This window comes from Euprymna scolopes, chromosome 16 (assembly GCF_053919585.1).
Source record: "Euprymna scolopes isolate OS-2025 chromosome 16, ASM5391958v1, whole genome shotgun sequence".
Taxonomy (NCBI): Eukaryota; Metazoa; Mollusca; class Cephalopoda; order Sepiida; family Sepiolidae; genus Euprymna; species Euprymna scolopes.
In genome coordinates, this window is record NC_136497.1 from 110,198,276 (window position 1) to 110,270,364 (window position 72,089).

The following is a 72,089-nucleotide window of genomic DNA, read 5'->3' on the forward strand; positions in this document are numbered from 1 at the left end:
TTGAAACTAATAATGTTTCTATTGAAACTAATAATATTTCTATTGAAACTAACGATTTTTCTATTTAAACTAACGATATTTCTATTTAAACTAATAATATTTCTATTGAAACAAATAATATTTCTATTGAAACTAATTATATTTCTATTTAAACTAATAATATTTCTATTGAAACTAATAATATTTCTATTGAAACTAATAATATTTCTATTGAAACTAATGATATTTCTATTTAAACTAACGATTTTTCTATTTAAACTAAAGATATTTCTATTGAAACTAATAATATTTCTATTGAAACTAATAATATTTCTATTGAAACTAATAATATTTCTATTGAAACTAATAATATTTCTATTGAAACTAATAATATTTCTATTTAAACTAATAATATTTCTATTTAAACTAATAATATTTCTATTGAAACTAACGATTTTTCTATTTAAACTAAAGATATTTCTATTTAAACTAATAATATTTCTATTTAAACTAATAATATTTCTATTTAAACTAATAATATTTCTATTTAAACTAATAATATTTCTATTGAAACTAATAATATTTCTATTGAAACTAATAATATTTCTATTGAAACTAATAATATTTCTATTGAAACTAATAATATTTCTATTTAAACTAATAATATTTCTATTTAAACTAATAATATTTCTATTGAAACTGATAATATTTCTATTTAAACTAATAATATTCCTATGTAAACTAATAATATTTCTATGGAAACTAATAATATTTCTATTTAAACTAACGATTTTTCTATTTAAACTAAAGATATTTCTATTTAAACTAATAATATTTCTATTGAAACTAATAATATTTCTATTGAAACTAATAATATTTCTATTTAAACTAATAATATTTCTATTTAAACTAATAATATTTCTATTTAAACTAATAATATTTCTATTTAAACTAATAATATTTCTATTGAAACTAATAATATTTCTATTGAAACTAATAATATTTCTATTGAAACTAATAATATTTCTATTGAAACTAATAATATTTCTATTTAAACTAATAATATTTCTATTTAAACTGATAATATTTCTATTTAAACTAATAATATTTCTATTTAAACTAACGATTTTTCTATTGAAACTAATAATATTTCTATTGAAACTAATAATATTTCTATTGAAACTAATAATATTTCTATTTAAACTAATAATATTTCTATTTTAACTAATAATATTTCTATTTAAACTAATAATATTGCTATTTAAACTAATAATATTTCTATTTAAACTAATAATATTTCTATTGAAACTAATAATATTTCTATTTAAACTAATAATATTTCTATTTAAACTAATAATATTTCTATTGAAACTGATAATATTTCTATTTAAACTAATAATATTTCTATTTAAACTAATAATATTTCTATTTAAACTAATAATATTTCCATTGAAACTAATAATATTTCTATTTAAACTAATAATATTTCTATTTAAACTAATAATATTTCTATTTAAACTAATAATATTTCTATTGAAACTGATAATATTTCTATTTAAACTAATAATATTCCTATTTAAACTAATAATATTTCTATTTAAACTAATAATATTTCTATTGAAACTAATAATATTTCTATTTAAACTAATAATATTTCTATTTAAACTAATAATATTTCTATTTAAACTAATAATATTTCTATTGAAACTAATTATATTTCTATTGAAACTAATAATATTTCTATTTAAAGTAATAATATTTCTATTTAAACTAATAATATTTCTATTTAAACTAATAATATTTCTATTGAAACTGATAATATTTCTATTTAAACTAATAATATTCCTATTTAAACTAAAGATATTTCTATTTAAACTAAAGATATTTCTATTTAAACTAACGATTTTACTATTTCAACTATCGATTTTTCTATTTTAACTAAAGATATTTTCCTATTAAAAATAGCGATTTTTCTATTAAATCTAAGGATTTTTCTATTTAAATTAACGATTTTTCTATTGAAAGTAAAGATATTTCTATTTAAACGAAAGATGTTTTGCTATCTAAACTAACGATGTTTCTATTTAAACTAAGGTATTTGTATTTAAACTAAAGATTTGACTGTTTAAACTATAGAAATTTCTCTTTAAACTAAAGATATTTCTTTTTAAACTAAATATATTTCTATTTAAACTAAAGATATTTCTGTCGTGATAATACATACTTTGGAAGCATTGATAAACAGACTCGAAGGTGGTGTAAAATGCGTTCTTTATTGTCTAGTAGTAAACGTTGCACTGAGAAACAATGGCGGACGAGATTCATACGTCACGGGCCAAGGGGCATAACTCTAGGCGACTAATAGTCTCTTAGCCTATATTATGACATCCCTTCCCTTCCATATATATGTATATAGTCCAAGGGCGATATTTAGCCTTTATCTGATTAAGGGATAACATAGTCTCTAATATATTATTTAGCTTGTCTCCATTGTTCTAGGGTAATGGTATTGTCTCTTTTTTTAGGATAGTGTAACCTATAAGTTCAGTTTCTGAGGAGCAGTCACTCGTCTCTGAGATCTTCTTAATTCGGGGGTGAGTTTCTCAGTTCGGGTGTGAGGCGTGCCGCTGGAGTGTTGTTCGGTGGTCGGCTGTTCGATTTGTTTAGGGGGGGGACCTTCCTTCTGGGTGGGATCCGGTGGAGAGTCGCTGGGGCGAGGTTGGTCGGATCTATTTGCGGTTGTTGATCTCCTCCCAGCTGGTCTGAGGAACTGCCTGTACCTTCTATAGGTGTTACCGTTCTCAGATTCAACTATGTAGGATCTGGGTGTCACGCTGGAGCGCTGAATTTTTCCAGGCTCCCATATCTTTGCTTTTTCCTGCTGGACATAGACATTCTGTCCTGCATGTAGGTGGGAGTGGTGTCTGTTATGTTTCCTGTCATAGCAGACCTTAGACTGATCTTTCTGTTTCTGTATGGCTGTCCTAATCTGCTCATCGCCAAGTTGTTGCTTGGATACTAGGGGTGTCCGTATTTTTCGTCCGTTGAGTAACTCTGCCGGGGACTTAATGTCTGATGACAGTGGCGTGGCTCTGTAAGCCATAATTGCTAGGTAGCTGTCTTGACCAGTTTCCCCTGCCTTCGTCAAAATTTTCTTGCATGTTCCCACCATTCTTTCGACGAATCCGTTAGACTTGGGGTAATGTGGGGACGATGTCCTGTGTTGGAAGCTGTACGTCCTGGCGAAATCCTTGAAATCTTTACTTGTAAATTGTGGACCATTGTCCGAGTACAAGATTTCCGGCACTCCTTGTTCCTCAAATATCGTCTTAATACTTCTAATAACGGATATTGATGAGGCGGACGGAAGGCGTCGTACGAAGGGGTTTCGGCTGTACTGATCTGCCACAAGCAGATATTCTTTCCCTGCCAATGTGAACAAGTCTGTGCTGACGTACTGCCAGGGGTACGTAGGGGTTTCGTGCTGGAGTATTGAATAGGGCGGGATACTGGCTTGGTATTTCTGGCATGTGTGGCACTCTCGGACTATATCTTCTATGTCCTTATTTAACCCTATTCAGTACACCGCTGAACGCGCTCGTAACCTCGTTCTCTCTACTCCTTGGTGTGAAGCATGCAGCTCTTCCAGTATGCCTCTTTGCAACGAGGCTGGGATAATGATTCTCTGGACCCCAATCTCATCTCTGAAATTCCAGAATGGCAGGAGAATTCCTGGGCAGTCAGCCCGGTTGGAAGGCCAGCCGGTCAATACCATGCTTACAAGTTGCTTTAGGAGTGGATCCTGGGATGTTTCCACTCTTATATCTTCAACTCTCGTCGGCGCAAAGTTGAGGTATGAGATCATGCTATGGACGTTGAGATCGATCCCTTCAATGTGCCCACTGGGTCTGGGTGCTACACGTGACAAGCAGTCTGCAATTGGAACTGTTTTTCCTGGGGTATATTTTACAGTAAAATCATATCCCTCGACCTTCAATAACATTCTAGCCAGTCTTGGGGGTGCTTGTGCTAGATTTTTCAATGCTATCGACTCCAATGGCTTGTGATCCGTATGAATTTTGTGAAATTTCTCCAGGCCAAAGACGATAGCCAACATCTCCCTCTCTATGTTTGGGTAGCGTGTTTCTGGTCCGGAAAGTGCTTTGCTCGCGAATGCTACTGGTCTGTCGTTTTGTAGCAGAGCCGCGCCTATACCCATTGAAGACGCATCTACCTGTAGCACTATTGGTTCTTTAGGGTCGAAGTATCGGAGTGTCGTATGATTTCCGATCTCTTTTTTGATTTCTTCGAATGCCTGTTGCTCCTGTGAAGACCATGTGAAGTCATTCTTCTTCGATGTTAACTCACGTAGGGGTTTTGTCAGTGTCGCGAGTCGTGGAGAGAATTTGTTCAAGTAGTTCACCAGGCCTAGGAAGCTGGTGAGCTGCTTTGCATCCTCGGGGGGTTGCATCTGTGTGATCGCCTCTATTTTCCGGGGATCTGGCTTGACACCGTCTCTTGAGATTATGTGGCCGTAGAAAGGGATTTCGGAGGTTTTCACCACAAATTTCTCTGAATTAAACCTGCAGTTTCTTTCCCTTGCTCTAAACATTAGCTGCCTCAGTGCCTTGTCATGGTCACTGCCGTCTTCCTCGAATCCGTACACTACTATGTCGTCGCATATGGATAGGACATTTTTGAGGTCTCCGAAGTTTTCCTGCATAGCTCTTTGGAACTCATCTTGGGCAGATTTGACTCCCATGGGGTACCTGTTGTACATGTATCTGCCATGTGGGGTAATGAATGTTGTGAGACGTCTCGACTTTTCGTCCAGTTTCAAATGCCAGTAGCCGGACTTGATATCGACTTTTGTGAACCATCTAGCGTTGTCTAGTTCCGCAGTGATGTCTTCGAATGTCGGAGTCGCATAGTGTGGTCTGTGCACTGCTTTATTTAAGTCTCGGGGGTCGAGGCATAGCCTGACTGATCCGTTCCTTTTAGTGGTACAGACGAATGAGTTTACCCAGGGCGTTGGGTCCTTTACAGGGGAAATTATTCCCTGGGCCTCTAAGGAGTCCAACTCCAATTTCAACTTTCCTTTTAGGGATATTGGGACTCGACGTGGTGGGTGGACAACTGGTGGTACTTCGGGGTTTAAATGGATGGTGTGTTCACCTGGCAGACAACCAATGGAGTCGAATACGTCTGGAAATTCCTCAATGATTTTCCTCCTTTCTCCAAGGTTTCCCATCGTACATGGTTCCTGCACGGGGACCGGTTTCATGTCGTGCGGGGGAGTAGGCCGGGATGCTTTGTCCGTCACATGAGTTGTGTCCGTTTTTATAGCCAAGTTAAGGGTGACTAGCCCTAATTCTCTTGATGTTTGGAGTCCTATTAGTATAGGGTCTCTTGATTTCACCACGTGAAAGGTCGCTTTAACAAACTTGTCGCGGGATCTGACCCCTAAACGACAGGTCCCTTCTTGGTCTATCGTTGAGCCTCCAAACGCAATTAGCCTTATAGCTGATTTTTCCAGTGGTACTCCTTTCAGTTCCTTGAATACCTGTTTAGGTAACAGGTTGCTCATTGCACCTGTGTCGATTTTCGCGTCAACCTCTATTTGGGCTTTGCTGTTGCCTATCTTCAGTTTTGTGAAAGCTTCTGTGGTCGCTAACGGTAATTCCTTTACTGTGTGAAAGTACAGCTCCTCTGTGGAACTGTCGTCGTTGCTACCCATATGTGCTGCTGCCATGTGGATTTTATTCTTATTATATTTCCTCTGTGGCTGGAATGACTGTCTGCATGTGTGCCCCTCGTCTCCCATTTTAGAGTGGCAAACTTTAGCAAAGTGTCCCTTTTTATTGCATTTTAGGCAGTATTTGCCTTTAGCTGGGCATTTATATTGATGGTGTTTTGTGCCACAATTACCACATGTGGTAGGTCCACTGGGCTGTCTGGCTCTAACTGCGAGTGTAGAGCTGTCTTCTACTGCTGTTGTACGTAATGCTTCCATTTGTTTACACGTGGCTTCTTCTGTCTCGACGATTCCGAGTGCTTTCTCGATCGTGAGATCGCTTCCTTCTCTTATTAGGGACTTTTGTGCAGACTGTAAATAAATACCGAATATGAATAGGTCCAACACAATGGTCTCTTCCACCGTCCGACCGTATTCACACTGTTTGGCTGTCTGACGCAGCCGACTTAGAAATGCGTGTGCCGATTCATCCGCGTTTTGTTTACATTTTAGTAGGTTGTGTCTAGCTACACGAAAGTTCGATCGCGGATTCGCATATTCCTTAAAAAATTGGATATATTTATCCAATGTCCTTTCTTCTCCCTGTCGAAAGGGAAAAGTGTCACTTATTTCCTGGCCCTCGATACCAGACCATATTAGCAAGTAATTTAACTTTGTGTCTGAATCTACGTCTTTCATTGGGCCGTCGAAATATAAATGAACTTGCCTGATAAATCGGTCCATTGATTTGGCCAAATTTGAAGTGTTCCAATCGATTGTTGGAGGTGGTAGTTGCGAATATGTATTCATCGTCGATTGCGAGAAAAATACCGACACCACGTGTGTTTTTGTATTAACTTTTTTTTAGATCCCGAAAATGTTCGTTTTTTTTTGTTTTTTTGTTTTTTTTAGGGTAATATTGTTACTATTCTTTTGATTCTTTAGAGGATCCCACTTCAGACACCATGTCGTGATAATACATACTTTGGAAGCATTGATAAACAGACTCGAAGGTGGTGTAAAATGCGTTCTTTATTGTCTAGTAGTAAACGTTGCACTGAGAAACAATGGCGGACGAGATTCATACGTCACGGGCCAAGGGGCATAACTCTAGGCGACTAATAGTCTCTTAGCCTATATTATGACAATTTCTATTTAAACTAATAATATTTCTATTTAAACTAACGAATTTTCTATTTAAGCTTACGTTTTTTTTTTTAAACTAAAGATTTTTCTATTCAAACTAAAGATGTTTTGCGAACAATTTTATGTTAAACTAAATATACTTCTATTTAAACTAAAGATATTTCTAAATAAACTAATAATATTTCTTTTTAAACTAACGATTTTTCTTTTAAAACTAACGATTTTTCTATTTAATCTGAAGGTATTTCTATTGACACTATCGATTTTTCGAACTAAAGATATTTCTTTTTAAACTAACTGTAGCGTCTACCCCGGAACTAATTCTGACAGTGACATTGAACATTCACCGTTTCCGGAGAGCTCCAAAAAAAGACAAAAAAAAAAGCCGTGGCGCTAAATTCGAGGAGTTTCTCGCTCTCTTTTTGCTCGCGAACACCAGAGGAGTAAGACGCGTTACTGCCACGCTCTGTCGCTCATGCGTGACACACCCTGTGCCGGTTCCAATGGTGAAACCACACACAAAAAAAAAAAACATTCTTCTTATCTATTCACTCCGCTCCTTACCCGAACGGCGTTTCTAAAGAAAATTAATTTATCGTTTCTTTCCAACTTAACGCCAAAAACATTTGACCAGTCGGGAAGGATTTCTTCTTTTTTTTCGGACTCAAAATAAACACGAGTGTGATACACCAGGGCAAATAAATTTACACCTCTTATTAGAAGCCAAGTCTGATTATTTGTTTTTAATTAATTTTTCTAAATATTTGTTTTCTTATTAATGTTTTTGAAAAATTAATTTTAAGTAAGCTGTTTGTTGTTTTGCCCAGCGAGCACCTCGCTTCACTGGTGACCCCTTTTTTTCGTCAGACTTTGGCAGAACACGCAAGGAATTGTGGATATTAACAATAAGGAAGAATTACTTGTAATCACGCAAGGGAAATTTCTCAGCAACCACGCGCACGCCGAATGACATACATATCGACCTTAGCGGCACATCGGTTTTTCTAGACGTAAAGGATCTCACGGAGATTTTCTGCGGTCATCGTTCTCTTCAACGCATTCCCCACGATGGACAGTGAGGCGCTTCCTTCAACGACGGCTACTCAGGCTATTTTGAGGATTCCTCCTTTTTGGACGCACGATCCAACATTATGGTTCGCACACGTAGAGGCCCAGTTCTTCACGCAAAGGATCCTGAGCGATGTGACGAAATTCAACCACGTGGTGGCCACATTAACGCATGAAGTAATGGCGGAGGTTTGCGACCTGATCATGTCACCCCCTGGATTGATCAGCTACGATTATTTCAAATCGTAATTGATTCGTAGGACAACCGATTCACAGCAGAAAAGCCTTCGTCAACTTCTTGTAGAAGAAGAACTCGGAGATCGGAAACCGTCTCAGTTACTCAGACGTATGAAGCTGTTGATGGGTGAGAACTCACTACCGCCGGACATACTTAAACAACTTTTTGTCAATAGACTGCCATCGAGTATTCAAATGATACTCGCCTCTTCGAATGACTCCACAACCATTGAGGGGCTAGCGGACCTAGCCGACAAAATTATGGACGTGACCGTTTCCGTAGCCCCAGTTCACATGCACAGCTCTAACGATGCCCTGCCTAACGTCGCAAACCACTCCACGGATATACGCGAGGAACTAGAGCGACAGGCTCAAATGATTCACGACCTGAGTGAACAGTTACGTGGCCTCGAGCTCAAATTGAAAATAAATAAGCACCCCACTGAGCGAGTCCGTCCCCGGTGATTTAGCAGCACTCAGAACAGCGGTGGGCTCTGCAAGTGTAACACCAAAGAGAGGCAGCATGAAATCGTCAGTGACCATTAACTTTTAGTTAAGACGCAGTAGTATTAGTTGGGAGAACTTCTTTGGTTGTTGAGGACATGGGACGTCGTCTTCATATTAAGAATTGCCACCCATAGTGGGGGCGAATGTAACACCAAAGAAAGGCAGCATCAGACCATTAGGGTCGATGTGACGCTTTTATTTAACGTTAGTATTTTATCGCGGGCAATATCGGGTAATTGAAAGATAGATGTTAAGATCTTATTCCGGGCAACACCGGTTAACTAAAAGATATATGTTAATATTTTTTTTGTCCCGAGCCGACATTGAAAAAGAAAGCATTTCAATTCTGCCAAAGTATTTTTTTCCCTTTCTTCTTCAAAGCATGATTCGATTGTTGATATTTTTTCTCTGATCTCGCATAGACGCATTGGTCAGGCTCAAAGAACGCGCTGACCGTTGACAAATTCAATGACACAATTCATGAGAGAAACAACAAATAGATTATGCTTTTTGCTTTGAACCAAAAACTACATTGGTTATCAAAACAAAGATAAATAATTTCTTTGGAATTAAAATTTCACACACGTATTTGTCGGCTTCAAAGAATGTTTTTTCGAATCAAATATTAAATGATTTGGTGTAACTCTGATAAAACCATTTGAACCCAAAATGACCTTTCTAGTGTTTTCATTCTCAGTGCAGCCCCAGAAGAGAGGTACGAGGCCAAACACGGGAGCTAAGGGCCCCCAACATGGCCGCTCTCAACCGACTCCCGGCAGAGGTGAGTGGTTATGCTTCACCTACCACCCTGATGGACACGTAAGGAAAGGGTGTCCCACCAGGTGAGGGGTGCCGCCCTGGGCGGTTCCCAGAGAGAAAGTGCTGAGAATGGGCGGGTCCCAAGGGGGCCTGTTGTTATCGGCCCCTATGTCAGCGGCGGTTGCTGGATACAGGGGGGACCTCTGATAAGAGGGTGCCCATTGGCTGGGGGCGCAACTGCGGGGGGACATCTAAAGGAACGGTGATTGGCATTGGGGTTGTTCGGGGTGTGACCGTCTATGCTTGTCAGAATGAAAAGTGGGTACGGGTGAGCAAAGGCTCTGCCCAGCCGTATCGCTGTCGATGGGTAGGACGGTTCGGCGCCGGATCCTTTGATGCTTGAGCACACTAGTACTGAGGGCACTCCTGGCAGTTCATCACAAAGCCAGTGTCGGGAGGGGAGTTGGGGGCAACAGGAAGTTTCGACCCGCCAACTCTGTGAGCACGAGTATCGGTCACTTAGTTAAATACCAGCTTTTTTTTATTTAATAGCATTAAGAGAAATTAATAAGTAGCATGAAATTTATTTTAGAAAAAATAACACACTTTTTATCAGAATATCTTCTCTTTAACTCACAGGGCGCGAAATGAGGTGTAATGGGCGTGGGCTGGAGCAGATAATTACATTCTAAAAATAATATGTATACCGCTCCCCATGTGGGGGTACCAAATTGGTTAAAAGGGAAAATTGTTCCCAACTCGCATTTAGGTAAAAATGCACTTTTGTAAATGATTGAATTTGTTCAAAACATATCGCTAAAACTAAAAACAAAACAACACCTAAGTAAATCGCGATATATCCAGACAGCTAGCGAGATGGTCCAGGGGTAAGGGTTTAGGCTCATTATCGTTGGGTCCTGATTTCGAATCTCGCTAGATACAGCCACTCTGATGAGTTGTAGACGACAAAACACGTGTCTGTGGCGATATGCACAGGCAGAGACAACCTTCTGTAGCCGTCATAATTGTTGACGGGAGAATTTAATAAAATTCGTCAGAAAAGCCGGGAGGTCTCAGTCAAGAATGGTTGACTGGAGAATAAGTAGACTTGGAGGTCAACATAGACAGGCGGTAATACCTATCATAGGTAAGGCCCGGGGAGCTCTGTTTGGTGTGGTCGCTGAGGAAAATGTCGAAAGTATCCAACAAAGATTGAGAGCCGTGGAAAACGGGCAGAAGATATTAGCCTATGTAAATGGAGCGGTCTCTCCATACTTAATATAACGAGAAGGGCAGTGACGGAAAATAGAGCGACACTTAAGCACCATTATGGGGCGGTTTGATCTCCTGCAGGTATATCAGTCATAAAGGCTGACTATACAATCTAAGGGGACACAGGGTGTGGCTCCCCAAAATGCCACGGATGGGCATGCGCATTCTAGGGTTGACGCCGCAAACATCCTCGAGTAATTGAAGCCTGTTGTCTAACGGTCCGCAGTGCATGACTTGAACCCCATGACCCACGAACCAAAAGAGAAAGGGTACGAGAGTAATACTCTATAGGATAGAGCTTAGATGACTCAGACAAAAAACACCGACGGTATCAAGTGTAGGTTCATAGATGGGAGTAACGGTGGAAGGTCTGAAAAGTGTAAGGATGATGGTGTAACAGTGTGTGGTGTGAAGAGATGGGTAAATCAGTGTGTGTTCAAGACGCCTCTTGGAGACCCCTGACCCCAGTGGGAATGACCCTTGTCAAGGATCACAGAGGGTCAGCACCTGTCCGGCCAATCCAGAAGCGAACTGCGAAGAACTTTGACCTATTCCAGCCTTACGTCAAGAAGAAGAATCTGCTGAATTTTTTTTGACACCATTTAGTGGTTCAAAATGTAGGACTTTGTTGAGAAAAAAAAAGACAAAAAAAAAACACATTTTTTTTTTATGACTATTCTTTTTCAGGATAAATGAACATTGAGAACACAATTCTAAGAAATTGGACTATTAATTAACATTGAAAACTGATTTTTTTTTTAGGACATTCTGTTAATGAACTTTTGGTAATGAATTTACCGCAACAAACTTTGTTAATGGACACATGGAACTAAGGCAGTAGCCATATATAAGAATTTAAGAATTTTTTTGTGCATGATATCTGCATGTGATTTTTGCTTTCAGGGTAGGCAGCAGCAGTATTATTAGCTATGAGAATCTCTTTGGTTGTTGAGGACATGGGGCGTTGTCCTCATATTGAGAATCGCCACCCCATGTGGGGGCAAATGTAACACCAAAGAGAGGCAGCGTGAAATCGTCAGTGACCATTAACTTTTAGTTAAGATGCAGTAGTATTAGTTGGGAGAACTTCTTTGGTTGTTGAGGACATGGGGCGTCGTCCTCATATTAAGAATTGCCACCCCATGTGGGGGCGAATGTAACACCAAAGAAAGGCAGCATCAGACCATTAGGGTCGATGTGACACTTTTATTTAACGTTAACATTTTATTCCGGGCAATATCGGGTAATTGAAAGATAGATGTTAAGATCTTATTCCGGGCAACACCGGTTAACTAAAAGATATATGTTAATATTTTTTTGTCCCGAGCCGACATCGAAAAAGAAAGCATTTCAATTCTGCCAAAGTATTTTTTTCCCTTTCTTCTTCAAAGCATGATTCGATTGTTGATATTTTTTCTCTGATCTCGCATAGACGCATTGGTCAGGCTCAAAGAACGCGCTGACCGTTGACAAATTCAATGACACAATTCATGTGTCAGCTGAGAGAAACAACAAATAGATTATGCTTTTTGCTTTAAACTAAAAACTACATTGGTTATCAAAACAAAGATAAATAATTTCTTTGGAATTAAAATTTCACACACGCATTTGTCGGCTTCAAAGAATGTTTTTTCGAATCAAATATTAAATGATTTGGTGTAACTCTGATAAAACCATTTGAACCCAAAATGACCTTTCTAGTGTTTTCATTCTCAAGCCGAATCGCAGTTTTGAAGTTTAGATCAAGAGATTTTTTTTTGCCACCGACAATGTTTAATAACATATTTTGTCGAGATGTTAACAGAATAATAAATTTGTTTATTTCCTTTGATAAGGACAAGTGTCACATCTAAGGGCAGAATTCATGAAGAATTTTTTTTTCTGGACGCAGTTTTCTTACTTACGTGGTTATCGTGTATTGCGCAGTTTCCGAATTATCCAATGAGAGAAAACTGGTTATTTTCCATCGGGCGTTTTTGGTTGATCGGGGAGGAGTTAGAATTATTCTTGGATTGTGGGAGGTGGCCAATTTTTGTTATCAGTCAAATTATCCAATGAGAGAGAATCAGACGATTTGGTTATTGAGCATTCTGATTGGTCGGGAAGGAATTGGTAATTGTCGCCCTGCCCAGTGCTCTACTATATAAAGACCAAGAAAGTCAGAATTAAAACAGATTCAGATTCAGATTTAGAACAGAAGTCGGAGCAAAACAGAGCGAGTCTGAGAGTCAAGCCACCTCACCTCTTCTCTCTCTCTCTCCCCTCGCCTATTGCCCGATAACTAAAAAGGGTTAAGTTAATAAACTTGTGAATTCCAGCAAGTGGAAGCCCCACTTAGAAGTTTAAATGCTTGCTTACAAATTCATACTCCAAACTGTACATATGTTTGTATATAGTGCTTTTATGGTTTTCTTTTAATACATTCTATATAACCCAATCTCCGGAGTCTTTGTTATTCAAAATTCTTTGATGTGCTGATGTTTTCATTATTATTTTTTTTTACTTGTGAAACTGCTTCCGTCAACGAGCACCCGGTATCTCCGAAGACAAAATCTCTAGACGATCACAGAAGATCCGGCCTTGTGGACATTGCAGCAAAGACGATTCCACCAACGCACTGAAGAAGGGCTTACTGGGTGACGCAACGTACCGGTGCGGTTTCATACAAGTACCACGCGCGTTTTGGTGAAAGAGCTTACCGACGCCACCAGCCATGTTCATATACGAAGAAACGTCTCTCGGGAAACGCCCAGGCCAGGCAGTAGGAGCGGCAGACACTCCTGGCAAGAACAACACTCGTCGCACCCTGTACGTGACTGATAGAACCACTGGTATACGATTTCTCGTTGATACCGGTGCGGAAATTAGTACCATCCCTAAGAAGTTTGTGAAAGAGAAGCGTCCTCAATCAAACCTATTTCTACGCGCAGTGAACCACTCCTCCATTCCTACTTACGGAGAGACATCGATAACATTAAATCTTGGATTACAGCGCGCACTACGTTGGGTCTTAATCGTCGCAAAGCTACCCGTTCCAATTTTAGGGGCGGATTTTCTGCACCATTTCGGCATCCTTGTAGGTGTCAAACGTGACAAACTCATTGATAATTACACTGGACGTTCCGTGCAAGGCATAATCAGTGGGTCGACCGAGATCAGCCCAGTTATACGTAAAGACACCACGGATCCGTATACAGATTTGCTGCGAGGTTTCCTGGAATTAACTCGTCCTACGTTTAACGGTGACAAAGTTAAACATGATGTCACTCATCATATCCAAACAAGGGGACCGCCTGTGAGCGCGCGCCCGCACAGACTTAAACCCGATCGTTTAAGGGCGGCTAAACAAGAATTTCAGCACATGTTGGATTTAGACATTATTCGACCCTCTAATAGCAACTGGTCATCGCCACTCCACATGGTGCCAAAAAAATCAGCCGGCGAATGGCGCCCTTATGGGGATTACCGCGCACTTAACAGTCGCACTACTCCGGACAATTACCCTATTCCGCATCTGCAAGACTTTTCTAACTCGCTTCACGGAAAAACAGTGTTCTCCAAAATCGACCTTGTTCGCGTGTACAACCAGATTCCCGTACACCCAGAGGATGTTTCTAAGACTGCGATCACAACTCCTTTCGGCCTTTTTGAATTCTTACGCATGCCCTTTGGATTACGTAATGCAGGGCAATCTTTTCAAAGCTTTATCGATGCAGTTTTGCGAGGACTACCGTTCGTCTATACATATATCGACGATCTCCTCGTGGCAAGTGCATCAGAACGTGAACACTTACAGCATCTGCAGCAGTTATTTCACAGATTGACAGATTATGGCATTATTATTAACCCCCAAAAATGCGAGTTTGGAGTTTTTTCACTTTCGTTTCTCGACCATTTAATCGACAAAGAAGGTATCTGTCCCCTTCCAGAGAAAGTCCAATCTATAGTCGATTACCAAGCTCCCACTTCGCTTCGTAAACTTCGATAGTTCCTCAGTTTAATTAATTTCTATCGACGTTTTGTGCCCCATTGTGCTGAAATCGCGCAGCCATTAACCGACGTACTCAGAAATAAAAACAAAAAAAATGAGGCGATTACATTAAGCGAAACGGAATTACGTTCCTTCGATAAGGTCAAGCAGGCATTAACAGAAGCGACAATGTTGGTTTTTCCCCGTCCAGATGTACCCCTAGCTTTATCCGTCGATGCATCCGACGTTGTACTGCAATAATTAGTGGATAATACTTGGCAACCAGTAGCTTTTTTCTCAAGGCGTCTTCAGCATGCTGAAACCAAGTACAGCACTTTCAGCAGGGAACTTTTGGCCGCATACTGCGCAGTTAAACACTTTCGTTACATGTTGGAAGGATCAACTTTCACGCTTTTTACGGATCACAAGCCGTTATCGCATGCTTTGCTTGCCAAGCCCAGAAAACACTCACCCAGGGAAGCTCGCCATTTGGATTTCATATCACAATTTACTGCGGATATCAAGTATATCAGAGGGAAGGAGAACGTAGTTGCAGATGCATTGTCGAGAATGCACATCAATGCCATTCAAGCGATTGACGAGATCGACCTCCACCAGATCGCCATCGACCAACGGGATGATGAAGAACTAAATCGCTTACGTCACTTCGAAAATCTAACTTTCAAGCAAGTCCCAGTACCTTGTTCCAACGAGACGAAATGGTGCGATGTTTCGAACGGTCATGAACGCCCCTATGTACCCCTTAAACATAGGCGAGCTGTCTTCTTTCAATTACACAACTTGTCACATCCTGGCATTCGTTCCACACAAAAGCTGGTGACTTCTCGTTTCATCTGGACAGCCATTAACTGAGACGTTCGCAAATGGACCAAGAGTTGCGTCCCTTGCCAGAAATCGAAAGTACAGAGGCATATTAAAAGTCCCCTTGCTACCTTCGCAACCCCTGAGGCACGATTTCAACATGTTCACATAGATTTAGTGGATCCACTCCCACATTCGAGAAACTGTACATACTTATTGACTTGCATCGACAGATTCTCTAGATGGCCTGAAGCCATCCCCATCACAGATATTTCCGCAGAAACTGTTGCCGAGCCCTGGTTACACATTGGATATCGTGTTATGGTGTGCCTCACACCATCACAACCGATAGGGGCAGACAATTCGATTCCTATCTTTTTTCTGAGTTGTCTCGCCTACTGGGAAGCAAACACATAAGGACTACCTCGTACCACCCGGTGGCAAACGGCATGATCGAGCGTCTGCACCATCAGTTGAAAGCAGTTATTAGAGCACATTCCGACCCTAACAGGTGGACAGAGTACCTCCCCTTCATTCTATTAGGCATCAGATCCACCATAAAAGCAGATATTGGCTTTACGCCTGCCGAAATGATTTACGGAACAACGCTGGACAGATGGTCGCACCGACCACTCCTACACGCATGCCTGACCCAACAAGTTATACCTCTCGTGTGAGGGAATACTTGGTGAAACCTTTTAACGTTGCCCCGAGAACACAGAACACACGCACTCACGTCCCCAAAGATATACAATCGTGGACTCATGTGTTTGTTCAGAGCGATGGAGGCATAGCTCGACTGCAAACACCGTATTCCGGTCCCTTTAAGGTATTGAAACGCTACTCAAAGTTCTTCGTTATCGACGTTGACAGAAGACGAGATTCAGTCAGTGTTGATCGCCTGAAGAAAGCTATTCTGGATGACGATGTGCTAGCACGCAAACGGACACAAAACACTGCAGTTCAGAACGGAAACTTCGATTCACCAGTTAGTACAACTTCTACCAGATCGGGCAGATCAGTGCAACGTCCTCACCGATTTGCTGTGTATACCCAGTGACTTTTCCACTTTCTTTTGTTCGACATACTGTCTAGTAGGGGGGGTATGTAGCATCTACTCCGGAACTAATTCTGACAGTGACATTGAACATTCACCGTTTCCGGAGAGCTCCAAAAAAAGACAAAAGAAAGCCGTGGCGCTAAATTCGAGGAGTCTCTCGCTCTCTTTTTGCTCGCGAACACCAGAGGAGTAAGACGCGTTACTGCCACGCTCTGTCGCTCATGCGTGACACACCCTGTGCCGGTTCCAATGGTGAAACCACACAAAAAAAAGAAAAACATTCTTCTTATCTATTCACTCCGCTCCTTACCCGAACGGCTTTTCTAAAGGAAATTAATTTATCGTTTCTTTCTAACTTAACGCCAAAAACATTTGACCAGTCGGGAAGGATTACTTCTTTTTTTTTTCGGACTCAAAATAAACACGAGTGTGATACACCAGGGCAAATAAATTTACACCTCTTATTAGAAGCTAAGTCTGATTATTTGTTTTTAATTAATTTTTCTAAATATTTGTTTTCTTATTAATGTTTTTGAAAAATTAATTTTAAGTGAGCTGTTTGTTTTGCCCAGCGAGCACCTCGCTTCACTAATGATTTTTGTATTTAAACTAACGATTTTTCTATTAAAACTAACGATTTTTTTATTATGACTAAAGATTTTTCTATTTAAATAACGATTTTTCTATTTAAATAACGATTTTTCTATTTAAATAACGATTTTTCTATTTAAACTAAAGATATTTCTATTAAAACTAACGATTTTTTTTATTATGACTAAAGATTTTTCTATTTAAATAACGATTTTTCTATTTAAATAACGATTTTTCTATTTAAATAACGATTTTTCTATTTAAACTAAAGATATTTCTATTAAAACTAACGATTTTTTTATTATGACTAAAGATTTTTCTATTTAAATAACGATTTTTCTATTTAAATAACGATTTTTCTATTTAAATAACGATTTTTCTATTTAAATAACGATTTTTCTATTTAAACTAAAGATATTTCTATTCAGACTAATGTTTGTTCTAATCTATCTAACGATTTGTCTATTCAAATCAATGATATTTTGCTATTTAAAATAACGATTTTTCCATTTAAACTGAAGATATTTCGATTTTAACTTCGGATTTTTCTATTTAAACTGAAGATATTTCTATTTAAACTAAAGATTTTTCTATTTAAACAAACGATTTTTGTATTTAAACGGTCGACCTAGACGAGAGTACCCAAAATGGCCGACCAGTTAGGTAGAAAGCGGACACTTAGAAAACGTGACCGGATGTAATGGAAGAAATATCTCATGTATTTAATTTAAGCCGTCGTTTCGTATCTTACAACATCGTATCTTACAACATATACAACAAATACTTTATTGTAACTTTTTCTTTAATAATCTATATTTAATAAATATTTATATAAAATTATCAGAATTGAAAAAAAAGCCAAGCTGGCAACCCTGATAGGCACTTGAATGTACTTTGGCAACACGGCTCTAGCTGAAATAATTTATTAAGGAAACAACGTAAATAAATAAATTAGAGAAAAGGGAAAAAAAACAATTTGCAACTTACCTGCATGGCGTCGTCTGCTGAAATTTACGGCAAATGAGTCGTTTATAAGATATGCATTTTTTTTTAACGGTAAATGTTACCTTACCAAAACAAAACGAAGTAAAAAAAAAAAACAAAAAAAAAACGGAAAATTCATCGGCTCTAGATGAAGGGAAAAAAAACATAACGAATGAAGGTTTTTGTTCATATTTTTTTAGACAGGGTATTTATTTAGAAAAGGAAAAAAAAAAAGGTTTTTGTCCATATTTTTAGACAGGGTATTTAGAAAAGGAAAAAAAAAAACATCACGAATAAAGTATTTGTTGTATATGTTGTAAGATACGATGTTGTAAGATACGAAACGACGGCTTAAATTAAATACATGAGATATTTCTTCCATTACATCCGGTCAAGTGTCATATCTCAGTCCTGGTCGGCCATTTTGGGTACTCTCGTCTAGGTCGACCAACTAATGATTTTTCTATTTAAATTAATATATTTCTATTTAAGTTAATGATATTTCTTTTTAAACTAAAGATATTCCTGTTGAAACTAACGACTTTTCTATTTAAACTAAAGATATTCCTGTTGAAACTAACGACTTTTCTATTTAAACTAAAGATATTCCTGTTGAAACTAACGACTTTTCTATTTAAACTAAAGATATTTCTATGTAAACTAACGATTTTTCTATGTAATCTAAAGATATTTCTATTTAAACTAAAGCTATTTCTATTTAAACTAAAAATATTTTTATTAAAACTAAAGATATTTTGCTATTTAAACTAACGATTTTTCTATTCAAACTAAAGATGTTTTGAGAACGGTTTTTATGTTTAAACTAAATATACATCTATTTAAACTAAAGATATTTCTATAGAAACTTACGATTTTGCTATTTAAACTAATGGTATTTCTATTTTAACCAACGATTTTTCTCTTTAGACTTACGATATTTCTATTTAAGCTAAAGATATTTCTATGTAAACTAATAATATTTCTTTTTAAACTAACGATTTTTCTATTTAAACTTTAAAATAAGTGAAACCACTAAGATCTTAGCCAGTTAGGTAGAAAGCGGACACTTAGAAAATCGATTTTATTTAAAAAACAAAAACAAAAAAAAAACATGAAACAAGAAAAAATATTTTTTTTAAATATTATGGGGGGCTATAGTCTATTTTAAAAAACAATATCTCCTTCAAGAACGATCATAAAATGTGTTTTCAATCGATATTTATTCAATACGGGACCAGTTTTCCTACCTAGCGAAAGGGGACGAGTTTTCCGGGGTCGAGTTTTTCGGAGACGAGTTTTCCCGAGACGAGTTTTCCCGAGACGAGTTTTCCGGAGACGAGTTTTCCGGAGACGAGTTTTCCCGGGACGAGTTTTCCTAAATTCTGGTGCCGGGAAAACTCGTCTCCGGAAAACTCGTCTCCGGAAAACTCGTCCCCTTTCGCTAGGTCGGAAAACTGGTCCCTTATTGAATAAATATCGATTGAAAACACATTTTATGATCGTTCTTGAAGGAGATATTGTTTTTTAAAATAAACTATAGCCCCCCCCCCCATAATATTTTTTAAAAATATTTTTACTTGTTTAATTTTTTTTTTCTGTGTGTTTTTAATAAAAGCGTTTATTATGTTCATAAACGAGACCGCATATTTTTTTTTATATTAATATAAAAAGAATTTACTTATATACTGTTGTTTATAAAAGGGTAAAATCGATTTTTCTACCTCGCCGACTATGTTGTTTATTTAATTTATTTGGAATCGTTTATTTGGTAAAGAAAAAAAAACAGAAAACAAACAAAAAACATGTCGAGTGTTACGGGAGAACGAGAAATAATGCTTAGGGGGTCTTGATAATCGCTAAAAAATAGAAAATTAAAGAAATTACTGAGGGAGATTTGGTTTTAAAAAGAAAATAATAAATTTTAATATTTTTTAAAATATAATTTAGAGAGAGAGGGGGGGGGTAAAACCTATATCTCCCTTCGAAAAGCAACCAAAAAAAAAATGAAATTAAAAAGATTCTTGATAAACGATCGCGGAGTTTTCAATAAAATTGATTAATAAATTTATTTAGTGAATACTTTCTCTCTTAATGATTGATTTTAGAATTTTGAAGTAAAAATTTAAAAAATTAAAAATGAGTTAACGAGAGATTGTTAGCACATGGCATCCCTCGCATCAAAAAATATTTCGCTTTTAATTTATTAGTTAATTTTTGCAAAATTTGACAGGACGACAATAAATGTTGATAATTGATAAAATCATAATTTTAAATAACGCATGAGTGCATTTGGTATGACAGAAAACAAAAACATAACAACAAAAAACTATCTAAATTAAAAAACAAAACCAAAAGCGTAACGAAGAATCGAACGAATCGCTCCCTGTTTTTTAATTTTTGGGTTTTGTTTTTTTTATTGTTTTTATGACTCCAAAAAACATTCGTTAAAATAAGAACAAAAAAAAAAATTTGTAATTAACTTTGTATGAACATAATAAACGCTTTAAAATAAGTTAAACCACTAAGAACTTAGCCAGTTAGGTAGAAAACGGACACTTAGAAAATCGATTTTATTTAAAAAAAAAAAAAAAAAAAAAAAAAACATTAAACAAGTAAAAATATTTTTAAAAAAATATTATGGGGGGGGGCTATAGTTTATTTTAAAAAGCAATATCTCCTTCAAGAACGATCATAAAATGTGTTTTCAATCGATATTTATTCAATTAGGGACCAGTTTTCCTACCTAGCGAAAGGGGACGAGTTTTCCCGAGACGAGTTTTCCCGGGACGAGTTTTCCTAAATTCATTTAAACTACATATTTTTCTTTGTAAACTAAAGATTGTTCTATTTGAACTAACGATTGGTCTATTTAAAATAAAGATATTTCTATTTAAACTGAAGATATTTCTATTTAAACTAATTTTTTTCATTTTAAATAAAATACTTGTCTCATTAAACGAATTTTTTTCAATTTAAACTAAGGACTCTTCTATTTTTACTAAACATATTTCTAGTTCACCTAAAAACGTTTTCTATTTAAACGAAAATATTTTCTATTTAAACAAAAGATTATTCTATTTAAACTAAAGAAATTTCTATTTAAGCTAAACATTTTCCATTTAAACTAAAAATATTTCTGTTTAAACTAAAGATATTTCTATTTAAACTGACGATTTTTCTATTTAAACTAAAGATCTTTCTATTAAATATGAAGATATGTCTATTAACACTACAGCTTTTGCTATTTTAACGAAAGATGTTTCGATTTCAACTACAGTTAGTTATATTAAAACTAAAGATTTTTATATTAAAACTTAATATGCCACTATTTTAATTAAAGATGTTTCTATTTTAACTACAGATTTTTTTATTGAAACTAAAAATATTTCTTTTTAAACTAAAGATGTTTCTATTTAAACTAAAGATATTTCTATTTAAACTAAATATTTTTCTATTTGTCATAAATATTTTTCTATTTAAACATTTGAACTGAAGACTTTTCTATTTAAAATAAAGATATGTCTATTGAAAGTAAATATATTTCTATGAAAACTACAGAATGTTCTATTAAAACTAAATATATTTCTATTTGAACTACAGACGTTTCTATTTAAACTAAAAAAATTTCTATTTAGAGATTTTTTATTTAAGTAAAGATATTTCTATTCAAACTGAAGATGTTTGTATTTAAACTAAAGATATTTCTATTAAAACTAAGAATATTTCTATTTGAACTAAAGATATGTCTATTTAAACAAAGGATATTTCTATTAAAAATGAAGATGTTTCTACTTAACCGAAATATATTCTATTAAAACTTAATATTTTTCTATTTCGACTAAATATTTTTCTATTTGAAATATAAATCTTTCAATTAAACTAAAGGATTTTCTATTTAAACTTTTTTAGTTTAAATAGAAAATCCTTTAGTTTAATAGAAAGATTTACACATTTCTACATAAACTTAAGACGTTTCTATTAAAATCATTGATATTTCTATTTTACCTGAATATTTTTCTCTTAAAATTAAAGTTTTTCTATTTAAATTAAATATTTTTCCTATTTAAAATGACGGTATTGCTATTTAACGAAAGATTTTTCTATTTAAACTAAATATTTTTCCATTACAACAAAAGATTTTTCTATTTAAACTGAAATTTTTTCCATTTAAACAAGCTTTTTCTATTTAAACTAAAGATATTTGTACTGAAATTAAAAACATTTTTGTTAAAACTGAAGATTTTGTTATTTAAACTAAAGATTTATTTAATTTAAACTAAAGATTTTTCTATTTAAACTAAATATTTTTCTATTTAAACTAAATATGGTTCTATTTAAATTAAAAGTATTTCTATTTAAACTAAAGATTTTTCTTGTTAAACGAAAGATATATTTATAAAAACTGAAGATTTTTTTCTATTCAAATTAAAGATAGTTATATTTAAACTTAAGATATTTCTATTTAAATCAAAGATAGTTATATTTAAACTTAAGATATTTCTATTTAAAATATAAGTTTTTTTTTAACTATGGATTTTACCATTAAAAGTAAAGCTATCTCCATTTAACTAAAGATTTATTTATTGAAAAATTTTTAACTATAGATATTTCTTTTCAACCCAAAGATATTTTTATGTAATCAAAATATTTTTTTCTATTTAAACTAAAGATGTTTCTATTTAAACTCAAGATATTTTATTTAAACTAACGATTTTACGATTTAACGAAAGATTTTTCTATTTTAACTAACTTTTTTTCTACTTGAACTAAAGACTTTCTACTTTAACTAAACATACTTCTATTTAAACTAAATATATTTCTATTTAAACTAAGAGATTTTCTATTTAAACTAAAGATTTGTCTATTTAAACTGAAGATATTCCTATTTAAGCTAAAGATTTTCTATTTAAACTAAAGACATTACTATTTAAACTAACGATATTTCTATTTAAACTAAGGATTTTTCTATCTTAACTAAAGATTGTTCTATTTAAACTAAAGATTGTTCTATTTAAACTAAAGATTTTTCTATATAATCTAAAGATATCTCTATTTAAAGTAAAGATTTTTCTATTTTAAACTAAAGATATTTCATTTTTAGCTGAAGCTATTTCTATTACAACTAAGGATATTTCTATCTAAACTGAAAAATTTTCTATTTAACTAAAGATTTTATATCTAATATTTTTCTAATGATTTTTTTTATTTAAACTAAGGATTTTTCAATGTAAACTGAAGATATTCTTATTTAAACATCAAAAAATTCTTTTTAATCTGAAGATATATTTCTATTAAAACTACAAATATTTAAATAAAAATATGTAAATTAAAGATATTTTTATTTACAATGAAGGTTTGTCTATTTAAACTGAAGATATTTACATTAAAACTGAATATATTTTTATATAAACAAAGATTGCTTTTACTTAAGCTGAAGGTTTTCTAATTACACTAATTATGTTTAAATTAAAAGTATTTCTATTTAAGCAAAAGATTTTTCTAATAAAACGAAAGATATTTTATTTAAATTAAAATAGTTTTATTTAAACCAAAAGTTTTACTATTAAAACAACAGATACATCAATTTAACTAAGATTTTTCTATTTAAACTAAACAATTTTCTATTTAAACTAAAAATATTTCTATTTTTCAATTGAAACTAAACATATATCTTTTAAAATTAAAGATATTTCTATTTAAATTAAATATTTTTCTATTGAATCTAAAGATGTTTCTATTAAAACTGAAAAAGTTTCTACTTAAACTAAAGATATTTCTATTTCAACTAAAGATTTTTCCATTAAATCTGAGGATGTTTCTATTTAAACTCAATATTTTTCTATTTAATAAAAGATATTTCTATGTGAACTAAAAATATTCTATTGAACTAATGATTTTTATATGTCGAATAAATATTTTTTGTTTAATCTAAATATATTTCTATTTAAACTAAAGATTGTCTATTTAAATTAAAACTTTCTCTATCTAACATGACAATTGTATATTTGAACTAAAGATTCGTCTATTAAAACTAAAGATTATTCTATTTAAACTAAAGACTTTTCAATTTATACTAAAGATTTTCCTATTTAAAATATAGATATTTATATTAAAACTAAAGATATTTGTATTTTAAGTGAAAAATTTTCTATTTTAACTAAATATTTTTCTATTGATCTAAAGGTATTTCTATTAAAACTGAGGATTTTTCTAATTACACGAAATATATGTTTATTTTAACTAGACTTTTTCTATTTGAATAAACGATAGTTATATTTAAACTAAAGATATTTCTATTTAAAATAAAGATATTCCTGTTTAAACTACACGTTTAAACTAAATATATTTCTATTTAAACTAAAGATTTGCTATTAAAACTAAAATTATTTCTACTGAGAATAAACATTTTTCTATTTAAACTAAAATATTTTTCTATTTAAACTAAAATGTTTTTCTATTTAAAATAAACTTAAGATACTTCTATTTAAACTAAAGATTTTACTATTCAACGAAAGATTTTTCTATTTACACTAAAGATTTTTCTATTTAAACTAAAGACTTTCTCTCTAAACATACTATTATTTAAATTAAAGACGTTTCTCTTTATACTAAAGATATTTCTATTTAAACTTAAAACATTTCTGTTTAAATTATAGATATTTCAATATAAAAGAAAGATATTTCTATTTAAACAAGAGATTTTTCTAGTCAAACAGAAGATATTTACATTTAAACTAAAGATATTTCTATTGAAACTAAAGATTTTTCTATTCAGACTAAACAATTTTCTATTTAACCTAAAGATTTTTCCATGTAAGATAAACAATTCTCTATTGAAACTAAAAAGATTTCTATCCAAACTAAAGATATTTCGATTGAAACTAAACATATTTATTTTTAAACTAAAGATATTTCTATTAAAATTAAAGATATTTCTATTTAGACTAAAGATTTTTTTTATTTAACCTAAATATATTTCTATTAGAACTAAAACATTTTCTACTTAAACTAAAGATATTTCTGTTTAAATTAAAAACGTTTTTATTTAACCTAAAAATATTTCTATTTAAACTAAAGATTCTTCTATTGAACAAAATATTTTTATATAAAGAATAAAGATTTTTCTATTTAATCTAAACATATTTCTATTTAAACTAAAGACTTCTCAAACCTGAAAACTTTATATTTAAACTAAAGATTTGCCTATTTAAACTAAATATATTTCTGTTTAAACTAAAGATTTTTCAGTTTAAACAAAAGATATTTCTATTCAAGATAAAGATATTTATATTTAAACTAAAGATATTTTTAATTAAACTAAAACATTTTCTAATTAACCTAAATATTTTTCTATTTACATATAGTTATTTCTACTAAAACTGCAGATGTTTCTAATTAAACGAAAGCTATTTTTTAGACTATATTTCGATTTTAACTAAAGATATTAAAGATGTAAAACTTAAAATATTTTTATTTGAATTACAGATATCTCTATTTACACTAAAGAGTTTTCTTTTTAAACTAAAGAGTTTTTACTATAAAAAACTAAGATACTTTTATTTAAACTAAAGATTTTTCTAAACTACAGATATTTCTATTTAAACTAAAGATATTTCTATTTTAACTTAAAAAAATTTCAATTCAAACTAAAAAAACTAAAAAAAAAATTCTTGTCTTTTTCTCTCTTATTTTTCCTTTTTTTTCCTGCTCCAACAAAGTCTACCGACCTACTTCACATACCTCAAAACCTCAACAATCATGACAAATCTCCAAAAAAGAAACACGAATAAATCTAGAACCCCATCCTCCAACATAGACCCCTACTACCAGGCCTCATTCTCCAATATCAGGAGTCTACGTTCCAACCTTCCAGAGGTTGAAACACAATTACAGGAGACGAAACCGGACATATTCTTTCTAAGTGAAACTGGCATAGGGCCAACCACTTCTCTAGACGAATTCATAATTAAAGGATACTCTAACTTAACATCTAAATTTGACCCCCAAGATCGCCATGGGCATGGAATATATGCCTACATAAAAGATGGCTTTCCATGTGGTAGGGATATCTCCAGAGATTACCCTAATTTACTTTATATGTGCTTCCGGGTTGCACTAGCTTACACCACTGCATTTATATTTGCCCTCTATCGCCCCCACAACAGTGGGGTTACTATCTTTAAGAGCATATCTGAGAAAATTGACCACATCCTGTCTGCTCATCCTTCGGCTAACATTCACATTTGCGGCGACTTCAATGTCCATAATGTGGAATGGCTGACCCACTCAAATAAAACCGATGACGAGGGGAGGTTTTGTCATGATTTTGCCATTGCCTATGACCTCACTCAGATTGTTCACGAACCCACCCGTGTGCCCGATACACCCGGTCAATATGCAAGCCTTCTAGACCTTTTCCTCACAACTTCCCCTGAGCTGTGTTCATGTTCCGTTCTATCTCTTCTGGGATCATCTGACCACTCTGTTGTAGCAGTTAAGATAAAAATGAAATGTAATAAGACTTCAGACATACCTCTCCACCGTACTGTATATCGATACTCTATAGCTGACTGGGATATCTTCCGTACATTCATATCTGACCTACCTCTGCATTCCATGTTTAAAAAGGATGTGTCCTCTACAGTATCAGACCTGACCGAATGGTTAATTGTTGGCATAGACCGATTCATACCATCCAAAAAAATCCAACAAAAACCTAACATCCAGCCATGGTTCTCCCCTGAATGTGCTGCTGCCATCATGCACAGAAATCACTTTTTCCATAGCTACCAACGTAATAGATGTACTGAGACTAAAGCTGCTTTCAGGACTGCCAGCAACCACTGTAAAAGAGTAATAAAACATGCAAGAGTCTGCCCAGTCTGTTAAATCCAAAGTAGCTGAGTAGCGGCTTGGTTCCCACCAGTTCTGGCAAATAGCAAACAGGATCTTGAACAGAAGCGTGCATTCTATCCCAACTATCATCAATGGACCTGAGGTCATCTCGTCAGCATCAGACAAGGCCAGACTATTTGGAAAGTACTTTGCAGCTAATTCTACCCTATGCGACAATGGCCATCAACTCCCTGTATTTCCTCCTATAACAGACAACACGCTATGCAACATACAAATATCGGTGCGTGAGGTCGCCAAGCTAATCAAGAACCTTGATTCCATTAAAGCAACTGGCCCTGACGGCATTCGAGTTATAGTGCTGAAAATCTCCAACCAGAACTTGCTCCCATACTTACAAAACTGTTTAAGCGTTGCCTTAAGGAGAAGTGCTTTCCAACACCCTGGAAAACCTCATCAGTATGCCCTGTATTTAAGAACTCAGGTGAAAAGTCATCTCCCTCTCAGTACAGACCAATAAGTCTCCTGTGTGTCATGAGTAAGTTGCTGGAATCCATATTAAATAAAGAAGTAGTCAACCACCTCAACAGAAACAACCTTCTTAGTGACATGCAATATGGTTTCCGCTCTGCAAGATCTACAGCAGATGTGCTAACGGTTATATCACATAGGATTAGTGAACCTCTTGACAAAGACTTCCTTTCTAGGGCAATTGCTCTTGACATATCGAAGGCGTTCAATAAGGTATGGTATAAGGGCCTACTTCACAAGATTTCCAGCTACGGTATAACTGGAAATGTTTTCTCAATCATTAAATCAATTCTCTCTGATAGGTTCATAACATTAGTGGTTGATGGGCAGAAATCAGAGGCCCACAGTATTAATGCTGGGGTCCCTCAGGGGTCAATCCTGGGCCCAACTCTCTTCCTGATCTACATCAATGATCTCCCAAAACACATACTTAAATCATTCATTGACATCTATGCTGATGACACGACCATCTATGGCAACACATCACACGTTGTAAATGACAAAGTTCTCTCTGATTCTCTCTCCTCTGATCTTGAGTGCGTGGTACAGTGGGGGAAGAGGTGGCTGGTTACTTTAAATACATCTAAAACCAAGCTCCTATCTTTATATCATCAACGCTCTGAACCCTATCTGGCATCAGCTGAAATGGGAGGCTCCATGTTTTGACAAGCTTCTGGGTTTGACTCTTACTCCTGATCTGAAATGGAACACGTACATCAAATCTGTTGCCAGGGACGCTGGGAAAATGGTGGGATCCTTCTACTGCTCCAGAAGATATCTCACTACTGATGCAATTCTCTATCTGTATAAAAGCCAAGTACGTCCAAAGATGGAGTACTGCTGCCACATCTGGGCAGGAGCTGCTAAAAACAGCCTATCCTGCCTTGACAGAGTACAAAATAGACTTCATGGCTTAGTGGGGGATGCCCTTTTTTCTTCCCTGCAGTCTCTCTTCCACAGAAGAGACGTTGCGAGCAAAACCAACAAAAGGACATAAAAATGATATAATCATTTTTATGTCCTTTTGTTGGTTTTGTAAGTCTAATATTTCGCTAAAAATAGCCTCATCAGGGTAGTTAGTCAGTTCGTAGTTTTTTTTCTTCATTTTGTTGTTATAGAGGAAGAAAGTTTTTTTTCTTCATTTTGTTGTTATAGAGGAAGAAAGTTTTTTTTCTTCATTTTGTTGTTATAGAGGAAGAAAGTTTTTTTTCTTCATTTTGTTGTTATAGAGGAAGAAAGTTTTTTTCTTCATTTTGTTGTTATAGAGGAAGAAAGTTTTTTTTCTTCATTTTGTTGTTATAGAGGAAGAAAGTTTTTTTTCTTCATTTTGTTGTTATAGAGGAAGAAAGTTTTTTTTCTTCATTTTGTTGTTATAGAGGAAGAAAGTTTTTTTTCTTCATTTTGTTGTTATAGAGGAAGAAAGTTTTTTTTCTTCATTTTGTTGTTATAGAGGAAGAAAGTTTTTTTTCTTCATTTTGTTGTTATAGAGGAAGAAAGTTTTTTTTCTTCATTTTGTTGTTATAGAGGAAGAAAGTTTTTTTTCTTCATTTTGTTGTTATAGAGGAAGAAAGTTTTTTTTCTTCATTTTGTTGTTATAGAGGAAGAAAGTTTTTTTTCTTCATTTTGTTGTTATAGAGGAAGAAAGTTTTTTTTCTTCATTTTGTTGTTATAGAGGAAGAAAGTCCTGGAGAAGAAATTTAAAAGTACGAGCAGTACATTTTTGACGTGTGCGTTCGCTCCAGTTTCGAGCTGGAATATGAAATAAGAAAATAGTTGCACACTATTTGAAGACACTTGTTTTGAATAGAAATTTGAATATTTTGAAAACTTTAGGTGTCAGGAATTTTGTTGAATAACAAACAGGGTCATGAACAGCTAGAGAGGTGTGTTCTCTATCTCAATCATCATTAATTAACCTGAGGTAATCTCGGCAGCATCTGACAAAGCCAAACTCTTTGCTAAGAATTTTTCGGCAAATTCTACCATCTGCAATCAAGGTTGCCTCCCTCTCCCCCATGTATTTCCTCCTGTGAATGTCTGTATATGATGTTGCCAAGCTTATCAAAAACCTTGATTCCAGTAAAGCAACTCGTTATGGAGGCATTCCAATTATAGTACTGAAAAAGCTTCAATAGGAACTAGCTTACAAAGATGTTTAAACGTTTTCTTAAAAAGAAATGCCTCCCAACACCTTGGAAAACCTCATCAGTCTGCCCTGTATTTAAAAATTCAGGAGATCAGTCACCTCCCTTTCAGTACAGACCAATAAGTCTCCTGTGCGTCATGATTAAGTTCATGAAATCTGTGTTAAATATCTAATGCGTCATTTAAATCTGTTGTAAAAAAAACAAACAAACAAACATATTCATACATGTAATATGGTTTTCGTTCTGCTAGATCTACAGTTAAAGTGAAAACTGTAATACCACACAGGATTAGCCATCTTTCGCCTGAAAAGAATCTCTAAATGTTTCTAGGTCAATTGTTTTTGACATATCAAACGCTTTTAATATGATATAGCATAAAGGTCTACTTCACAAATTTTCAGCTATGGGATAGCTAGAAATGCCCTCTCAATTATTAAATCCTTTCTCTCAGGTTTATTAGAGAAGTAGTTGATGGGCAGAAATCAGAAGTTCATATTATCAATGCTGATGTTCCTCAGGGTTCTATACTGGGCCCAACTCTCTTCCTGATCTTTATCAATAATCTGCCAAATCACATTCTCAGAAAAAATGGGTAATGGATACTTATCTGTCTCTAATGCGTCATTTAAATCTGTACATAAGCATAGCTTACCATTAGCCTTCTTCAGGTGCTGTCCAAGATGAGTGATTTGTAAATTGGATTACTCTTACTTGTGTAAGGCGATTCTATTTTTCCACTGTAGCTAAAGATGCAAATAGTACATCACGCTTTGGTTTGAAGACTGGTTTTACATCTGACTTCAGTTTTACAGTTGCTTTAATTTTAATACAACATACAAAACCTTCTTGAAAAGTCTTGCTGAACTTTGCTTCAAATGTGTTTCAGCATCTACTGTAGCATATAAATGAAAAGAATTGTAAATTGAATTTAGGGGAACATTGAAAAGATCAAGTTTTTCAATAAAATCCAAACCAAGAAGATTCAGGGTTGATGTATTAAAAATATAGCACACCTGATTTTTCTTTTCTTTAAAAGAGAAATTACATGTTAACTCACCAGTTGGTTGTATCTTTTTTTGTCAATGCATCCCAACATGAGTTGTCTTCTTAAGATTTAGCTTCGCTAACAACTCCCATGTGAAATCGGTGAAAGTGGTGATATGATCTGAAGCGATATCAAACTGAAAATTGTTTATCTCAACAAGTATATATTGCCTACAAGCTCCAAAATGTCCATTAAACGTGGCAAAAAAGGAATTTGATGTGGATTTCTGAAAACATTTTTAGATGGGTTTTGCCTCTTAGCTGTGAAGTATTCATCCTGGTAGCATTACAGTTATTCTTTTCATAAAATCTGCTCTTGTACCTGCGATGTAAACAATGTGGGCATGTGTGTTTTTTTTTTTAATAAACAAAATGGAGCATAGTGCATTTTGTGGGGAAAATGGCTTACCGTACAAACGTCCTCGTATCTGTCTGTCCTGTGAGTCGCACACATCAAGAAAGAAAGAAAGAGTCCATCATGGCGGGCGTGACATTTTGTAGCAAACAAAGTCTTGCGAGATCACATGCGCGTGCCTTATAAAAACAGGTCACTTGTGGGTGGGAAAGGATGGAGAAATCATTTGACGTTTGAGAAGCGGCAAAATCAGTTGAAAGAATTTGTGTGAGCAGTGATTTTTGCCTATTGATTGACAGCACGCTATTTCGACCCATTTTTTTGCAATGAATAAGTTTGATCTGAGATTGATACCAGATTTCGACGGCTCTTCCGCCAGACCCTCGGTAGTTGAGTGGTGGGAAAAAGCTGAGGTTGTCTGCCGGCTTTGTAAAATGAAGGATCCCACGCTTGTCATCCCATTGGGGATGACCAAGGGGGCATACTCCGTTTATCCACAGCTCAGGGATGAACCAACTCTGGAGGAGGTTAAGGAGGCACTATACACGGCCTTTGCTATGGACCCTTTTATTGCCTGGAGGCAGTTTACCGGCTTGGGTTGGATGAGACGGTGGACGTCTACCTGGCGGATTTAAAGAGATTAGCAGCGCCGTTTTGGTGGAGTGCTTTTCTCACAGGACTCCTGGATGACACCAGCCGACAGCTACGAGCATCATCAAGGCTTAGCTAGATTGGGTTTCAGGAATTGTTGGCTAGAGTCCGTAATATTTTAAAAGAAAAAGATGCGAAGCCAGTGCCAGCAGCCGCAGAAGCATCTACTCCATTAGAAGATGGCGTAAGCTGTTATAAATGTGGCGGGCCAAACCATTTTTCTAAGGACTGCTGAAGTGTAAAGGACACGTCTGCTCAGGAAACGCCAAGACGCATGCGTTGCTACCAGTGCAGCAAGCTAGGTCACATAGCAAGGAGTTGTCAGGGAAACAGACAAGGGGAGTAAACTATAGCGCCAGTATTCTCCCCAGATCATTGACAAATAGGGCGCTACCCACAGTGAGAGGGCGCACACGCAGACTCTCGTGCGCAAGGCATGCTGTGACGCATGGGACAAGAAGAGGATTCCAGTATTGACAGTCGGCGGGGGGAAAGGTAGCCTCTTGTGTAATTAGTGTCATTTGTATACGTGTCGGTGATGGGCCTACAATAGCCGTACGAGCCCTGGTTGTGAGCGGGGACCTTCTTGGTTATGACCTGCTGTTAGAAATGGACGTTATCAAAGAATTGGGTGGTGTCTGTATTGATGGTGAGGGTAGGGCACATTTCTCTAATGCCTGCCTTGCTCTGGGTGCATCCATGAAACTGGAACAGCCTGACTTTCATGCGGAATTGGACCAGTGTATGAAGTCCTGGACAGTTTCTTGGAATTGGTCGGACAAGCAGCCACCCGGGAAGTTGTACAATAGGGTTCCGGAATATAAAATTTTTTTTTTTTTTTTTTTTTTTACACAGTGATCACCACTTATCAAGGCCCGGAAGCCACTCAGGGATAAGGGTTATTGCAAGTACATTACGTTAGTGAAGAGATTTGCTGAAGTCTTTACTTAAGGGGGCGGTTCATTAGGAATTTGTTAACATTGGACTTGAAGACATCCAAGTTGTAGTCCGGAGGGAAGCAGACAGGCGTGCAGTTCTAAGAAAGAAGCTTTGTTCATGGAATCCGCGTTTTGATTTAGGCACAGATATAGAGTGGGGGAAATTTTTCACAGTGGATTCAGCTAGACGGGTGTTTTTCGTGAAAGATTGGCGAGGGGGGACCAGAGATTGGAGTTCAGACGAGCATCTGCCATGGAAATAACGATAAAACAAGGACAGGCTCACAACATCTCTTCTGTGGGAGAGAGGTTGAAGAGTAGAGAAAAGGGCATCCCCCACTAAGCCACGAAGTCTATTTTGTACTATGTCAAGGCTGTTTTTAGCAGCTCCTGCCCAGATATGGCAACAGCATTCCATCCTTGGACGTACTTGGCTTTTATATAGATAGAGAATTGCATCAGTAGTAAGATATCTTCTGGAGCGGTAGAAGGATCCCACCATCTTTCCAGCGACCTTGGCAACAGACTTGATGTACGTGTTCCATTTCAGATCAGGAGTAAAGGTCAAACCCAGAAGCTTGTCAAAACACGGGGCCTCTCCCAGACGAGAGCCATCCATCACAATTGATGCCAGCTGGGGATCAGAGCGTTGATGATGTAAGGATAGGAGTTTGGTTTTGGATGCATTAAAGGTAACCAGCCACATCTTCCCCCACTGAACCACGCGCTCAAGATCAGAGGAGAGAGAATCAGAGAGAACTTTGTCATTTACAGCCTTTGATGTGTTGCCGTAGATGGTCGTGTCATCAGCATAGATGTCAACGAATGATTTAAGTATGTGTTTAGGGAGGTCATTGATGTAGATCAGGAAGAGAGTTGTGCCCAGGATTGACCCCTGAGGGACTCCAGCATTTATATTGCAGGCCTCCGATTTTTGTCCATCTACCACTACTCTTATGAGCCTATCGGAGAGAATTGATTTAATGATTGAGAAAACATTTCCAGTTATACCGTAGCTGGAAATCTTGTGAAGTAGGCCCTTATGCCATACCTTGTCGAAGGCCTTTGATATGTCAAGAGCAATTGCCCTAGAAAGGAAGTCTTTGTCAAGAGATTCACTAATCCTGTGGGATATAACCGTCAGAATATCTGCTGTAGATTTTGCAGAGCGGAAACCATATTGTGTGTCACTAAGAAGGTTATTCCTGCTGAGGTGGTTGACTATTTCTCTATTTAATATGGATTCCAGTAACTTACTCATAACACACAGGAGACTTATAGGTCTGTATTGAGACCTGGATTCCCCCTGAAGGAACTACAGACTTGGATAAAAAATGGATGGCTAGTTCCCTATTCAGAGAAGGAATTGGGCCCCCAAAGTGTTTGATCCTGTTAATGGCGGTTATCCAGCATAATAAACAGAAAGTGAGGCCGGTACTCGACTATCGGGAACTAAACGAGCACGTAAATCCTTTTACAGCCTGCACGGATGTATGTACCGAGAAGTTGAGGGAATGGCAGCAAGCAGGATCTAATGTGTCTGTGCTTGATCATAACGGATTAATCACACACGTGAAAGCGGCCTAAACCACGCCCACCGAGAGTAAGAAGGAGGCCTGTTAACTGAAAAATGCATGCAGGCAATGTAGGTAAGGTTTGTCAGACTGTCAATACTATATGAGGGCCATTTGAAAAAGAGCAATAAAACATTTTTAAAAAGGGAACACAGTTCGATTAATACTGAAACTGAACTTTATTCAATATAAAATATGAATATTATCTATGTAAAATTAAGTAATTTTAAAGCAATATACAATTTAATACTGATAAAACTGAATTATGAAGTTAGGAAACAAAGAATTAAAAAACATATTACACACCAACGATGAATAATTTTAAAAGTGAAAACCATCGATAAATAATTTTAAGAATGAAAACAAACGATAAAATACAAAAAATTGAAATCAAACAAATAATTTAAATACAAACAAACAAAAGTTACAAGTGCAGAAATATTTTTTTAATTTAATTTAGAGAAAAATCACATGGGTTGAATGTTATTTTTTGGAACTTTAGAGATTATTCAGACTAATGTTCTCATCTTGCGTGTTTATTTCACAACGTTTTATCATCGAATCTTGACTTCTCCTTTATTACATCCTCATGTCAAAAATGATGTTCACATTCCTAAAAACATAATTAAAGAAAACATCCATACCATAATGTAAACTATTGCTAAAATCTAAGAAAAGATAGTAAACAAACATTTACAATAATAATCACAGTGTAGTATCTGTTCTGATACTACACTTCATTTGTTCTGTCCTCGGTCAGTGGAAGAGAAATCCTTCATGACCGAGACAATTTTTATTTTATTTTTGTTCCTATCCAGAGTGCCCTTTTTGGGGAACTAAATTTTCCCACATTAAAAACCGACCTTGTGTCTAACTGTGTCCTGGTGGGGAGCAAGTAAATAAATTAAAAAAATATATTTTTGACAAATATTCTCATGTAAAAATTATTTGTTTATAATTCTAAAAAGAAACAATCAATTTTAATATGTAACGCTCAGTCACGGCTAATTTTATTAATAACCACGAGGTGACTAATTTTCAAACCGACTTTAGAAAAAAATATAGAACTTTCAAATATTTGGACATACTCAATGAAAGGTTTTATTTATTATTAAAAAAAACATTTTGACAATTATTCTCATGTAAAAATTATTTGTTTATAATTTTAAAACCTAAAACAAAATTAAATTAAGTTTTCAACCTTCCTGATAGACTTTTTAGCCTTATAAGAAAATAAACAGTTAAATATATCAACATAATATTTGCCGTATTAGCAATAAATAGTATTGTTTCTTTAATTTATAATAACAATGTTATCAAACGTTATGAAAGTACTTTAATTTATATTAACAATGTTATCAAACATAATGAAAGTACTTGAATACAGTTCTAATTCAATACACGTTTAATTATTAACAAATAACATCACTTATTTTGCTATATTTGGTTGGAATAAAATTTTCCCTTCTTTTCCAGCACATATCCAAATTGAGAAAGTTTAGGATAAGAAAATATATGTACTTTGGGGCCTTTTGGATAATTTCCCCGGCAATTTGTAACAACGCAAGAATACACCATGTTAGACAGCAAACTGAAAACTAGACGAAACTGCTGCTAGATCATATCCCTACAAGTGAATCTGATAATGACGTCACGTTGTCATGTGCATCGGCCTTCTTTACTCTGCACGAGCCTTTTCTAGTCTTACACAAAAACATGTGTTCACATCTCAAGCTATATTACTTGTCATATACATACGCGCACACAAACATACGTGCCCACGTTCACACACGCACATATATTCACGTTCGCGTACATACACTCACATTCACGTGTATACACACACACGCTAACGTCCGCACATACACGCACGCATGGACAACGTCACTTCCCCTTTCAAAGGAACAAGTATAAAAGCAAGAGACAAGCTGTTTCCAGCCATTTTCAGACCAGCTTCCTAGCTGGGCGGTCTACGGACCGACAGCGTGCCTTTTCGGCAGGCGCGCGCATGCGCATGCCTCACACCACTTGCTACTATGTGGGACAAAAAGCCAACAGACAGTACGTACACTTCATACGCTTTCTCTCTCCATGAACTGGATTGACATTCTCACTCTTTCCCTCTCTACATATACAACTTGTACCTGAGAATACCTTTGCGTAGCTGACTGCTAACTGATTTCAACCCTCTATTCTTTCTCTTTGTCTACACGCTCGACTATCATTCTCATTTCTACTATATTACTCACTTCTCTTCCCACGCACAAACAAACGATAGTGAGATGAACACACATTTCCTTTTCTTTCTACACCATCAGTTCAGCAAGTTACACCCGCGCGGACATGAACACATGTTATATCTAAAACATTCATTCTTTCAACAGTAAATAAACGACACGTTTATTTTATCCATCAATTGAGTTTTTGTTTCCTTCAATTCCATTCGTTTCATTATTTTTCTTTTGTAACGGGATTAGGATTTATATATCCTAGTCCTTCTACAACACTCGGTAGTCACGCCTAAACCCTTAATCCCCCCTCCCCAACATCCTCCCTGCATCGCTTCATGGCTTAGTTAAAAAAATCAATTTAGATACAAGGTCGGTTCTTAGAGTGGGGAGAATACAGCTTCCAAAAAAGGAACAATCTGGATTAAGGCGAAAATTGAACATGTCCTGAGCATCACTGTTGACAGTAATAACACATTTAAAACAAAATATAACGTTAGTGCAGTGCAGTATGTATTAATCTGAGCCAAACTTAAATTCTGTTAAACCCTCACTTTTTTTAAAAATCATTGTTTCTCATAAAATGTATAATTCATTGAATATTGCTGAAAATTTCTCATTTTTGCTTTGTTTACAAAAAGTAGACTATTGGGGAAGGAATGAGTTTTGTACCATAGAATGGGGGGGGGTAGCGTCGGCACTGGCGCTTTCTTTTGCCTTCAAAACAGTTCAGTTGTAAATGAAATGTGAGTAATCTAAACTAGACTCTTGTTGCCCAGACAACTGATTCTGCATTCGTAACTTGATAACATATCAAGGTGCCACCTTATCAAATATCAAATCACATTCTTTTCTGTAAACTGCCAAGGAGGATCTATTTACACGAAGTTTGCTAATCATCTTTTAAAATAGTGGCAAAATTCATCCAAAACTCCTTTTGCTATTCATTGATGCACATTTTCAGCTTTGGAATTTCTTAAGAGAAACCAATTTTGTTTAAAATTTAAGACAAAATGATTGACAACAAATGTCATTATTATAAACGAATCCCATTACCATTTTTTGCAGTCAGCATGGAGAGAACAGGATATTTATTTTATCTAGTCGTTTTGAAAATGTTTTAATATCTATTTTTATGCAAAATGTGAATTAATCAACGTTTGCTTCCATAAGGTGTTTTTGCTATAAAACATCGAATATACTTTAGTTTCATGTTTTGTGTCATGTTTTAAAACATTTCTGATTCTTTTATTCTAGGTTTTCATAATTACCCAACTCTCTCTTTTAGTTATCGTGCCTATGCATTTCTCTTGCTCCTATCACTCTTATATAGATTCAACTACTTTCTAACATAGAGTGACCACCCTTTTTTAACGTGTCCATCTAATTTGTATACATGTACATACCACAAACACATATGTAAATTAGATGGTAAAATTATTATTAGTCTGTACAAGATTAATAAAGAATAATAATATTTTTCTATATATAATAATAATACAAAGACTTAGTTAGTCATGCAATATATATATATATATATATATATATAGATTCGTATTCCTGTCTGTTTGTTTGTTTGTTTGTTCACAAGGTGATTGATACATACAAAAAACATTCATCATATCATTCATTCGTTTATAAAGATTATTGCAAAATATAATATTAAAGAGGTGACGTCATTTGCATATCACATTAAGGAAAATCGATTTTATAATGTTAATTATTGTTTATAGTGAGAGAATTATTTTAAGTGTTCTATTTAAGTTTATTATTTAAATTTGATTTATATTAATAACATTTAATTTAATATATTTTTACCGACACCGATTTTTTTTATGAATCGGTTTTAGTAGTTTAAATAAAATAATTTCCGTGATTTCGCAATTAACGTTGTGGTCCAGTGAATTTTTATACTAAAATAAACAAACAATTCAATTCAACTACGATTCTTTATTTAAAACAAAAACACAAAACTTTAATTTACGTTTTTTTTACCAGTTTTTTTTTTTTCTTCATTTTTTGACATCGTAACTGTTACTTTTTTTTCTTTTAATAACACAATAAGTCATCATTTTTATAAGCTAAACACAAATTCTACTTTGGTATTTTTGAAACTGAATTATTTAGAGTTTGTTTTCGCTGCAACAGACCATAAATACAAATCTTTCTAGAGTGAGGTAGCATTAAAGAAATTCACTTTGTATCAGTTATCTGCTCCTTTTTCAGCGATAACTGCACCAACCAGCCGGTGGGTGTCGTAAAAAGCGACCTGGTTATCTGCCCTTGGGAGAGATATAAAAGGGGATGGCCGGATAATTCTCTCTCTCTCTCTCTCTCTCTCTCTCTCTCTCCTTCTGGAATCAGCCTCGCAACGAAACGGTGAGACAACGCGCTCGCCGGTCAACATCAACTCGGTAAGAGTTTTAGCAAATGAACACTTTTTCAGCCTTTTCCTTCAAGAGACATTAGCTCTACCGTCAGACACGCATACGTACGCGGACTGAATTCCACTCCTCACACGCACACACACGCACACACGTACACAATAACATTTTTATTATCACAGGCGCACGCGAGAAATAAAACATCTCTTTAAACTTTACTCTATTTGTTAGTTTTAGTTATTCTGTCTCACTGCATACGACAAGTTTGTCGTTTACGAACACGTATTTAATTGGGAGCACAACACCCAACTGCAACCCCCCCTCCACATTTGGTGACCCGACGACGCAAGCTTTGTCGTATGGAACAGAGTAATTAATTTCGTACAAACAAACACGAATATTTCTCGTTTCTTTTCGAATTACGCGTCTTTTGTTTTATCTACCCACGTGGTAGCTTTATACAAACCAAAAAGAAGCCGCCATTTTTCTTTTTTTCCTGCCCACGTGGGAATTAACAGGAAAATAAAAGCACAAACAAACATTTCTCGGTTTTTCTCTGCGTGTGCGTAACAAACGTATAATCCTTTTTTTTTCCTTTTTTTTTCCTCTCTATCTACCCACGAGTTGGAAAAATACAAAAAAACAGACACAAAAACAAACCAAAACGAACAATTTGTCCATTTCTTTTTCTCAACAAACTTTAAACCCCGTGAAACACACACAAAAAAAAAAGAAAACAAATTTCTCTACCCTTTTTTTTTCTTCGAAACGCTTTTCATGTAAGACCAATTACAAAAAAAAAAAAAAAAAACGCACGCGTATTTCTCCATACACTGACAAAAAAAAGAAAGTGTTTTGAACAAGTAAATAGTCTCTACGTTTTGTGAACCACATTTTCCAAACACAAAACACGTGTTACACCTAAAAAAAAAAAAAAAAAAAAAACTTCTTTCATCCTTCACCCTCAGCTTTCACTATGACCAGCGCGGATATAAACGATGTTCTTGAAGTTTCTGCGAATTGCCGTCTGCCTCCCTTCAACTCAAGCAATGTGAAAAACTGGTTAACTCAATTACAGGCATTATTCTCGGTGAGAAGAATAACTTCACAGAAAAACAAATTTGCCAGCGTGGTGGAAGCCTTGCCCTCAGAGGTGGTAGACGAAGTCACCGACCTATTGGACGACGTCCCGTCAGTCAACCTCTATGATGCTTTGAAAGATGCAATAATCCAAAGAATGAGTCGCTCCGAAGAAGCCATGCTACGGGACCTATTCAACAACATCAGCCTTGACGACAGGACACCGTCACAATTACTGCGACACATGAAGTCACAGCTCGGACGAAATACGATGTCCGAGAATATACTGCGACGATTGTGGCTGGACAAACTTCCCTCAAGTGTGACGCAAATCCTGGCTCCAATGGTAGACACCACCCCCATCGACATGTTAGCAAGCTCGGCTGACCGAATACTAGAATCTACCAGCAGCCCACGAACAGTCAATGCACTCGCCACTCCTAGCAACCAACACAGCGAGCTGCAGCAGTTAAAAGCTGAGATGGCCGAATTGAAAGCCATGCTAAAGACTTTCCAAACTCAAAGCCGGGAGCCAAGTGGTCGTCCACAATCCCGAAGCAGATGCCGTGGGAGTCGTAGTAGAGAGAGGTCCCCTTACAGCCAACCCCTGGATGGTATTTGCTTTTACCACTACAAATTTGGCAACAACGCCAGAAAGTGCAACAGCCCCTGTAATTACAGGCTACAGGGAAACGCCAGTCCCAGCCAGTAATAGCGACGACTGCGGCTGGAGGGAGACAAAGAGGTCGCTTGTTTTACATTAAGGACCACAACAGTGGTTATTCCTTCCTAGTGGATACCGGTGCTGAGATAAGCGTTATCCCACCACGACCCGGACAAAGACCAGCTCCATCGAAGTTTAAGTTACAAGCAGCAAACGGCTCACAAATCCAGACATATGGCACTAAAGAACTTACCTTAAACCTAGGACTTCGTCGTAATTTTGTCTGGAAATTTGTACAAGCCAATGTCAGGATGGCCATCATAGAGGCTGACTTCCTTTCACACTATGGTCTGTCTGTCCACATGCACAACCAAACACTCACAGATGACATGACAGACATTAAAGTGAAGGGAACGCTAACAGAGTTTAGCCCAACAGGAATCTGTGCAGCAACCCACCACACCAAGGAATACGTCAATGTTTTGGATCAATACCCGGACATAACCAAACCTTTCAACATTGACGACAAAATTAAACACACCACACAACACCACATTAAAACAACCGGACCTCCAGTTTACTCAAACCCTCGACGTCTGTTACCTGAGAAATATAAATATGCCAAGCAGGAATTTCAACAGATGATCGAGGATGGAATCATCGAGCCTTCGGAAAGCCGTATGCCTCACCTCTCCACCTTGTTCCTAAACCAGACCAGAACTCTCATCGTGTATGTGTCGATTACCGGTGACTCAATGCGCAAACTGTTCCAGACCGCTATCCTGTACCGCACATACACGACTTCACTTTAGGACTCCAGGGTGCAACAGTCTTCTCCAAACTCGACCTGACGAAAACTTTCTACCAGATCCCAGTGGCAGAGGAAGACATCCCGAAAACAGCTGTAACAACACCTTTTGGACTCTTCCAGTTCAAACGCATGCCTTTTGGACTGAGAAACGCTGCCCATACCTTTCAACGCCTCATTGACAACGTCCTAATGGGACTACCCTGTGTATACGCTTACATAGATGACGTCCTGATAGCAAGCCCGGATGAAGCATCACACAAGCAACACTTACACCAAGTTCTGCAGAGACTACAACAAAATGGTTTTAAGATCAATGCAGACAAGTGTATATTCGGCGCCAAGCAACTCCAGTTTTTGGGACACCAGATCAATGAAGGCGGAATTACACCCCTACCTGAGAAGGTAGTAGCTATAGGACAATTCCAACCTCCAACCTCACTCCGTCAGCTGCGACGATTCATAGGAATCGTTAATTATTACCAACGTTTCATCCCAGATTGTTCTACAATCGTGTCTCCTTTGACGAATATCCTTCAGAACAAAGGAAAAAGGCAGAAACAAGCACTCGCACTCACTGCGGAAGCACTTTAGCCATTCAACACAGCCAAATCTGCATTGATGAACTGCACCAAACTCAACTATCTCACTGACAATGTTCAGGCTACATTGACCCTAACAACGGATGCTAGCTCATCAGCTGTATGCGCAGTACTACACCAGGAGATGGATAACGCCAAGGTACCCATATCTTTCTTCTCCGCCAAGCTCAGCCAAACACAATCCAGATACGGCGCATTTTCTAGGGAACTCCTAGCAATCTACCTTGCAGTCAAACACTTTAAACATGTACTGGAAGGTAGACAATTTATTATCTACACGGACCATAAGCCATTGACATACGCTTTATTTTCACGTCCGGACAAGTACTCGCCAAGGGAATCTCGTCACCTGGACTATATATCACAGTTTTCCACTGAAATCCAATATATTAAAGGTGACCAAAACATTGTGGCTGATGCACTTTCTCGGCCAGACACAAACTCCATCACTCAATACTTTCTTAGTCACAATTTGCTGGCGCAGGAACAAGCATCAGACACCACATTGCAACAAACTCTTCAAAGCACTTCTTTGAAACTCACTCCTGTCCCAACTCCTTTTAGCGATAAAGTGGTTTACTGTGATACAACAACACCCACACCCAGACCGTACATCCCACCTTCACTGCGGCGACGCATATTCGATCATTTTCACTCACTCTTTCACCCTAGCAAAAGAGCCACACTGAAAATGATCAGCGACAGATTTTTATGGCCTGGAATGAACAAAGATGTCAGACTTTGGGCTGGCAACTGCATGAACTGCCAGCGTTGCAAGGTCTACCGACACACCAAGTCCCCAATTGGAACTTTCACTAATCCCGATGCCAGGTTCTCTCACCTGCATGTAGACATCGTTGGACCCCTACCACTTTGTCAAAATTATTCCTACTTGCTGACAATCATTGATCGATTTTCCCGCTGGTCTACAGCAATCCCACTAAAGGACATCTCAGCGGACACAATAGCAAAGACGATCCTGAAGGAATGGATAGCCACATACGGTGTACCCGCAGTTATCATGACTGATAGAGGAACACAGTTCCAGTCTAAGCTTTTTGCAGAATTCAACCTACTCCTGGGCACCAAACACATACAGACGACAGCATATCACCCCTGGTCGAGCGATTCCACAGACACTTGAAAGCATCTCTCACAATGAGACCAAACACAACCAACCGGGTTGATAATTTACCTTTGGTCCTATTGTCGATGAGGAACATCGTAAAGCAGGATTTGGGTTGCACGCTGGCTGAAATAGTTTTTGGCACCACATTATCTTTGCCTGGACAATATTTTCATAACGAAGTTGATGCACATCCTACAGCTACATTTGAACAGGACCTAAAGGCAAAGATGTCGAAAATACATTTCACGTCTACACGACAGGTATCGAGACAAGTACACACACCCAAGACACTATTTGACAGAGAGTACATATTTGTCCGCTACCAAGGACCTTACAAAGTAGTTAGTCGGGCAGAAAAACATTTCACAATCACAAAAAACGGCAAAACGGACACTGTTGCCATTGACAGACTGAAACCAGCTCTAGTGGAAGACCCACAGTCAAGCCGACAGACACACAACTCTCATACAGACTCTGACACCACAGAGGAATCACATACTCCATGTGACTCTGCTCCACCAGAACAAAAAAAGACAAGATCTGGTCGGAAAGTAACATTTCCACAAAATTTCAAAACATACATATATTACTAAAAACACACAAATTAAAAACTCTCCCCTTCAACTATACATATTGAATAATATTTTCAATATTTTTCAATCTGGGGCGGGGGGGGGGTCTTTGTAGCAGTTATCTGCTCCTTTTCCAGCGATAACTGCACCAACCAGCCGGTAGGTGTCGCAAAAAGCGACCTGGTTATCTGCCTTTGGGAGAGATATAAAAGGGGATGCCCGGATAATTCTCTCGCTCCTTCTGGGAATCAGCCTCGCAACGAAACGGTGAGACAACGCGCCTGCCGGTCAACATCAACCCGGTAAGAGTTTTAGCAAATGAACACTTTTCCAGCCTTTTCCTTCAAGAGACATTAGCTCTACCGTCAGACATGCATATGTACGCGGACTGAATTCCACTCCTCACACGCACACACACGCACACACGTACACAATAACATTTTTATTCTCACAGGCGCACGCGAGAAATAAAACATCTCTTTAAACTTTACTCTATTTGTTAGTTTTAGTTATTCTGTCTCACTGCATACGACAAGTTTGTCGTTTACGAACACGTATTTAATTGGGAGCACAACACCCAACTGCAACCCCCCCACCACCACCACAACTTAAACTGGAATACAATCATAAAAAGGTGCTCAATATCTGGAGAATAGCTTCTCTTCATATCCCTTTTGCCGAAATATCGGTACTTGTACAGTTTAGTCAAGACATTAAAAAATGAAAATATCGAAAAAAGTTTAAATTATATGTATTCGTTATGGAACAAAGTTCTCCGAAAAAAAAATTCACTTAATTTCATCAATTTGTTTGGGGTTTTTTAACAGTGGAAAAACACGTTTTTATGAGAGCGTGTTGAAAGGCAGACATCTTGAATTAAAAAAAAATTTTGTTTGAATTTTAGAAATGCAAAAGGGAGATAACTCCAGTTAAAGCGCTGACACCCCTCCCCATCTTTAATACTAGCTTTTCTTCCTAAAAATCGAACATTTTGCTCGGTATCATAACAAATTGTTTTTTCGCTGTAAAAAAAAAAAAAAAAAAAAAAAAAAAAAACTACTTGATGAAATTAAGTGAAATTTTTTTTCGGAGAACTTTGTTCTATAAGGGATACATACAATTTGAACTTTTTTCGATGTTTTCATTTTTTTAATGTCTTGACTAAACCGTACAAGTATCGAAATATCTGGTGGAGAGTTTGTCATATACTTCCTTTTTCGGGGGGGGGGTTACATTTTCGTGTTTTCATTCATTTTTTATTTTTGAAAATTTTGTTGGGGTAACGATAGGGTTGGCATATAATGAAAAACTGCTCAATATTCTTAGTATTGCAAGTGTGGCGAAACCGAACTTCAAATCGACCCTGGCAACGCTGGGTATTCACACTAGTAATTAATAATCTTAATTTTAGTTTTTGCTGCATATTGGACATGCCAGACACTTACCCGCTATTTCAGAGATTTTGACAGATACCTTTTTAGAGTTCTAACCATTTCTTTAAGCAAAATTGTCTGGATCTCTCTTGCACTTGGTTCACCGGGTATATTTTCAAGATTGTTTTTGAGATTTTTTACTGACACCAGTTGCTCTTATAATTACTGAAATGATGGTGATCTTCCTAATATTCCAGTTTCGTTTCATGTCATATATAAGACCTTGGTATCTAAGTAGCTTCTTCCTCTCAGCTCTGTTTAAGTCAGCATAATAAGGAACATTATCTTCAATTAGAGTTACTATTTTCCCTCTCTTGTCCCACATGACTATGTTAGGTTTAATAACTTCGTTTTTCTATGTATGTAGCTGTAGGGATTGCATAGTCATAAATAATAATTATATTTTTCTATAATATTGCATAGTAATAAAAATAATCATATTGTTATATAATATGATATATATATATATATATATATATATATAATGACTATGCAGTCATAGAGAATGATAAAATTTTAATATAATATTTCATTGCCATAAAGAATAATAAAATTTTATATAACATTGCAGGGACATAAAGAATAATAATATTTTTCTATAATAGTGCATAGTCATATAGAATAATAAAATTTTTATATAGTATTGAATCGTCATAAAGAATAATCATATTTTTATATAATATTGCAGAGACATAAAGAATAATCATCTTTTTTATAATATTGCAAAGTCATAAAGAATAATTATATTTTTGTATAATATTGTATAGTCATAAAGAATAATAAAAAATTTTCAATAATATTGCAATGTCATAAAGAATAATCATATTTTTCTATAATATTGCATAATTATAAAGAATAATCATATTTTCTTATAATATTGCAAATGCATAAAAAAATCATATTTTTCTATAATATTGCATAGTCATAAAGAATAATCATATATTTCTATATTTTATATAATATTGCATGGTCATAAAGATGACCATGCAATATTATATAAAATATTATTATTCTTTATGACTATGCAATATTATATAAAAATATTTTTATTCTTTATGACTATGCAATATTATAGAAAATATTATTATTCTTTATGACTATGCAATATCATAGAAATATATGATTATTCTTAAGTATTGCATAGTCTTAAAGAATAACAAAATTTTATGTTATATTGCATAGTCCAAATGGATAATAAAATTTTTAAATAATATTGCATGGTTAAAAATTATTATCTTATTTCTTTCATAGGAATAATAACATTTTTATATAATATTTCATAGTCATAAAGAATAATAAAATTTTTATATAATATTTCAGAATCATAAAGAATAATAAAATTTTATATAATATTGCATGATCATAAAGAATAATAAAATTTTATATAATATTGCATGATCATAAAGGATAATAAAATTTATATATTTCATAGTCATAAAGAATAATAAAATTTATATATAAATATTCATGAAGAATAATAAAGTTTTATGTAATATTTCATACTCATAAAGAATAATGAAATTGTTATATACTATTTAATAGTTATAAAGAATAATAGATTTTTTTAATATTTCATAGTCATAAAGAATAGTAAAATTTTCATATAATATTTCATAGGCATAAAGAATAATATTTAATAGTTATAAATAATAATAAAAGTTTTATATAATATTGCATAATCATAAAGAATAATTAAATTTAATATAATATTGCATAGTCATAAATAAAAATAACATTTTTATATAGTATTGCATAGTCATAAAGAATAATAAATTTTTATAAAATATTGCATAATCATAAAGAATATACAATTTCTGAATAAAAGTGCAGAGTTATAAAGAATAATAAAATTTTTATATAATATTTCATAGTAATAAAAACATAAAATAATATTTCATACTCATAAAGAATTATTAATTTTGTATAATATTGGATAGTCATAAGAATAATTAAATTGTTTATATAATATTGCATAGCCATAAACAATAATACAATTTTTATATAATATTTCTTGGTTAGAAATAACAATAAAACTTAAATCTAATCTAATATTTCATAGTCTTAAGGAATAATAATTTTTCATAATATTGCATAATCATAAAGAATAATAAAATTTTTATATAATATTTTATAGTCATAAAAATAATGAGATTTTTACAGAATATTGCATAGTCATAAAAAATAATAAAGTTTTTATATAATATTTCATAGTCATAAAGAATAATAACATTTTTATATAATATTGCATAATCATAAAGAATAAAAAATTATCATATAGTATTCCATAGTCATGAAGAATATTAGAAATTTTATATCATATTGCATAGTCATAAAGAATAATAACATTTTAATATAATATTTCATAGTCATAAATAATAATAATATTTTATATAATATTTCATAGCCATAAATAATAATAAAACTTTTATAACATATTTCATAGTCATAAAGAATAATAAATATTTTATATAATATTGCATAGTCATAAATAATAATAAAACTTTTATATAATATTGCATAATCATAAAGAATAATTAAATTTATTATAACATTGCATAGTTATAAAGAATAATAATTTTTTATATAGTATTTCATAATGATAACTGTCATAAAAATATTTATATTATATTGCATAGTCATAAAGAATATTGAAAATTTTATATAATATTGCATAATCATAAAGAATAATAAATTTTTATATAACATTTCATAATCATAAAGGAAAAAAATACCTTTACTAAAGTTATGGTTTTCAGTAGTAAAAGAAAAATGAATGGATTTATTTTTGGCTTTTTTTATGAAAATAAATACTCGTAAATTGTAACAATTAAAAAAAAAACAATAATTTTTAAAGGAACATAACGAAAAAAAGCCCCTAAACCTGTATTAATGAGTTCTATATAATTCAAAGAAAACTTCATTTCTCGAACTACCGATATTATGATTGAATTAAGCATCGTTTATTTAATATTTTCACGCAAAAAATTATAATTGCAAAAAATATTTCTACTTTTTTTTAATTACAGATTTCGCATAATTTTTATATGTACGATTCTCATATTTTCCTAGCTTGCATGAATGTGATACTTTCGACGAACATATTTTCCTATAATCTTGAAAATTAAAACTTTTTTAATTTAAAAGCAGGAACATAAAAAATTATTAAATTGAAAATGGTAAGAATTAGACAATCGTTCACAATAGGAATGTACAGATACCCATATGGGAGAAAAAGAAAAAAATCAGCACCCCCTACTTCCCTTTAACTACCTGACGTCATTTTCAGACTGCCTTTAACTATCTAATATTGTGGGCTTCCGTATAATTCATATCATGAGGACTTTGTTTTCTTTCGGTTGAATGAAGCAAGAATCTCTCACTTTTGAGAGCTAATTAAGCTATTTTTGTACAAACAATGTGTTTTTTTAATTCAATATCTTAGGACTTTATTTTCTTGGAAATTGACCAAGAAAACTAATATTCATCTTTCAAATGATTTTTACAACGAATTTATTTAACTTCAAAATTTAGCTGAATTAATTAGCTCGTTTCATGTGTACAATATTTTTTCCTTTTGGAAACTGTAGTCTTCAATCTTTCAAATACAAACCTACAAAAAATTATGATAAATTCGAGTAACAAGTAGGCCCTCAGATTTCCATCTGCTCCTTCGAGAAATGTTGATATCTTTTGTTTAGGAACGCAAATGCAGTATAATCCATAAATTTTAAGTTTAGTCGAGAACAAATTTCTATCCACTAATTTAAATGTTTCAAAATCATTTCTTTCTATCACTATTCTAACTTTGCATTATCACACCAACCGTTTACCAGTGTGTTTTTGTTTGAAACCAATAAAGGGTTTCTCTAGAATTTAAATGACTTCCTCAGAATTTTACAACTCTCCGGATATATCTTTAGATATTGATAGCGCTATCCTTTCTCGATATTTTTATTTGAATAGATTCACTAGCACCACTGCCTTCGCTACTAACCCATATTTTGCTCTCATTGCATTTTACGGAATAATATTCAGTTTATAGTATTTATCTTGTATATCTATTTCAAGCAGTCTCAGCTCTCTTTAGTTCGTTTTTGTATGTTTTATTATTATTATTATTATTATTATTATTATTATTATTATTATTATTATTGGCTTTCACACAGTTATTATTATTATTATTATTATTATTATTATTATTATTATTATTATTATTGGCTTTCACACAGTTATTATTATTATTATTATTATTATTATTATTATTATTATTGGCTCACAAGGAGCTTTCACACAGGTCTTCAGAGATTTTTCCTTGAAAACAGCCTGTAGTGTTACCTGGAAGCTGAGTGACAACAAGTCTCCCCAGGTTCCCAGTACTCTCCACTTCTTTCAATAACATTTGCAAATAAATTTGCATTATCGCAACAGCTGCTTGCCATTGATTTCTCGTTGACAGCAGCTATTGGTCTTTGCTGGGATTTGAGTGGCAGTAAGCCTCCCCAAGGTCCCAGTTTTCTTCGCACTTATTCGGCTGAGGTCTCGTCAGTTTATCGGTCTTTCCTACCTCCTTGACTCTATTTGGTTATTTGGTCTCGCTTTTTTTTGGAGTAGGTGGGGCAGTGATGTGGCAATGGGGGTAGGGTTGGGCTAGAGAACTTATAGATATGCGGTTTCAGTGTTCTTGGTTCCATGTAGTATTTCATGTTTTGCCTTTGCAGCAGTTTGTCTGGCCCGCACTTGTTGCTCCTGTGTATTAGTTTCCACATTCAAGGGTTTTCTTAATATTTCAGCTGTTTTCATAATTGATGTTCGTTGTATTTTTCAGTCATTCCTTTGATTCCAATTTCTCCCATTTTTTTTTTTCAAAGATTTTCGGGATTGTTGCTAGTGCTCCTATTATTATAAATATTATTATTTTGATTTTCTTCATCTTCCATATCCCTTTCAGCTCTCTGGCTAACTCTGTCTATTTGCTCAGTTTCTCTTTTTCTTTGATATTCACCCTGTGGTCAGCTGAAACAGTAAAGTCTACGATTTGACATGATTTTCCTTTCTTGTTAATTATTACGACATCCGGTCTTCTTGCTTGGATGGGTTTATCAGTTTGTATGTCCATGTTCCATAGGATTTTTTGATTCTCATTTTCAAGTATTCAAGCTTATGTTTGTACCACTTCTCTGTGCATTTGAGACGCAGTTGTTTGCATAATTCCCAGGGTACTACCCTTTCCACTTGTTCGTGTCTGTTCTTGTATTCGTTTTGGCCCAGTTTGCTGCATTCACTTATTATATGGTTTATTGTCTCGTCTCTTTGTCCACAGAGTCTGCATTTGCTGTTTTCTTGTGTTTTGTTGATCTTTGATTTGATGTGGTTGATTCTTATCGAATTATCTTGTGCTGCAGTTATTAGGGATTCAGTTTCTTGGTTTATATGTCCTTTTCGCATCCATGTTCAAGTGTTTTCGTTATTCGCATCTTTTGTCATCTTATGAATCTTGCATGTAGTTGTTTCTCTTTCCATTTTTCTGTTCTTGTCTTCTCTCTGTTTTCTATTCTATTGATTTTTCCGTGTCTCTCGCTGCTATGATTATTCTTTCAGTGTTTTACATGAAGTATTTTTCTAGTTCTTTTTTGCTGTCATTCACACAGTCTTCTATATTAACCAGTCCCCTCCTGCCGTCTTTCCTTTTTACGTAGAATCGGTCAACATCGTCCTTCGGATGTAGTGTGTTGTGCATGGTCATGAGTTTCCTGGTCTTCTGATCGAGTTGTCTCAGTCCTTCTTTAGTCCACCCTATGAACGGTTCAGAGTATCTTACTAGTTATACTTCCCATGTATTTATGCGTTTTCTGCTATATAATTTGGTTTCGAGGGGTTTTCTTGTTCTCCTGAGGTATTCCTTTTCAATTCTCTCTTTCATTTGATGGTGTCTGCTTCCAGTTATTATTATTATTATTATTATTATTATTATTATTATTATTATTATTATTATTGTTCTCCTTCTTCTTCTTTTCTTCTTTTTATTATTATTGTTGTTGTTATTACGTAACAGGGTAGTGGCCTTAAGTAGAAGAATCGGCAATCAAGCATGATTAGTGTTAAAAAGGGCAAGCTATAAATGTAACGAGCACGTGAAAAAAAAAAAAAACTAAACTAAAAACAAGAAAGAATTGATTTTCCAACTGATGCGCACATTAAATATCAAGCGGAAATCCAACAATAACCTGAAGATTGAAGATTCGCAAGAATTCCACCAAGTATGAAATACGATTATATCAAAATGAATTCTTCCATAAAAGATCATAGCGTCTAACAAGACCGGTTCTCATTTACAGTTTTCACAAACAAAAAATTACAATTATTTTTTTACTAATGAGTCACATAGTTTTTTCTTATATATCAAGTCTAAATGCTACTGTAGGATTATCTACGAAATAATGAATAATATTATGAGAGGATTTAAAATGGACTGAAAACCGTTTGCTTATGGTTTATAACAAGCATTTGTTGACATTGGATTTTAAAATGACTATGTTGTAGCATACGGAGAAACGGTCCTGTGATAATGTGTTCCACAGGTGTGAAGCTTTTAGAAAGAAATTCTTTCTATGGAAATTCCGCATGTTATTATACAGATTAAATTTATAGAAACGAAATAAAATTGATAAAACAAACTATTTTTACATATATTTTTGTCTTTCATTAGTATGTTTTCAGGGTTTTTTTTTTGTTTTGTTTTTTTCTAAAAAAAAAAAAAAGAAAAAAAAAGAATTAATTACAGGTTAGCGTTCTCTTAGTCCGGGAGAACATGAAGGGGGTGCATACAGGAGATCTGAATTCATGATGGGAACTTTAATATTTCTGTAATGATGATGACAACTTGGTTGGTGTATGTATTGAAAACACAAGATAAAAAAGCGAGAGGGGTCAGTAATTCAAATGTAACACGGATGATCAATTATTTGATGACCAAAATTAAATGTAACACGGATGATCAATTATTTGATGACCAAAATTAAATGTAACACGGATGATCAATTATTTGATGACCAAAATTAAATGTAACACGGATGATCAATTATTTGATGACCAAAATTAAATTTAACACGGATGATCAATTATTTGATGACCAAAATTAAATGTAACACGGATGATCAATTATTTGATGACCAAAATTAAATGTAACACGGATGATCAATCATTTGATGACCAAAATTAAATGTAACACGGATGATCAATTATTTGATGACCAAAATTAAATGTAACACGGATGATCAATTATTTGATGACCAAAATTAAATTTAACACGGATGATCAATCATTTGATGACCAAAATTAAATGTAACACGGATGATCAATTATTTGATGACCAAAATTAAATGTAACACGGATGATCAATTATTTGATGACCAAAATTAAATGTAACACGGATGATCAATCATTTGATGACCAAAATTAAATGTAACACGGATGATCAATTATTTGATGACCAAAATTAAATGTAACACGGATGATCAATCATTTGATGACCAAAATTAAATTTAACACGGATGATCAATTATTTGATGACCAAAATTAAATGTAACACGGATGATCAATTATTTGATGACCAAAATTAAATGTAACACGGATGATCAATTATTTGATGACCAAAATTAAATGTAACACGGATGATCAATCATTTGATGACCAAAATTAAATTTAACACGGATGATCAATTATTTGATGACCAAAATTAAATGTAACACGGATGATCAATTATTTGATGACCAAAATTAAATGTAACACGGATGATCAATTATTTGATGACCAAAATTAAATGGATTTAAAAGAAGCAACCTGATTCCCATTTGCTGTAAAGTTGTTTCTCGTTTTATTCTGATCATAAACAAAAGAAACCTTGTTTTCCTTTATCGTATGAAAATTATGTGTTTTCTTTTATTTCGTTAACAAATTATACAATGTTATCAAGCTAGAATCAATATTCACTGTGGGGTGAAGGGAGATCGACCGGTAGGCACCTCCAAAATTCACCACAGAATTACCCCCCCCCATATGTAAAACGATGTAACTTTATTATAAATTAATATTATCAATATAACTTCTGTATCATTTAAAAGAAGAAGGGCAAAATAAACTAGTAATAATTAAAAAAAAATTTCATCATACAAAAATAATGAAATTGCGAGACGAAAATCGTGTTTACATAATTGGCGTTTTAAAACAACGTTCCCATGTAGTAAGCATTTCGAACGTGAAAACAGAAATCACTTTTTCCATAGCTACCAACGTAATAGATGCACTATGACTAAAGCTGCTTTCAGGACTGCCAGAAACCACTGTAAAAGAGTAATAAAAAATGCAAGAGAGCTATATGCCCAGTCTGTTAAATCCAAAGTAGCTGATCAGCGGCTTGGTTCCCACCAGTTTTGGCAAATAACAAATAGGATCCTGAACAGAAGTGTGCGTTCTATCCCAACCATTATCAATGGACCAGCGGTCATCTCGTCAGCATCAGACAAAGCCAAACTATTTGCCAAGAACTTTGCAGCTAATTCTACCCTATGCGACGAAGGCCATCAACTCCCCATATTTCCTCCTATAACACAGAACAAGCTAGGTAACATACAAATATCCGTGCATGAGGTCGCCAAGCTAATCAAGAACCTACATTCCAGTAAAGCAACTGGCCCTGACGGCATCCCAATTATAGTGTTAAAAAAGCTTCAACCAGAACTTGCTCCCATACTTACGAAACTGTTTAAGCGCTGCCTTAAGGAGAAGTGCTTTCACTCCCTGGAAGACCTCATCAGTTTGCCCTGTATTTAAGAACTCGGGTGATAAGTCATCTCCCTCTCAGTACAGACCAATAAGTCTCCTGTGTGTTGTGAGTAAGTTGCTGAAATCCATATTAAATAGAGAAATAGTAAAGCACCTCAGCAGAAACAACCTTCTTAATTACACACAATATGGTTTCCGCTCTGCAAGATCTACCGCAGATGTGCTGACGGTTATATCTCACAGGATTAGTGAACCTCTTGACAAAGGCTTCCTTTCTAGGGCAATTGCTCTTGACATATCAAAAGCCTTCGACAAGGTATGGCATAAGGGTCTACTTCACAAGATTTCCAGCTACGGTATAACTGGAAATGTTTTCTCAATCATTAAATCATTTCTCTCCGATAGGCTCATAAGAGTAGTGGTCGATGGACAAAAATCAGAGGCCTGCAGTATTAATGCTGGAATCCCTCAGGGGTCAATCCTGGGCACAACTCTCTTCCTGATCTACATCAATGACCTCCCTAAACACATACTTAAATCATTCGATGAAATCTATGCTGATGACACGACCATCTATGGCAACACATCAAAGGCTGTAAATGACAAAGTTCTCTCTGATTCTCTCTCTTCTGATCTCGAGCGCGTGGTTCAGTGGGGGAAGATGTGGCTGGTTACCTTTAATGCGTCAAACTCCTATCCTTACATCATCAACGCTCTGATCCCCAGCTGGCATCAATTGTGATGGATGGCTCTCGTCTGGGAGAGGCCCCGTGTTTTGACAAGCTTCTGGGTTTGACCTTTACTCCTGATCTGAAATGGAACACGTACATCGTCTGTTGCCAAGGTCGCTGGAAAGATGGTGGGATCCTTCTACCGCTCCAGAAGATATCTCACTACTGATGCAATTCTCTATCTATATAAAAGCCAAGTACGTCCAAGGATGGAATACTGCTGCCATATCTGGGCAGGAGCTGCTAAAAACAGCCTATCCTGCCTTGACATAGTACAAAATAGACTTCGTGGCTTAGTGGGAGATGCCCTTTTCTCTACCCTGCAACCTCTCTCTCACAGAAGAGACCTTGCGAGCCTATCCTTGCTTTATCATTATTTCCATGGCAGGTGCTCGTCTGAACTCCAATCTCTGGTCCCCCCTCGCCAATCTTTCACGAAAAACACCCGTCTAGCTGAATCCACTGTGAAAAATTTCCCCCACTCTTTATCTATATAGCAAAAATCAACTAATGGCCAGATTTTCGTGAAATTTTCGATACTTATTCATTTTAGAATGAAATTACATATAAAATGCAGCTTCCGTAAAATATATGAGAGAAAATATTTTTTTAGTACGTGCCCCCCCGCCATATTTATTTTTTCGAAATTTGAACAAAATACATTTAAATCTATCGAAATTTCTATTGATTATTAAACATAAGAGTTCAAATAAGTAAAACATATTTTCTTTTAAATTTAAATACACGTATTGAACAAAAATTTACCTTGAAGTTGCAATTTAAAAAATGATATAAATTTAATATTATTATGTTTTTTAATAGCGTTTTTTTTTTTTTTCGAATTATTATATACTATAATAATCAGTTGAATTGCCAAGAAAAAGTAACTTCGTAAACATTAATTAATTTTTAAAAGATTAAAACGATTAAAATTCCATTATTTTAAAATGTTCCATTACAACATAGGTTTTTAATTAAGTGTTTAAATTTTTTTTTTTAAATATTAAGTTTTAATATAAACATGGCTCTTGTCAGCTATTTTATTTCGAGATTAAAACCGATTTGAAAATATTATTGTACAAATATTAAGCATTTTGTAAGTCCCCCACCCCGCTCATATTTTGTTTGTCTCTTTTTACCGAACAAAATATGGAAGCAAATGAACATTCAATAAAACCGTATTTCATATTTAGTCTACAAATGTTTATAATATTATTAATCATTAAATTGCGCAAATCTTAAAACCTAACAAAATTATAACAAAGATTAATTATTAATTGCAGATGAAGAAGATAAACAAAGGTTTTAAAAAATCATTAAATCGCTTCTGCTTTTTCATAATTCTTATAGTTAACAGAAGTTTGGCGTCACGGAATCATGTGCTCCTTTTTTCACAATTCTTCACATTCGTTTGGCAGTGCCTATCAACCGGTCTCCGAATTCATGACGAAGATGAGAGCAGGGCGGGTGAAAACCTTTTTCTCTATCAAGACAGAAAAAAAAAAAAAAAAAAACACATCAGCAAATAGCGACGACTCAGGAACAATTACAAGCATTTAAAACTAGCATTTCAGCCCGGCGTTGCCCGGGTGTTTGGAGGTGTATGTTGAACAAAAATAAATAAATAAATAAAAGTGGTAGTAGGAAGGCAGGCTCGAACCCGTACCGCGAAGGAGGAAAAGAACGGGGGAAAAACGTGACGTCTTTGCTGTTAACCGCCAAATCGGAAATGGCATAAGTTTAAATTAAGGTTAGATAATCGAAAAGAGGGGATGCCCTTCGAAAATATCGCCGAAAAAAAAAGCGACCCCTCCCTGTAGAAAAGTGTCCAGTTGAGGGTGAAGAAATTAATGTTTTTAGCCAATTTTTCGATATTTGTCGTCTGAAAGGTCGAGCTTAAAAGCGATACTGATCTTGTGAACATCCGTCGCCTCTGTCGAAAGTTTTAGGCATGCATGCAAACATACATACATACATACATTTATATATTGGTAGCTCAAATTTTCGACCCAAACCGATTGCTCTATCTCTGAATACCCTTTATGTAAAATTTCAAATGTTTAGACGAGAAATTGTCTGAGTAATTTGGTAGAGACCGCAGAGGTCAATATTTTTTTAACTTTGACCCCTATTATGACCGCTTACTGTTTTGGGCTAAAATTAAGTTATTTAAGTGTCCAAGGAACCTATATCTAAAATTCCAAGTGTTTAGACCCAAAATGGTGGGAGGAGTTTGGTAGAGTTCTCAAAGATCAAATCGTGTAACTTTGATCCCTTAATAGCCAAATTTCTGGCCGAAAGGGATTACAAAGATTTTCTCAAATCCCACTACCCTGTATATCAAATTTCGAGTCTGTAGACTGAAAATTGACGGAGTTATTGTGTCCGGAAATGTGCACACACAGACAGACAGACACTTTCACATTTATAGATATATAGATAACAATTTTTTATTAACCAGAAACGGATCTTTTGTGTGTGTGTGTGTGTGTGTGTGTGTGTGTGTGTGTGTGTGTGTGTGTGTGTGTGTGTGTGTTATATCACTGTCCTCCTTGAATGTGCACTGTCCCTCTATGTGGGTGAAATTAAAACGATTGGAGTCCATGAATAATATGGTGAAATGTGTATTTTTATAAGATAAGAATTCTGGAACATCATCGAAATGGAAAAAGAGTATTGCATAATGTGTCGTAAATGTGTTGCTGGAAGCTTCTGGTGAGTGAAGAAATCCTCTGAGACTGAGAAAGTTATTAATGTCAGCGTAATTTTACGCAGAAAACTTTACGAATGCGAAATACTAGGGAGAAAAAGGTTGTGGTGTGGGCATAGAATTACATTCATTGTTGCTTGTGTGTGCGTGCGCGTGTGTGTGTGTGTGTGTGTGAGAGAGAGAGAGAGAGAGAGTAAGAGAGAGAGAGAGCAGTTAAGGTCCACAACAATTTAAAAAAACTGTTATTCAGTCTGCGAAAAGCACAGATATCTTTGAAGGGAAATAAAATATTCGGATTTGTTGTTGGAATTTGCGCGTTTAATGCCGTTCGGACGAAGTTAAAAGTGAGCGACATCACGGGCGACGATAGTGGTGATTTGCAGAAATAGTGTCTAGACTAATTTAATTTTGGCGCACTAACGTTTCTATAACAAGTTTCTAAAACGTTCCAACCTGTTTACTGTCTTCATACTCGAATAGATATATATATATATATATATATATATATATATATATGATTAGTTTTTTTGGAAAAAGAATTCCAGCAGAGTGCTCAATTAAAAGGAAAATCCAAATTTTAAGAGCGTACTTATATTTTGTGTACAGAAAGTTGTTAGTTGAGACAGGTCATTGGTACCGTCGGTTTCAAGCCCGATAATAAGGCCCGTTTAAGGTATCCTTATCGAACTCTCTTCAGCCAATATTCGTCTATCTTATAACCGGAAGTTATATATATATATATAGTTGTGGTGAAATAATGGAACTCTCCTGCGCTGTCCTTCTGCTTGTCATAACGGAGTTGCGCCCCTTTTCCTAATATTCTACAGAGTGACAAACGATGTTCTGCCCATGTAATGTTTTGTTAGTTGAATAAAGCTTCCTTAAGCTACCAAGCCTCCCGTTCGTCTCGTGATTTTCTCCCTCTCTCTAGAATCACTTCAATTTATTCAACTAACAAAACATGGAGAAATACCTAAAACCCGAGCGACTTAACTTGGATCCTAATCAACCTGACGTGGCACCATTGGAAGAAATCCTTCCATATATTTCTAGAGACAGCCGCGACTCTCAAGAAACACCACTCCCAAACAGGCTAAAACTAAATTTATTGATAAACTTAATTTCTCCGGCGATTTTTAAATTTGTCTCGGACATTGACGACTACAATTCGGCGATGGACATCCTAGAGAATATTTTTGATACAACAACCGGACGAAACTGTTGACCAATATGTCCGAGCCTTAAAAAAGCTTGCTAAAGACTGTGAGTTCCGAGTCATGACGGAAGAACAAGCGAGGGACGAATATATTCGTGACGCTCTCATAAACGGTATTTCGTCCAACCATATTAGGCAGCAACTACTCGAGAATAGAACACTGGACTTAAAAACCGCCTACGACCAGGCTCTCATGCTTGAGACAGCCCCAAAACAACTAGCGTCATACTCCATCTGGAACTCCATTGCTGCTATTCGGACGTAAGAAGTAAACCCCCAGCCTATGAACGGTGACGAAGAAAATGTTATAGCCGCTACCTCGCATCTATGCTTCTTTTGCGGTAATAACAGACATAACCAAAGTAAGTGTCCGGCACAGATGCTACATGCAAGAACTGCAAGATAAGGGGACATTACGCGCGCGTTTGTAAGTCGCCTATGACTGCTGCTGCTATCAATCCCAGTAAGTCCATCCTTGCTAATAATTTCTCTGAGAGAAAACGTTTCCGCAAACGTTATAAAAGCAAGCCAACAATTAAAGAGATTAAGTATGGACTTCAAGGGGCCCCTACCCTCCAACACGCGTAACAAGTACATACTAACTGTGGTTGACGAATACTCCCGCTTTCCCTTTGCCTACCCCTGTGCAGACCTCACTGCTGCTATAGTAAAGAAACACCTATCCAGTCTGTTGTCCATTTTCGGAAACCCTTCTTTTGTGCACTCTGCTTTCATGTTGGAGGAGCTGAAAGAATTCTTACACTCTCGATGCATTGCCACTAGTAGAACTACTGTGTTTAATCCGCAAGGCAACGGACAAGCAGAGAGATACAATGACATTATTTGGCAGATAGTCAACCTGGTGCTACGGTCTAGTAATCTCCCTATTTTTAGCTGGGAGAATATCCTTGACGTAGCTCTCCATTGTATACATTATTTGCTTTCCACTGCCTCCAATTGTACACCCCATGAACGGATGTTTAACTTCCAAAGAAAATCTTCTTCCGGAGTATCTTGGTTAATTAAGTCTAAAACTGCTCTCCTGAAGCGACATGTACGTAACAGTAAATATGAGCCACTAGTAGAAACCGAGACTTCTGATTGATAACCTGAGGAGCCCTTCAACAGACTAGGAGACGACTAACCTTCAACGCTTTTCTAGAGTCAGATCAATACCTCAGTATTTAACTGAGAATTACCTACTTTGACCTTTTTCTATTTTCCTTCTTTATTTTCAGTTTGAGCTGATACACCTGAAGCTACTCGGTGTTTTGGAAACTAGAGGTCCTGGACATTTCTGGGCGCCGGAGAATGTGTTGAAATAATGGAACTCTTCTGCTCGTAATAACGGAGTTGCGCACCTTTTCCTAATATTCTAGAGAATGACTTCTTCTATAGACAAACGATGTTACCTCTTCCAATGTAATGTTTATATCAAAATAAATAATTTTTTATATCAAAATAAATCATTTATTTTATATAAAACTAAATCATTTATTTTATATCAAAATAAATAATTTTTTATATCAAAATAAATCATTTATTTTATATAAAACTAAATCATTTATTTTATATCAAAATAAATAATTTATGTTATATAAAAACTAACCATTAATTTTATATCAAACTAAACCATTTATTTTATATTAAACTAAATCATTTATTTTATATCAAACTAAATCATTAATTTTATATCAAACTAAATCATTAATTTTATATCAAACTAAATCATTAATTTTATATCAAACTAAATCATTAATTTTATATCAAACTAAATCATTTATTTTATACCAAACTGTATCATTTATTTTATATCGAAATAAATAATTTATTTTATATTAAACTAAATCATTTATTTTATATCAAAATAAATCATTTATTTTATATAAAAACTAATCATTAATTTTATATCAAACTAAATCATTAATTTTATATCAAACTAAATCATTAATTTTATATCAAACTAAATCATTAATTTTATATCAAACTAAATCATTAATTTTATATCAAACTAAATCATTTATTTTATACCAAACTGTATCATTTATTTTATATCGAAATAAATAATTTATTTTATATTAAACTAAATCATTTATTTTATATCAAAATAAATCATTTATTTTATATCAAACTAAATCATTTATTTTATATCAAACTATATCATTTATCTACATATATATAAAAGTGAACGTATCCATGTGTGTGTCTATGTCTCTGTGTACATTTCTCTACGCAATAACTCTGTCAACTTTTAGTCTACAGACTCGAAATTTGATATACTGAGATTTGGAAAAATCGATGTGATCCGTTTTTGGCCAGAAATTTGGCGCTTAAGGAGTAAAAGTTAAACGATTTGACCTTTGAGAACTCTACCAAACTCCTCCGACAATTTTGGGTCTACGCACTTGAAATTTTAGATATAGGTTCCTTGGGCATGAATCTAACTTAATAACTTGATTTGAGCCCAAAACAATAAATTTTAAGGGGTCATAATAGGGGTCAAAGTTAAAAAAAATTGACCTCTGCGGTCTCTTCCAAATTACTCAGACAATTTCTGGTCTAAATATTTGAAATTTTACATAAAGGGTATTCAGAGATAGGGCAAGCTTTTTCATCAGTTTGGGTTGAAAATTTTTAGTCACCAATATATAAATGTATATATGTATGTCTGTTTGCATGTCTGCCTTAAACTTTCAATAGAGGCGACGGATTTTACCAAGATCAGTATCGTTTTAAAGTTCGACCTTTCATACGACAAATATCGAAAAATTGGCTAAAAAGATTAATATCTTCCCCTTCAACTAGGTACTTTTCTACAGGGGGGGTCACTTTTTTCGCCGATATTTTTTAAAGTTATCCTTTAGATTGCCTAGCCTTAATTATAAAAAATGGCGCTTCTAGTTCGGCGGTGGTCGTAACAACATAAACGTTAGGCTTAACCCGTTTTTTCCTCCTTTGCAGTACGGGATTGCCTTCCTACTACCACTTTTTTTTTTTTTTTTTGCTCAACATACACATCCTAACACCCGGGCAACGCCGGGCTGAAATGCTAGTTTTATATAAAACTAAATCATTTATTTTATATCAAACTATATCATTTATTTTATATCAAACTAAATCATTAATTTTATATCAAACCATATCATTTATTTTATATCAAACTAAATCATTATTTTATATCAAACCAAATAATTTATTTTATATACAACCATATCATTTATTTCATATCAAACTAAATAATTTATTTTATATACAACCATAATTTATTTTATATACAACCATATCATTTATTTTTATATACAACCAATAATTTATTTTATATACAACCATATCATTTATTTTATATCAAACTAAACAATTTATTTTATATCAAACTAAATCATTTATTTTATATCAAACTATATCATTTAGTTTATATGAAACTAAATCATTTATTTTATATAAAACTTAATCATTTATTTTATACTAGCGAGGGGTACCCGGCGTTGCCCGGGTGTTTGGAGGTGTGTGTGGGGGGGGGAGGGGTAAAAAAAAGTAAGTATGAAGATCGAACCCGTACGGAAAGTTGTGAAAAAAAACGTGCGATGTTAACCATTGCCCCACCGCGACATGCTTACTGTAACGCGTTTGAATTTATTTAATTACTTGGATTTAGCAGGTGCCGGTTTTAATGAGTTTATGAGGTCAAGTTTGACAGGGGGATTTCATTTACTGCTGAACGCTTTTTTTTTCCCCCAAGATGTTATAGGAAAAAGACTAACCCACATGCGGCGAGCGACAAATGTTGAATATTTATCTTCCCGAAATCGAGCAAATTAAATAGACAGGCGAGCTTCGTTGTTAACTGTGAGATATTACGAGTTATATGTGATATAAAAGTTTTACAAAGTTGTGAAGCGACCGACCGCTTCTCTGAAAGAAGCCTTTTGTAGACACACAGAAAAAGCGAACACACATACATACATACATTTTCGCTTTTATATTTATAGAAGACTAGCGGGGCTACCCGGCGTTGCTCGGGACCGTATAACCAATGAAAAAATTGAATTTGGTTTTGTAATATATTTGTTATTCTTATGAGAGAGGAATTTTGTATGTTTATGTATCATTTGCTATTTCGAGCAAAAGAATATTTTACCTACATAAGACGGGTATTACACATATGAAATAATTGTATCTTGCCTAGGGTAGGTCATTTATAGCATGTATATGAAAGGACGGGTAATATACAACACATTTATCTCATCAAATCCCAAGCGATGCCAGGTATTTTGCTAATATATATTCTCACCTATTTCATTAAATCCCAGGCAACACTGGGTGTTTTGCTAGTATATATCTCAATCAATCTCATGAAATCGTGGGCGACGCAAGGTATTCTGTTAGTATATATTTCAATCAATCTAATTCAATCCATGGCAACGCCAAGTATTCTGCTAGTATATATTTGCATCTATCTCATTACATCCCAGGTGACCATGTATTCTGCTTGCATACAGTTGCATGTATCTCATTGAATCCAGGGTGATTCCTGCTATCTGTAAGTATATATGTTGACGTATCTCGTTGAATCCCATAATTCATTCTTGGATTGTTACACATTTCGACAATTTAACCCACATTATCGCTCACCTGTCTAAAATAATAACTTTAAGACATTGTCTTGGCTGGTTTTTCATTACAAACACAACATCCAAATAACTCACATTTAATCATTTTTTATAATTTTTTGATATGTTACTAATTTCAACAACCATGTCACATGATTTAACTTACATTATCGCCTCCACTCTTACTAAAATAAAAACTTTGATACATAGGCTATGGTATGTTACTAATTTCTGCTGTCATTTTTCATGAGTAAATCCACATGATCGCCCCCCCTTTCTATCACTAAAATAATAACTTTTAGACATTGTATGGCTGATTATTTCATTACAAACCCACCAACAAAGTAACTCACATTATATCATTTTTCATAATTCTTGGATATGTTATTAATTTCGACGATTATTTTTAATGAAGTAACCCAAATAATCGCCACCTCTTGCTAAAATAATAATTTCCATAAATTGTCTGGTATGTCTACTTCATTATGAATATACCAATCAAATAACTCACATTTCATCATTTTTCATAATTTTTGGATATGTTGCTAATTTCAACCGTCATTTTTTCTGAGTTCAATCACATAATCCCTCTCCTCTTACTAAAATAATACCTTTGAGACATTTCTAGGCTGTTTATTTCATTACAAACACATCAATAAAATACCTCACATTTTATTATTTTTCATAATTCTTGGATATGTTATGAATTTCGACAATCAAATTTAATGAGTGCGCACATATAATCGCCCAATTCTTATTAAAATCATAAATTTGCTACATTGACTGGGCTGTTTAATTCACAATCAATCAAATAACTAAAACTTCATTTTTCATAATTCTTGGATATGTTACTAATTTCGACAATAATTTTTCAAGAGTTAATTCACATTATCGTCACCTCTTATCACTAAAATAATAACTTTCAGACATTGTATGGCTGTTTTTTTTTTCATCACAAACACACCTATCAAGTTACTCACATTTGACCATTTTTCATAATTCTTTGATATGTTACTAATTTCGAGAATTATTTTTAATAAAGTAACCCAAATAATCGCCCCCACATTAACTGACACGATCCCGTTCCTCTTACAAAAATAACAACTTTGATACATCTTCTAGCCTGTCTATTTCATTACAAACACACCAATCAAATAACTCACATTTAATCATTTTTCATAATTCTTGGATATGTTACTAATTTCTACAATCATTTTTAATAATGTAACCCACATAATCGACCCCCTCTTAATAAAATATTAACTTTAAGGCTATATCTGGGCTGTTCATTCCATTATAAACACACCAATCCAATAACTTACATTTAATCACTTTTCATAATTCTTGGATATGTTACTAATTTCGACAACCGTTTTTTATAATTTAACCCATAATAATTTTCTTTCCTTTTGCTAAAATTATTATTTGTGACATTGTCTGGCGTGTTATTTCATTATAAACACACCAATAAATAACTCGCATTTCATCATCTATATATATAAAAGTGAAAATGTATGTATGTATGTATGTATGTATGTATGTATGTATGTTCTGTGTATTTGGGATTGTTTTACTCTTTTATTCATGTTGAATTCACCTATTCGTAACAACTATCATCGTCGTCGTCATGAACGTTGTGGATTTGTGCCATTATGAACGCGTTTTCATTTTAAAAACTGTACAACCGGCAAAGCAAACGTCTCTCTATTCTATCTTGTGTGTATTTGGGATTGTTTTACTCTTTTATTCATGTTGAATTCACCTATTCGTAACAACCATTATCATCGTCATGATAAATGGTCCTTCATATATATTCTACATGTACGTGTATGTGTACGTGCGTGTGCATATGTATGTACATGCGTGTATTTATGAATGTATGAGTGTATGTGCATGTTGTCATGTGTATTTGTTCTTGCGTATGTATGTTTGCGAGCATCTGTTTGTATGCATGCTTCTATGTGTACGTGTATATCTTTATTTCGATATGTGTGTGGCGTGGAGAGGACTCCCAAAAGCCCTGTTAATGCAACCCCTCTGGGTGAAGCAAATCTCTGATTTTAAAAAAAAAAAAATACATAAAGCGGGAGACCAGTACCCACATTAAGCTGGTCTGCAGTTTGATTTGTTGCTGGCTATCTTGCTCATGCTTGTTGCTGGATCTCAACATTTTGAACCGAGAGAGAGACTTAGCTGTCGTACAAAACTAAAACTCTGTAACATTATCTTTGTATAAATACTTCCTCAGGCATTTGTCTATAAAAATTGTCCGTAGCGATGGAAAAAGTGTCATGTGTGTAGCCCTGAAATGCTGGAAGCGTGTAATAATTGATCTGCAATCATTCTATATATGCATATGTGTGTGTATGTATGTATGTATGTATATATGTATGTATGTATGTATGTATGTATGTTAATATATGTGCTAGTGTATGTATGTGTATGTATACCTATTTGCATATGTATGTATATATGTATGTGTGTATATATTTTTATGTATTTATTTATTGTGTATACATGTTTATGCGTGTTTGTATGTATATGCCTATATATATTTGTGTGTATGTATATGTATATATGCATATATATGTATGCGTATAGGTGCATATATATGTATGTGTACGTATATGTAGGTAACTTTATGTGTATGTATGTATATGTGCATACATGTATACGTATATGTATGTGAATATTTATGTATATGTGTGTATGTATTTGTATATGATAGTATATATGTGTATGCATATATATGTATATGTGTGTACATGTGTGTATGTATATGTTTGTATGTATGTGTTATATGTATTGTGTATGTATGGATGTATGGATGTGTGCATGTGTGTATGTTTATGGGTATGTATGTGTATGTATGTGTATATATGTATATATATGTATGTATGCCAAGGACCGTCTTCAATGTCATGTCTGCTTGAGCGTGTGAATTCGCTGGCAGGACTAAAAAAAAAAAAAAAAAAAAAGAAAAGGTTATTTTCGGGCTCATGGACTTTCAGTGACTGAGGGAGTGGCACTCGTCTGACAAGACGTTGCAATCATCATGTATGTATGTATATGTGTGTTTATGTTTGGATGTCTGCTAAAAACTTTCGACAGACGCGATGAAAATTCATAAAATCAGTATCACATCGAAGCTCCATCCTTTGCTTGGAAAATATCGAAAAATTGGCCAAAAACGTTAACTTTTTCACCACGAAATCAACAATTTTCGACAGGAGGGAATCAACAAAAACGGTCCTCTCGTGACAATGACCGATTCTACGCATGCGTCAGATGACGTCATAACCTGATTTACTTTAAATAGTTAAAAATACGAACAAATATCATGTATGTTGTGTTAGCTCAGTTGGTTAAGTTCTTGGTTCATTATATAAAGTTTTGGGTTCGAATAGTGGTGTGAGATGGGTTTTTTTTTCGATTTTTTAAATTTTAATATTGAAACAGTCTTATTTGAACCATTTTTCACGTGTTCGTTTTTCTGTTTTCATCGTTCGTTTGCCTTACCTTGGTTTTTTTTTGGTTTTTTTCCCGCTTAGTGTTAACGTTGTATTCTTTTTTTACTTCGCTTATGTCGTCGTCGTAACGCTCGACGACTTCCGGCCGTGCACCTGTCAATTTGGTTCTTAAATAAATTCAGACATCTTTCACTAACTAATTCTGGCTGGTTGATTTTATTTTCAAACTTCGCCTCAGGGCTTCGGGTTCGCTCCCCCCCTCTTTTTTATTTAACACCACACACACCTCCAAACACCCGGGCATCGCCGGGTACCCCCCGCTAGTTTTTCATAATTCATGGATATGTTACTAATTTTGACAATAATTTTTCATGATTTTACGACATAATCGCACCATCTTCCTATATGGGGTATTCTGTTAGCACAAATATCCACCCATCTGATGCGATCCCAGGTATTCTCCTAGGAAACATCCCACCCATGTCATTCAATCCCAGGCAATGTCGGGTATTTTGCTAGTACATATATCCACCTTTCTTATACAATCCCCGGCAATGCTGGGTATTATGCTAATACAAATATCCAGCTATGAAGCCATATCCAAGAGCGTTCACTGGCATAATATTACATTGATTGCATATTAAGTTAATGGTATTCGACAATGAGGCTACATCCAAGGGAGGTCACTTGCATATTATAACAGTGATTGTATATTAATCTAATGGTACTCGAAAATGAAACTACATCCAAGGGAGGCCACTTGCATATAATAACAATGATTGTATATTAATCTAATGGTATTCGATAATGAAGCTACATCTAAGAGAGGTCACTTGCATATTATAACAATGATTGTATATAAAATATAAAATGAATTCGACAATGAAGCTACATCTAAGGAAGGTCACTTGCCTATTATAACAATGATTGTATATTAATCTAATGGAATTCGACAATGAAGCTACACTCAAGGGAGGTCACTTGCATATTGTAACAATGATTGTATAATAATCTAATGGAATTCGACAATGAAGCTACACTCAAGGGAGGTCACTTGCATATTATAACAATGATTTTATATTAATATAATGGAATTCGAGAATGAAGCTTCATCCAAGGGAGGTCACTTGCATATTATAACAATGATTGTATATTAATCTAATGGAATTTTATAATGAAGCTACATCCAAGGGAGGTCACTTGCATATTATAACATATATACTGCGCAAGCAACTTCTAAATTTTTCAAATTGGACCTATACTGCACAAGCACCTTCTAAATTTTTCAAATTGGACCTATACTGCACAAGCACCTTCAAAATTGTCAAATCGGCCTATAATGCACAAGCACTTTCAAAATTTTCAAATCGGACCTATAATGCACAAGCACCATCAAAATTTTTAAAATCGGACCTATACAGCACAAGCACCTTCAAAATTGTCGAATCGGATCTATACTTCACCTATGTCATACAATCCCAGGCGACACTTGGTATTCTACTAGTACACATCCACCTATGACATACAATCCCGGGCGACGCCGGTTGTTCTGCTAGTGCATATACACCTACTTTATCCAATCCTGGACTATGCCGAATATTTTGCTAGTACAGATATCCACCTATGTAATCCATCCCGGGCGACGCTGGGCATTTGGCTAGTACATATATCAACCAATTTTTTCCAATCCATGGCGTCGCCGAGTGTTCTTCCAATCCAAGGCCATGCTGGGTAATCGGCTAGTATATATGTTGTGCTAGTGCTATGTCATACTATTTCGGGCGACGCTGGGTATTTTGCTCGTACATATGCATCAATTTTATCCAATACACATCTTTTTTTTTACTTGGTCTTTTGGCTAAGATCAAAGTGTAGTATCTGTTCTTAGAAATAAAGCGGTTTCGTCTCTCGCCCCCTCCCTCCACTAACTCATAATATGCCTCTCACCTTCCACCCTCTAAATAGAATTAGTTAGTATACGAAAAATATATAATACGCATCTTTTTTTTTTTACTGGGTCTTTTGGCTTGCGTCTGTCGGGCCACCTCGGATAAAGCAGTCACAGATCCTCAGGCCAATACAGCTGAGACTCCAAATTCACAATCAATCGGTAGAATTCAGGAAGAGAGTACAGCTGTTGAAACAGCACAATCAGGGACATCGAAAGCCCCACTTCCTCCTTCTGGCTTCAGCAACATTATCAATGAGCCAAGAAAAGGGGACGAGCATGACTCGGACCCTGAGCCTAACAAAGCGGCTGAGCGAATCAAAGAGACGCTGGCATCACTAGAAAGACTCTTGGGGCCCCCTCCAAGGCAAGATGACCTAGCGATCAATTCCCACAACACTTCGCCGGAAGTTAACTCACCAAGGGAGGAAGCGGAAGGGAAAAAAACGGCCAGCACGGCGGGGAAGAAACTCCGGTCCACTAAAGATGCCAAGCAGAGGGTGTGACAACTAGCAGCTCCCCCAAGGACATACCTGTGGGACCTAAAGAGGTGACAACAGCCTCCAGTGCAAACATGCCACCTAGAGATAATTGCACCAACAACAGCAACCACAAACAGGACGCAATCAAAGCCTCGGACCTGCAAAAACAGCTGTCTCCCCAGAAGTATAAAGAGCTGTTTGAATCTATGTTCAAGCAGTATACAAACGGGAACGAAATACTGCCTCTCCCCGGCGCTGTGGAGGAACTTCAGCAACGGGTTTTGTCGTTCATCACCACAGACAACCGTAGCAGAAGCTTGACAGGGGTGCCGAAAGAAACCAGGACCTGAACGTATGCCAATGTAGCTACGCAAAGTGGGAGATACTGCTGCCAGATAAGGAAGATGCTGAAAGGCTATCCAGGAACAACCTGACTTGGAGGCATCTTTCGATGAAACCAGAGTATCAGGCCAAGAGGAGGACGACGGTTTCCATACTGGGAGTGGGCTGTTACCTAGGTTCACGTCAGCTTGGTGCGGTGCTCAGCCAGTATGGGGAGGTGGAGTCGGTATGCCCAGTCAGAGGCCTGCGCAACCTCATGACGGGAGATTACAAGCTGGTCATGAGGGTCGACAGAAAGAGCTTTGACAAGATCCCTGCAGTGTTGAAGTATGGAGAGTGGACAATGTCAGTAATTGTAGAGGGTAGGAAGCCACACTGCTGGCATTGTCAGAAGCAGGGGCACATGTCTAAAGATTGTCCCATAAGACCAACGGCAAAGACACCCACCAGGCCGCCAGAGAACAAGGCAACCACAACCGCTCCAGTGAGCCCAGGGGAAGAGGACGGCTGGAGCAAGGTCGTTTGAAAAAACCGACCAGGCTATCAGCAGACCAGTAACAGACCCCAGAACACCAACAGCAACAATGTCAGCAAAGACAATGCAAAACAAAACAAGGACAATACAAACAAACAAAAAGACATTGCAGTCAACACAAACAAAAACACCACAGGCACCACAAGTAAAAACACCACAAACACAGACAACACGAACAAGAACACCACAAGCACCAACACCTCACACGCAAACACCCACAATAAAACCAACACGCACACAAACAACGAAAACAAAGACATCACTACTAAAAACAGAGACAGCACACTTACCAGCAACGGAAGTAAGAAGCTGTCCCCAGAAGAAATGGAGACGCAAACTTCCAGCAAGAGGAAACTTCCTTGCTCCCCGTCAGAATCGGAGGAGGAAGCGGTCTCGGAGGCGGGGAAGGAGGAGGCTACCCTAGATCCCAAGGAAGCAGAAGCAAGGAGGAAGGGGAAGAGAAGAAACAAAAGAAAGAGGGAAACCACTCCAACGGGGGAGGCTACCAACATCAAGGCGGCTCCGTCGTAAATAGATAGGCATCTCGTCAACATTCAGGCGGAACAAGCCGTCCCCCCCTAAGCACCTCTCTGCAAGCTCCCCTTTCTTCTTCCGCACCTACAAAAGAGAAAACTGAAGACAACAAACCCCAACCTGTCAGGACGGAGCGCACGAAAAAGCTTCCGTTCCTGCCAGGGAACAAAATTTGTGAACTAAGCCCTACGCTAGCAACCAACGATCTTAAAGGCAAGCCAAGGGCCCAATTTCACAAACTCAAGCAATTGAAAGCAGTCGAGGAAAAAGGGATTACCAACCCACTGAACTTCGCGGATGCCCCGATGATCACGACCTTTGTGAGAGCGGATAGGGATGGCAGAACCAAGGGACTTTGGAATATGCTGGAGGCTGCCAAGATGGCTTTCGAGGAAGTCAAACTGGTAGACCTCGAGCACCCATCTCTACATAAACTCTCTTTAAGATGTGAGTGCACCCCCTCATTTTACAGGGCACTCAAGCTAACCTTCCCACTGGATGTAAGAGGTGCCTCTCGAGACGGACAATTTTCGTCCGAACTGCTCATGGGCAGTCTCGGTCATGCCTGCTGCGTCCTCACCCCCGAGGACTTCAGACCCGTTTGTGACACTGCTTAAGGTAAGTGAACATGTCTTTAAACTTGGCCACTTTTAATGTGAGTGACATCAGGTGTCGAAGCAAGGCCTTGCGCGTTGTGAGAGACCCGGTGTCCCTTAAGGTAGATATTGCCGCTATCCAGGAGACTCACTTTGTTTGTGACGAGGATTGCCAGGTGCTGGTAAACGACTACGATGTTTACTCAGGATATGGCAATACTTATAGTCGTGGAATCTCCTTGCTAGTGAATCACACCCTGTCAGCGTCGGTGAATGTTGTTCACGCAGACGAGGACGGGCGGGCGCTTGTTGTTGATGTTGCCATTAATTGTAGTTTTTTCGGATTGTTGCTGTTTATGCTCCGAATGCTGCTGTAGAGAGGGCAACCTTTTTTCGACGGTTGGAGGGCTTCTTAGTGGATCTGGAACGGTTAGTTTTAATGGGTGATTGGAATGCAATCCTTGACCCCAATATAGATACGGTCGGGGGGGGGCTAGCGGGTCAGTGCGGTGTGACAGCACTCTGTCTGACCTGATGGCTTCGTGCGATCTCGTTGACAGATTTCATCTGGATCATCTGGGGCGGGAGATGTGGACGTGGCATTCTATAGTGCCTTCCCATTCGAGTATTTACTTGGATCGGATGTTAATTAGAAAAGGCGATGTAGACTTCCTATCTTGCCCCACGTTCCACTTGTTAGGACACTTGGACCATAAACTTGCTATGGCCCATTTGAACTTAAGTGCTAGGCCTAAACTAGCTGGATACTGGAAGTCCAACAGCACTTTGTTGGAGCTGGAGGACTAACAATAGAAGGTCACTGATCTAATTCAGCGGGCTTTAGTGGGGGCGGTTACAGGGAGTAAGTGGTGGGTTAGTCTTAAGGGCAAAATTAGGCGCTTTTCTGTCCAATACAGCCAACGCCTCGAGTTAGATAAGGCTAAGGCTAAGAAGCGCTTAGAGGATAAGCTGACAAAGTTAAAGATTTTGGCAAAGATTCTTGTGAATCGTT

At 35.4% G+C, this 72,089-nt stretch overlaps 3 protein-coding genes across 3 annotated transcripts; all 3 read left to right on the top strand.

Annotated features, from left to right (window-relative positions):
• The first annotated feature begins 16,137 nt into the window (after positions 1 to 16,137).
• LOC145296218 (uncharacterized) lies at positions 16,138 to 16,554 on the top strand. The gene has a single exon (XM_080142430.1). The coding sequence runs from the start codon at positions 16,138 to 16,140 to the stop codon at positions 16,552 to 16,554; it is 417 nt and encodes a 138-aa protein (XP_079998556.1).
• Positions 16,555 to 39,810: 23,256 nt separating this feature from the next.
• LOC145296219 (uncharacterized) lies at positions 39,811 to 40,626 on the top strand. The gene has a single exon (XM_080142431.1). It carries the CDS (start codon positions 39,811 to 39,813, stop codon positions 40,624 to 40,626), a length of 816 nt encoding a protein of 271 aa, XP_079998557.1.
• Positions 40,627 to 43,146: 2,520 nt separating this feature from the next.
• On the top strand, positions 43,147 to 43,710 carry LOC145296220 (uncharacterized). Its single transcript, XM_080142433.1, has one exon. The coding sequence runs from the start codon at positions 43,147 to 43,149 to the stop codon at positions 43,708 to 43,710; it is 564 nt and encodes a 187-aa protein (XP_079998559.1).
• The last annotated feature ends 28,379 nt before the right edge of the window (positions 43,711 to 72,089 follow it).

What these genes read in the sequence shown, in the direction of transcription:
- LOC145296219 (XM_080142431.1), top strand. Translation starts at nt 39,811, where the DNA reads ATGACCAGCGCGGATATAAACGATGTTCTTGAAGTTTCTGCGAATTGC.
- LOC145296220 (XM_080142433.1), top strand. Translation starts at nt 43,147, where the DNA reads ATGAGACCAAACACAACCAACCGGGTTGATAATTTACCTTTGGTCCTA.
- LOC145296218 (XM_080142430.1), top strand. Translation starts at nt 16,138, where the DNA reads ATGCCTGACCCAACAAGTTATACCTCTCGTGTGAGGGAATACTTGGTG.